Source organism: Mytilus californianus, unplaced genomic scaffold (assembly GCF_021869535.1).
Source record: "Mytilus californianus isolate M0D057914Y unplaced genomic scaffold, xbMytCali1.0.p SCAF_5, whole genome shotgun sequence".
NCBI classification, from domain to species: Eukaryota; Metazoa; Mollusca; class Bivalvia; order Mytilida; family Mytilidae; genus Mytilus; species Mytilus californianus.
In genome coordinates, this window is record NW_026262701.1 from 26,487,623 (window position 1) to 26,559,711 (window position 72,089).

The 72,089-nt window shown below is 32.3% G+C and overlaps 2 protein-coding genes across 8 annotated transcripts; one reads left to right on the top strand and one right to left on the bottom strand.

Annotated features, from left to right (window-relative positions):
- Positions 1 to 1,537: 1,537 nt before the first annotated feature.
- On the top strand, positions 1,538 to 5,119 carry LOC127700910 (uncharacterized). 3 transcript variants are annotated; one of them, XM_052204628.1, is made up of 2 exons: positions 1,538 to 1,678; positions 3,245 to 5,119. In XM_052204628.1, exon 2 carries the CDS (start codon positions 3,249 to 3,251, stop codon positions 4,965 to 4,967), a length of 1,719 nt encoding a protein of 572 aa, XP_052060588.1. In that variant the 5' UTR covers positions 1,538 to 1,678; positions 3,245 to 3,248; the 3' UTR covers positions 4,968 to 5,119. The 3 variants fall into 3 exon arrangements, with proteins under 3 accessions (XP_052060588.1, XP_052060586.1, XP_052060589.1); XM_052204626.1 differs by having other exon boundaries at positions 1,538 to 1,674; XM_052204629.1 differs by lacking the exon at positions 1,538 to 1,678 and adding an exon at positions 1,808 to 1,914.
- Positions 5,120 to 11,987: 6,868 nt separating this feature from the next.
- On the bottom strand, positions 11,988 to 42,347 carry LOC127701935 (homeobox protein 2-like). 5 transcript variants are annotated; one of them, XM_052205904.1, is made up of 7 exons: positions 38,670 to 42,347; positions 35,994 to 36,020; positions 26,904 to 27,269; positions 25,434 to 25,577; positions 24,551 to 24,616; positions 21,352 to 21,372; positions 11,988 to 14,601 (listed from the first exon to the last, which is right to left on the bottom strand). In XM_052205904.1, the coding sequence occupies exons 1-7, from the start codon at positions 42,345 to 42,347 to the stop codon at positions 14,350 to 14,352; spliced, it is 4,554 nt and encodes a 1,517-aa protein (XP_052061864.1). In that variant the 3' UTR covers positions 11,988 to 14,349. The 5 variants fall into 5 exon arrangements, with proteins under 5 accessions (XP_052061864.1, XP_052061866.1, XP_052061867.1 ...); XM_052205906.1 differs by lacking the exon at positions 35,994 to 36,020; XM_052205907.1 differs by lacking the exon at positions 24,551 to 24,616.
- Between the last annotated feature and the right edge of the window lie 29,742 nt (positions 42,348 to 72,089).

Below are 72,089 nucleotides of genomic sequence, written 5' to 3' on the forward strand. Positions count from 1 at the left end.
ACATCGGGAAACGGCGTGCATCAGACTTACAAATTCATTGCAAACAGAAAGCTTAACATTTAGTGAAAAATCTATTGAGATTCTTGAAGCAGAAGAAACAACACTTCTATCTCGTGAAAGAACAAGACGGGGACGAGCCATAAAAAACAAGATATTTGATCAATTTCTTTTAAAATGAGCTTCCTATACATTAGTTTTTCATGTTTTAGAGAGGGAGACAAGAGAAGAGGGGCGGGAGAAAGGAGAAGAGGGGCGGGAGAAAGGAAAGAGGGGGTGGGAGAAAGGAGAGAAAGGGCGGGAGAAAGGAGAAAGGTACCCCCTGTCCGCCCCCTCACGATTATTGAAAAAAAAAAATTATTAATTTTTTTTTTAAATTGTTACAAAAATCATGTAAAAATAATTATTATATTATGTACAAAATCATCCAGTTTTGAAACATTCAATCAATAATAATGTCACTGTGACATCATGTGTCAATTGTACACTTTGATAATTAAAATCATAAATTTCAGGCCACATGCACATGTGACCAACATATTTTTTTGTTATAATGTATATTTCACCCAAATACATCTTTCTATAAACAAATTTGTTATTGATAATAAGCTTTTAGAGAAAATTTCCTAAAAATTAGAAAAATATCATAGTTTTGAAGCTGTATTACATCAACTATGTCTTTTCAACCAACAGTAATGGTAAACAATGTTGTTTTTTTGAATTTGCAAATTAAGTTGGTTAATTATTAGTTTTACTGGGATATGGTATTATAGTTCAATTTTTAGGCCTTTAAGTAGCCTACTCATTAATTTGTTTGGACAATAAGTCACCATTAATTAGTTAATCATTTGAATATACATGCATGTACAAGATAAGATTATTGAAAGTTTCTTTTTAAAAGAAGAATTCATGGATTTTACATTTTAGAAAATTGTACACTGGCATTTTAAAAGAAGATTTATCAAATTTTAATCGTCTTTTAAACCTTGTAACAATTGATTTATTTTGTGGCACCATGTAGCCAGTCAATATACAAAATTAAGCCACTTTGACAGCTTTTTCTTTTATCAATATTTGTTATCAATTATTAGAAACAGTTAAAATTTTTACTATAAATTTTGTTTTTTTATGTACACATATTATATAAAAAGTAAAAGAAAATGCAAAAAAGATTTAAAATACTGATCGGTTGATAGTAAACTAGAAATTGATAGTAAAAACATGTTATTTCTGGTATATTTATCTCAATATATAACATAAAAAAAAGTGCAAAAATGATACAAAATAAAGAAAGAAAAAAAAATAAGGATTTTTGGAAAAAAGGGAGAGGGCTATAATAAATAGTCCTGTCCCAAAGTTCCTAATTACTATTCATAAGTCATAATTGCGTTCTTTTTTGTCCGTAGTACAATTGAATGGAGTTTGTGGTAATAAGACGCATCAACCATTGTTATCAGTCTGCGTCAAAAAAGCGTTTCAATCAGTAGTCTTTTTTGTAACTATCTCAAGCAGTTTATATGGATTTATTTGGACATAATAAACCACGTGACAATTTGTTTACAGTTGTTCTGGATGATTCACGAATCGCGAAAATTACACCCTTTACTAGGCTGATTCATACAAGATAAAGCTGCTGATCGTGACAGAACATTGAAATACCTTTCACATGAGAACACAGTTAGTAAGTTGTTTAGTTATAGACATTTTATAATTATTCATTTGTCAATACCTCTCTATCATGTGTCTATCAATAATATACCTGGATACTGTAGTATTATATAAGTTAATAAGCAATGACCGCAAGATCAGTGTTAGTTTCTTAAGACCTGTGGAACATCAGACTATATACTGAAATCTTTAAAGAGGAATAGTAAAATTAAAATTGAATTTTAATTGGAATGTACAGACAATAATTCCGTAAGTAATTATAAAAAACAGATAAATAAATTAAAAGGCAACAACTTTTGGTAAACATTATTTCTGGAACAGGAACTGAGGATGTCTGTTTAAGTTACTGAGTCTTCGATAAGGAAAGAGGGTTATAGGACAATATATCAAATTTCCTTAAGAATTAATACACCTTATCGCTATTTGTCCGCCATTACTGGATATCACAAAGGTTCCTGTAAAATTTTGACATCACATTACAGAATATCTGACTCCACAATGGAAAAGTGATTGTTGTATGACGTCAATAGTTCAAGCGGGACAGATTTCCAAATAGCGATAAGGTGTATAACCATGGTCCATTCAAAGCACTTTCTGCAAATATTTTTGCTCAAATTTAGAATCAAGATTTGTGTACTACATCTGGGACTATTATACTAATAGTTTCTATGAAATAACCTAAGAAATAACCTAAAAAATGAGGTGCACACTTTAAAATAACCTGCTATGGGGGTTATTCAATGTGCACCACATTTTTGAAGTTATTTCTTCATAGACAGAAATTAAAGATATATATATCAGTCATTCCTTAACTAATATTTATAGTAAACAATTGTTATAATTGTAAGGAAAATGAACTTTATATTAACAATTTTGTTCATTGCTAAAAAGTGTTTATAGTATTTTACTAGTACAAAAGTGATTATTCAGATTATAATATGGATACGTTTATATTGCAATTTTAATAAATTAGCCTTATCATCTCTACAAGTGTGTGTGACAGGTCCCTTTAGGGTGTATACTTAGTATATACATTTTTACTTCATAAGTCTGTTTGGCTTGTGTCTTATCCATTTTGTGTTTATGCAAATAAAATATGTGTAAACTATATAAATTTTTAATGTTTAGCAATTTAAATTTACAACTCACTAACAGACTACACTAAAATTTATTTCTTTAAACTTTGGAAAAGTTTTACATGTAAAAATGTGCAAAACTTAATTGTATTCTGTCTATATAGAATTATTGGAGACGAAGAAATGGATTTTTTTATCCTCTGAAAATGACTGTATATCTGTATAAAATATATATATTTAGCAACAATACTTTAAAAATACGATATTTCTTTTCTATTCTGTGTAAAAATAAGCCTGAAAAATCATATTGCCCAGTATTACTCTTTCAGGGAATATAGCCAAGTCTGGGAAAAAACTGGTTTTCCCACCCCAGATTTCCCTCCTGGGTTATACTTTGCCAACCCAAAAGGAAGTAGTAAAAAGAAAGAAAATTCTTCAATATTGATATATACAAAAACAATGTGTCAGTATAAATTTGTCATATAATCTTTTTTTATTTTCAGAAAAATGAGAACTTATAAAGATAATTTAAGAGGCACAAGTCGTCTATTGCCAAGGGAAAGTTGGAATTCAGACAGTTCAAGACCCTCGTTGAGATACTACGATTACCCATCATTCCAAACTGGTACCAATATCTGGAATCCGGTCACAGAAAATTTAGCAAGACCATCATTACCAAGAGAATTTTCTAGACTTGGGTTTGATAACGAAAGAGATAAGTACATCAGGGATGAACACTTTTCTCCTTATTCCACATCAGACTGGGAATCAGATGAGCACAGACTTTATAATAAAGCAAATAATGGAAAATTTTCTAAACCTATTTCTACCAGACGAGTTCAGCATGAGGCTCATGATCGATTAGTTCAAATTCCAATTCAACATTATAGTACTCTCCCAAACTCAAGAAAAATAGAACATAAAAGTCTTCCAAATTCATGGATTCCAGAATATAAAACTCTTCCCAGTTCAAGGAGGAGAGCTCTGAGATATAGTGATAATTATATTGATCTGTCAGATGAAAGTGATGAAATATACAGTGAAAGTCTTTCTGATGATTCAGACTGTGATATAGCACCTTTTGTAAACAGAAATTTAAACAACAATGGTACAGATGTAAAGACAAGGCGAGGTCGATCAACTTCCAACCCTCGTACGCAACCATATTCCATGAATACTAGGAATAAATCTCCAAATGTGGAGACAGACTGCAGATTAGATTCACCACCAAATACTCATCCTTCTCGTATAATACCAACTTCGAATAATATTCGAAGGCATTCATCAAGACCTGGACAGCCAAGGTCATCTGGAACACATCATGGTATAATTTGTTTATCTGATGATGAAAATGACAGAAGTAGTAAGCGAAACGACAGGATAATGTCAGCATTACCCTCTTCAAGTCGGTATGAAAATGATCTTTCCAAAATTTATGACTATGATATCGAGGTCGCAAACAAGGACAAAAACATGCCTTCGTCATCAAAGCATAGATCTACTGAGAAATCTTATATCATTGGAGACGAAGATTTCCATGGTGGCAAAATTTCAGGTGAAAGAAATGCTGGCTTAAGTGAAGGTGCAAAACAGACCATCTATATCGATGACAAAAAGCAAAGTTTTTTAAAGTCAAATACTGATTCTGATGGGAAAATAATGGCTACACCCAGTTATCCAGCCTATGACATGATCCGAGACATAATCGAACCTGAAGAGAGACAAGTTGATTATATTCGTGGTGATGGCAACTGTTTCTTCCGGGCTTTAAGTAAAGTGATATACAACACAGAAACTTGTCATGAAGAACTTCGTCAAACAGTTGTAGACTTAATGGAAAAGTATCCAAAAGATTTTGAACAATTCATAGATGGGAAGTCGATACAATCTCATATAATTTCAATGAGGAAGGATGGGACATGGGCAACACAAGCAGAAATATACGGTGCTGCAACATTACTGCAACGTGATGTATATATGTTATCACCTGATCATTCTGGAAAATTCTATCGCTGGTTGCTTTTTTCACCAAGATTTAAACAAAGTGATGTTGATTGTTTTGACCTTTGTTACATAACCTTATGTCACACAAATGGAAATCATTATGACAGAATAGCTCCGCTAGTGGGCAAATGTAACTGTGCACTGTTGCCACCTCAGTTGTCAGGGGCCAAAGGTCATGTAGACTTGACAACAGAATCTGAAGAAGATTTATTAATAGTATAAATGAATTGTACATATTATAACGTTTTTGTGCACTGACTTGCCATTTTAGTCTTTCAGGTTTTAAAATATTATTCATGCATCAATATGTTTATTTATGATCATGTATCTAATTGAGTTGTTTTTTTGTAATACAAATTAAACATAGAAACATTTGTATCTAATCTGATGTTATGGTTTTTGTCTGGCCTGCAACAAAAGTCATTAAATGCGAGAGCAGCGATGTAAACTATTTATATGAAGCCTTATATTGCAGAAGGTAAAAGATCTGGATGCTTCATACCTTGTACATGTGTACAAAAATGTATATACATGTAAATATAGATGCCTTATGTTAAGAAGATAAATTTTGGTCTGTCATAAACTTGTCCATTGTCCTTGACCTCATTGGTTTTCGCACTCTAACTTTAGTTTTAGTGAATGGATCTCTATGAAATTTTACCATAAGGTTCAATACCACAAAAGGAAGGTTGGGATTGATTTTAGGGGTTATGGTACCAACAGTTAAGGAATTAGGGGCCAAAAATAAGCATTTTTATACGACCGCGGTTGTATATTGGTATGACGTTGGCGTTGTCGTTGTCCGAAGACACATTGGTTTTTGCACTCTAACTTTGGTTTAAGTGAATGGATCTCTATGAAATTTTACCATAAGGTTCAATACCACAAAAGGAAGGTTGGGATTGATTTTGGGGGTTATGGTACCAAGAGTTAAGGAATTAGGGGCCAAAAATAAGCATTTTTGTAACTTCCAGACATAACTTGTGTGTTAGTGTATGGATCTCTCTGACATTGTACCATAAGGTTCCAATGAGTAAGGGAATGCTGGGATTGATTTTGGGGGTAATTGCCTCAAAATTTTAGGAATTAGGGGCCAAAAAAGGGGCAAAAAACAAGCATTTTTCTAGTTTCCGGACAATAACTTGTGTGTAAGTGTATGGATCTTTATGAAATTGTACTACAAGGTTCCATATCACAAAGGGAAAGCTGGAATTGAGTTTGGGGGTAATTGCCCAAAACGTTTAGGAATAAGGGGCCAAAAATAAGCATTTTTCTAGTTTCCAGAGAATTACTTGTGTTCAAGTGTATGGATCTCTCTGAAATTGTACTGCAAGGTACCATACCACAAATGGAAGGCTGGGATTGATTTTGTTGGCAATTGCCTCAAAATCTTAGGAATTAGGGGCAAAAAACACGCATTTTTTCTAGTTTCAGGACAATAACTTGTGTGTAAGTGTATGGATCTTTATGAAATTGTACTGCAAGGTTCCTTATCACAAAGGGAAAGCTGGGTTTGAGTTTTGGGGTAATTGCCCTAAACGTTTAGGAATTTGGGACCAAAAAGGGACAAAAAACAAGAATTTTTCTAGTTTCCAGACAATAACTTGTGTTCAAGTGTATGGATCTCTCTGAAATTGTACTGCAAGGTACCATACCACAAAGGGAAGGCTGGGATTGAGTTTGGGGGTGATGAATCATAAGGGGGTTCAAAAAATTTGGGGGAGGGATTTTTTTTTTCTTTAAAATTGTCCCATTTAAATTGGTTATTTCTGATTTATATATAAAAGCAAATAATAATGATATGGTTTGAATAGGTAAATTAAAAATTTTAAGTTCTTAGACCACATTCATTCTGTGTCAGAAACCTATGCTGTGTCAAATATTTAATCATAATCCAAATTCAGTGCTGTATCAAGCTTGAATGTTGTGTCCATACTTGCCACAACTGTTCAGGATTCCTCCTCTGCGGTCATATCAAGCTGCGCCCAGCGGAGCATTTTATTTTCTTTAAAATTTTCCATTTTAAATTGGTTATTTCTGATTTATATATAAAAGCAAATAATAATGATATGGTTTGAATAGGTAAATTAAAAATTTTAAGTTCTTAGACCACATTCATTCTGTGTCAGAAACCTATGCTGTATCAAATATTTAAACACAAGACAAATTCAGTGCTGTATCAAGCTTGAATGTTGTGTCCATACTTGCCCCAACTGTTCAGGGTTCGACCTCTGCAGTTGTATCAAGCTGCGCCCAGCGGAGCATTTTATTGTAACTTCCAGACATAACTTGTGTGTAAGTGTATGGATCTCTCTGATATTGTACCACAAGGTTCCATATCACAAAGGGAATGCTGGGATTGATTTTTGTGGTAATTGCCTCCAAATTTTAGGAATAAGGGGCCATAAAGGGGCAAAAAACAAGCATTTTTCTAGTTTCATGACAATAACTTGTGTGTAAGTGTATGGATCTTTCTGAAATTGTACTACAAGGTTCCATATCACAAAGGGAAAGCTGGAATTGAGTTTGGGGGTAATTGCCCAAAACGTTTAGGAATAAGAGCCAAAAGGGGGCCAAAAATACCTGGTAAGCATTTTTCTAGTTTCCAGACAATAACTTGTGTTCAAGTGTATGGATCTCTCTGAAATTGTACTGCAAGGTACTCTACCACAAAGGGAAGGCTAGGATTGATTTTGGGGGTGATTGCCTCAAAATTTTAGGAGTTAGGGGGCAAAAAGGGGCAAAAAACAAGCATCTTTCTACTTTCAGGACAATAACTTGTGTTTACCGGTAAGTGTATAGATCTTTATGAAATTGAACTACAAGGTTCCATATCATAAAGGGAAAGCTGGGTTTGAGTTTGGGGGTAATTGCCCTAAACATTTAGGAATTTGGGGCATAAACACTAGCATTTTTCTAGTTTCCAGACAATAACTTGTGTTCAAGAGTATGGATCTCTCTGAAATTGTACTGCAAGGTACCATACCACAAAGGGAAGGCTGGGATTGAGATTGGGGGTGATGAATCATAAGGGGGTTTCAAAAAATTTGGGGGGGGGGATATTTTTCTTCTTTAAAATTTTCCATTTTAAATTGGTTATTTCTGATTTATATATAAAAGCAAATAATAATGATATGGTTTGAATAGGTAAATTAAAATTGTTTAAGTTCTTAGACCACATTCATTCTGTGTCAGAAACCTATGCTGTGTCAAATATTTAATCACAATCCAAATTCAGAGCTGTATCAACCTTGAATGTTGTGTCTATACTTGCCCCAACTGTTCAGGGTTCGACCTCTGCGGTCGTATCAAGCTGCGCCCAGCACAGAATTTTATTGTCATTTGATATTTTCTCTTATTCTTATTACCAGAAATTGATTTCTATATTTGATATATGGGATCCTTGCAATGTTTACATGACCATCAGACAGGATGCACCTTACCTCAACCAAATTTAATCGATTAGTGATCAAGGTTAAAGTTACATTTAATAGGTCCGTTTCACAGATACTATAAGCAGTAGGTCAAACATATTTGGTGTATGGAATAATTGTAAGGTGTACATGTCAGTCAGGCAGGTTTCATCTGGCCTTAAAACCTTCATTTTCATGGTTTATTGATCAATGATAAGTTTTAGGTTTTGGTGTGTTTTTCAGATACTAAAAGCAATAGATAACTGTATTTGGTATACATGTCTGTCTAGCAGGGTTTGTCTGACTTTGACCTCATTTTCATGATTGGTTGGTCAATGTTTTTTCCTGGGTTAGGTGCGTTTCTCAGGGTAATTGTATGGGATGATTGCAAGGTGTAGATGTCATGCGTGTCAGTCTGGCAGGTATGATATGACCTCTACCTCAATTTCATGGCCCATTGACCATTGGTTGAGATTTTCCATGGTCATGTCTGTTACTATACATGCTATAGCAATAGCTTTAGGTAAACTTTTTTATGCCCCCGCTATAGCTGAGAGGGCATTAAATTTTACCCTTGTCCGTCTGTACGTTATGAACATACGTCCGTACATCCCAAAATTGGTTTCTGTTCTCTAACTTTAGTTTGCCTCAACCAACTGTTATGAAACTTATATTCAACTGTTCAATGCTTATTACCACAAAATACAGATCAAGTTTGAATTTTGGTGGTGTCACTTTAACCGTTCTAGAGTTATGGCCCTTAATAAATGGAAAAATTGCAAAATTTTTAGTTTCCGTTATCTAACTTAAGTTTGCCTCAACCAAATGTTATGAAACTTCTACACAATGCTTATTACCACAAAACACAGATCAAGTTTGAATTTTGGTGGCGTCACTTTAACCGTTCTAGAGTTATGCCCGTTTATAAATGGAAAAATTAAAAAATAATTATTTTCTTCTAAATATCAAGTAATTTTTAAAATTGGAGTTATCTTCCTTTGTCCATGATTATAGTTGAATCAACTACAATCAATGCTTTATACAATGCAATGTTTAATTTTGACTTCCACTGATAAAACTTATATCAAGTTGAATTTGGGTAGTGTCACTTTAACCATTATTGAATTATGCCCCTTTATAATTTGAAAGATTGCAAAATTTTTAGTTTCCATTCTGTAACTTAAGTTTGCCCCAACCAAACATTATGAAACCTATACACAATATTCATTACCACAAAACTAAGATCAAGTACAAATTTGTTGTTTCCTTTTTCTAACTTTAGTTTGCCTCAAACAAATGTAATGAAACTTATACACAATGCTTATTACTACATAATACAGATTAAGTACGAAATTTGGTGGTGACACTTTTACCATTCTTGAGTTATGTCCCTTTATAAACATAAAAATTGCTGAATTTTTCGTTTCCGTTCTCTAACTTTAGCTTGTCTCAACCAAATGTTATAAAACTTATACACAACCGTTCTAGAGTTATGCGTGTTTACAAATAGAAAAATTGCTGAATTTTTAGTTTCTGTTCTCTACTTAAGTTAGCCTCAACCAAATGTTATGAGACTTACACACAATGCTTATTACCACAAAACTCAGATCAAGTTCAAATTTGGGTTGTGTCACTTTTACTGTTCTTCAGTTATATCCCTTTATAACTATATGATATGCAAGCGGGGGTCATCTGTGTCCACATGTTGAAACTATCCACATTTTTTAAGTCTTTTTTGGTCATATAGCTCTTCAACTGTTTCAGCTCTTATACATCCTTGCTTTCAAATATTTAACTCTGAGCATTCCTGATGAAGGTTAATCCAGAAAAGCACTTTGGTCACATGAAAATTATAAAGTTGTTTTCATTTTTGACAGGTTCTGATCCAAAATTTTCAACACATAAAAATAACCATACACTGTTGGTTATGCTTTAAAGCAAGTTTTCATGGGTATCTTATGCTTGAACAAATTCAGTAGAAACAGTGTATTAATAGCAAGGTTTATTTCCCCAACTTTTTCAAATTTACAAAGGGAGATAATGCAATCTCAGTATAAAAAATTATGAACAGTTTACAAAGTATTTGTTGATTATGCTTCATTTCAAAAGAGATGAGATTAGCTTCCCAATAGTGAACTTTTCATTTCTGTGTAGCAATATTCTGCAGTGCCTGCATATGGAGTATATATCTCCCAGTTGATACAATATTCCAGAGCATGCATTTCCTTGATAGAGGGTTACTGCTCAAAAGGAAGCTATTGAACCAAGATTTCCAAGTGGTGAAGTTGAAATCATTCCTTTGAAAATTTTATGGACACCATCACGAGTTGGTTGACCGTCATGGAATATCTGATACACAGATGATGACAGATATGTTCCAATAGTCATAACCACAATCTGTCCTCCTTTCCTCAAATATAACCCACCAAATTTCAACTGATCACAGCATTTGTACTTACATTAGAAACATGGCGAGTGCCAAATGTAGAGCAGGATCTGCTCACCCTTCCAGAGCACCTGAGAGCACCCCTGGTTTTTGGTGGGGTGTGTGTTGTTCAGTCTTTAGTTTAGTTGTGTTTTGTATACTGTTGTTTGTCTTTTGATCTTTGTTTCATTTTTTGACATGTCATTGTCAGTTTATTAAAGATAACTGAAGCACAAATAGTAATTTTATTTGGTCAGTACAGAAAAATAGAACTTGTAAAGCTGAAGATAATTTTGTTTCAAATAAACTCAGTGTTTTCCCAAAGGCCTTTTAGCATCATGGTAATGTGATGATATATTACTTGAATGTGATAGTATTAGAAATGATTCCCTTATAGATAGTGTTTTGGATGTGATGCTATAAATTCTAGAAACAAGATGATATTTCATGGTTTCGCTGTTTACCAGGATGCTATATGAAATTTGTAGGGAGAACACTGATTAACTAGAGATGAAAATATATGTACCAGTACTAAACACACAGTGTATTATTATATATATTCAATATCAACTAATCTATTTCTTCTGAAATAATAGTTTGTAAGAAGATTGTATGAGGACAATGTTGACTGCATTACTATAATACTAGCCTTAAGTTTTAGAACTATAAACCCAAAATAACCAGATATAATTTATTTGCAATGTGCACACATTGTCTTCAGTTTCTCATATTTTTTTTCTTCTGTATATAGGAACCAAATAAAATCAATATTTGTGCTTCAGTAATCTGTTTTTGACATAATTTTGTACTTATTATTTCTTGCTCTGACAATATGGGTCATTATTCAGTATTGGTACATGTTTTTTCATCACTAGGAGTTTCTTTTTTGTACAGCCAAATCAATCAATGAATGATGGGTTTTTCAAGGAGAATAAGATGGGAGTCATACCTATCACACTATCAGCCTTGTTTAAACTCACAACATCAGTGTGACAGGCTAGTGACCACTGTACATGAACTACTTAGATCACTCAGCCATGACGTCCCACTTTCTCATTGATGACCACTGTAGATGAACTACTTAGATCACTCAGCCATGACACCCTTCTTTCTCATTGATGACCACTGTAGATGAACTACAAAATGTACTTAGATCACTCAGCCATGACACCCTACTTTCTCAATGATGTCCACTGTGATTAACTACTTAGATCACTCAGCCAAGATGCCCTACTTTCTCATTGATGTCCACTGTAGATTAACTACTTAGATCACTCAGCCTTGCCGCCCTACTTTCTCATTGATGACCACTGTAGATGAACTACTTAGATCACTCAGCCAAGACTCCCTACTTTCTCATTAATATACATCCAACATTTCCTATTGTTTAGTAATGACAAGACATTATAATATGTAACAGTTTAATTCTCTTTCTGAATACATATCTCTGTTGACATCCATCTTCAAAGCTACAGTTCTAGTCATACATCAAATAGGATTTACAAAAGTTGTGAATATATAAATACTGATGGTAACATAATGTGTCAGTGCTTTTGTTGTTTTAATAGTCAATTTAAAGTGTTCACATCTTAGAAAGAAATTAAAACCATCAAGAGCTGAACAAAATTTTTGTTTTTTTCTAAAACAACTCAAATAAATAATAACTGCATTAAGGAGTTTCAATTAATTTCAGAAATTTCCCAAAGATGTAAAAAAAAAAAAAAATGATAAACAATTTAAATATTTCTTAAATTATGTTTTGAACAAACAACAAAAGTAGAACGATTTGTTATTCATAGATCTGCCACCACCCAAAAAAAACAGAAATATATATTAAGAGATCTTCTACATATCCACTAATTCCTGGCATAACTATAAAAGGTGTAATAATTTTATACATATAATAAATGAAGTACAAATGTATAAAATACAGGGATGACATTTCCCACGACATTTCAAATCACTCATATTAGGTCTTTGAGCAAATTAAAAGTGCAAAGGGTGAAAAGGCTAATGATAAGATTTTTTTATGTGTGCTTCAATAAATAATATTTTGTGGATTTTATATGAAATAAATAGTAAAGGATGATTTATCATATCAATAGAAATCAATTATATAATGTTTCTTTTAATTCATAAAACAAATCAACCTTTATTGATGAACTATTCTGATGGTACTTGAACAAATATGCTTACAAGTTACAATTATGTTTTGGAATGCATATAGGTAATATATACAAAATGCAATGAAGAATGTTATTTTACTATGTGTGTAAAATAAAAACTAATGTCACTTAAATTTTGATTAGTTGAATGTTACATCAAAATGAAGGAATATTAATGAAAAACTAAGACAAATAGGGAACAAACATATCACATAACACTACAGAAAACAATTCAGATTACAAATGTGCTTAATACTTTTAAGACTTCATAAAGACAGGTTTATACAATATGAATAAACTTGGAATAAAAATAATGGCAATAAAGACATTTTTTTCAAATATACAAATATAATAATGAATAATGAAAACTTGACACTTTAATAAAACGTAATTCTAATAATGATTTGTACAATATTAAAATATATCACAGTATGCTTCGATATGGGTTATATAATGTACAGCACTAATTGGACAGCTATGACTCATGGATCAAAGGTTCTATTCAATAGTGTAATAGGACGGATGTAAAGAATAGATATGAGGTCCTATTCTGTTGGGAAACAAGTGTCAGTTTTATGGGACTGCTAAATGTAAAAATATAATAAATGCTGTGTTGGAGGTATGAGATTGAAACACAATTAGGATCTAGACCTTCGTAATTTATCTTCAGTCTTTTGAAAGATTTATACGAAATATTTACTTACATATTTTTTTAAATATTCTGTGACTATTATAATCCTTTTAAAATATTTTTTTTGAAATAGATACAAAAAAAACCCAGAAAATTTTATCCCCTGATTTTTTTCATTATCTTAGTAAATGATGTTTAATTACTGTTAGTGCTAAAGCCTACTGTCTGTTCGTTATAAACTTTTTCATGTGAAAACTACCTATTAAAACTTCCAGTTTGTGATTAAAAACTTTGTTAATATATAAGTATATAGATTTCTTCTTGTGGCACTTTGGAATAAATCAGTTTTCAGTCTAAAACTAGGCTGATAACAAAAAACTTTAAATGATAAAACTTTGAAAAAGGTTACATAAAAGATATTTTCTCCACCCAGACAATACTATAACTATAAATAGGTCTCTACTGTCTATATATTATACATATATATAAATATACATTAAACACATATTCAAATAATATCCTTGCAAGATTTTCTGCTCAAATGTAGAACATTTTACTTTCACTGAAGAATTGGAACTGAAACCTTTTCATCTCTTCATTGGTTTTTTTTTCTCAGGAGTACTTTGCAAAATTTGAGAATGTTAAAATCGTTTATATCTTATATCAGTTTCACAATAAATATATAAATTTATCAATTTTTTAACAATAATTTTTGTATTTGGTAAGAAAGTTTCAAGAAAAAAGTGCAATACCAAACAGGCATTTTTTTCTGTCTGCACTTAAATCTAGTATAGCTTTTCCTATCTTAGATAAAACCAACTATGTCATGTTGTAAGATCAGACAAAGGAAATACATAAAGTCATGTATTGCATATTGTTCTTCTTTGCTTTTTATAAAATAAAATATAGAACAGATTATTAAATAGATTTTTTATATAAACTATAAACAAGTATAACAGTATAAATTATATTAAGCCTTCTGAGGCACTGATTCCATGTTTGATCTCATCATGGCTATGTTTTTCTTCTCCTGTTCATGTCTTTGTTGAAGTTTCTTCAGATCTACAACATCAACATTCTGTGTACTATGTGTTGGTGACTTTGACCCCGTAGATCCTGCTTTTACAATGGGAGATAACTGTGAAGCAACTTCATAAGAATTGTATTGTGTTGGACGAGCTTTCACTGCTGGCTTTGGAACATTCTTTGCATAATCAAGTGCCTAAAAATAGAAATTAACAATATAAAACATTTCTTAAATAGTAATACTGGTATACTTCTAAGTTCATGAAGGTAGATTCCATTTTTGCTTAAAAATGGAATATATTGGGAAGTGATGTGTATAAATGTGGACAAACTTCAACATAGTAAACAGAAATAAATTCCAAATGAATTTTCCCTATTTACAGTGGCACCCAAATCCATTAAATATTTGATGACAAGTACCTATTGATCTTTATGTAATTATTATTTATTTAATTTATCAGTATTGATATTTTTTGCTTCAATTCTACATGTATTATATCAAATACAGACTATCTGAAAGCAAACAAATAAAAATTCCTTCTTTTTTCTTCTGAATCATGAACTTGTATATCACACCAACTTGACATAAACACTGATTGTGACAGATATCCTGTTATTTTTTATCAAAGCTACTTCACACATTTAATATGGGGACAATGTGTACTATTAATTGCATTTAAAAAATTCTGTTATGCACATACAATCGAAAAGTAACTGAGTTTTCCTTTATAGAGTAGATGTAATATATTATTGAAATTTAACAGAGTTTATGTACACTTTTCAATAGTATGTAAACAGTGTTCTAAAGCAAATAACTATGCAAGGTCCTTGAGGATATTGGTTAATTTATGGCATGTCAAAAAACTTAAAAGGTTTAACAAAATACATGTAGTTGGTAGGAAAAAAAGCAGGTGGACTCCATATTTATCATAAAACAGGCTTGGGTTTTAAATGAAAACAAAGCATTTAATTCACTTTCATTTGGTTGTTAAGCTAGTTTCCAAATAAATGTTATCTTTTAATTTTCTGCAAACAAAAAATAAACCAATGACAAAATAAAAATTGGTAATATCTCTTCAAGAACACATCATGCAATTTGTATTTTTATATTCCCCAACACTGTACTTATTGGTTGAATGTAAGAAAACTTGTGTATAATGTGTTATAGGTTGGTATAGTAAAAATATAACGTATTTCTATATAACCTGTTCACAATTAAATATTTATAGATTATAACATGCCCTTTTCCATATTGGGCCTGGTATCATCCCGAGACTCCCATATCAGCCCGAGGCTTTAGTCGAGGGCCAATATGGGTTGAGGGATGATACCTGGGTCAATATGGAAAAGACATGTTATAATCTATTTATCACATATTTAAGTTCTGCAGAAAAGGGAAAAAAGTTCAACTATAATGATTAAATTAACCATAACATGTAAAATCTAAAAAGATTTATCACATTTTCATTTTTTTTTTGTTTTGTTTGCTGCATACAAGTTTATTGTAACATTTCAACTCCTGTGTCTAAGGGAACTGATAATTTATTATCTAATGGAATTAAATCTAATAATCTAATCAGTTATGTTCAACTTATGTATACTTCGTTTTTGAATTTTTGAATAATGTAACCGTATGAAACTCTATAATACAACATCCATACACTGAGATAACAGACACAAGAAATCACTGTATAAACATGTATCCTAATTAGACATGGTAAACTGATCTTAATTAAGTCAGAACAGATCTATAGGCAGACAAGAGATCTTGTTGTGGACCATTTCCCTGTTTTCTGTCATATTTTCTCTAAAATAACCTGACACCTCATGAAACCTGCCTGAATCCCTAATATGTGGAGACAACATTGTCAAATCCGACCTGCAACCTTGTATAGTGTGGCGGGTGACCTGATGTCTCAGTTTAAAAGAACCTGTGCATTTAAAAATGTTCAAACCGATACAGATTTAATTTTTATTTGTTGAAAAGTGACCTGGCAATTCTGAAACATGATCTTGTGACATAAGGGAGGTACCCTACTTAAGTCCTCTGTAATATCTTCCATGAATGCTGGTTCTTTGGTGATTTTCCTTGGTGATAATTTTTTTTCAAATAGGAAACAAGTTATTGATTAACCATAATTGTGGGAGGGTCATAAAAATAATCTTCAAAACATGAACATAACTGTCAAAATTACAAGACTCTGTCATTAAAATATTGATATGTTTGTGCATAGTTTCATTTTTGATTTTTTGAAGTTACAGCTGTTTGGGTTTGTCACACTGCCTGGTCACACCAACCTGTGACAATTGTTACTGTATCAGCATAAAACAGTTTTTTGTAAATAAAGCCTCTTACCAATGAATAAGTGAAGCTACTCTAAAGTGTGTTCAAATTTATATATAAAACCATGTGAATTCAAATAAGCTGGTGACAATACAAACCATTAAATATTATAACAATGCCTTTTCCTCCATATATCTTTCTTTAAAAAGAAATTAAATCACGAGAGAATTTGATTTGATTATTTGTTCTTTCTGTATCTGCATGATTTACTAGGAGTTATGTACTCGTTGGTTAAGAAGATTTGAAATCAATTATAATAATCATTGTGATATTTGAATGCCCCGCCGCTAGACGAAGGGGTCATTAAGCATTACCCTTGTACGTCCATATGTTGGTTTCCGTTCTCTTACTTTATTTGCCTCAACCAAATGTTTGAAACTTATACACAATGCTCATTACCATAATACACAGATCAAGTTCGAATTTGGGTGGCGTCCCTTTCACAGTTCTCTAGTTATGTCCCTTTATAACGTTATATGCAAGTGGGGCATCATCTGTGTCCCATGGACACATTTTCTATTTATTTAAAAAAAATACTCTATAATAATTTTAACTTGTGAATAAAATGCTTCGCTGGGGCGCAGCTTGATACGACCGCAGAGGTCGAACCCTGAACAGTTGGGGCAAGTATGGACACAACATTCAAGCTTGATACAGCTCTGAATTTGGATTGTTATTAAATATTTGACACAGCATAGGTTTCTGACACAGAAAGAATGTGGTCTAAGAACTTGATTTTTTTTAATTTACCTATTATGGTCCAATGTCCAAAATCAAAATACATGGTTAGATTCAGCATATCAAAGAACCCCATATATTCAATTTTTGTTAAAATCAAACAAAGTTTAATTTTGGACCCCAACTTGGACAAACTTGAAAACTGGGCCCATAATCAAAAATCTAAACACATGTTTAGATTCAGCATATCAAAGAACCCCAAGAATTCAATTTTTGCTAAAATCAAACTAAGTTTAATTTTGGACCCTTTGGACCTTAATGTAGACCAATTTAAAAAACGGGACTTAAAATTAAAAATCTAAGTACACGGTTAGATTTGGAATATCAAAGAACCCCAATAATTCAATTTTTGATGAAATCAAACAACGTTTAATTTTGGACCCTTTTGACCCCAACTTGGACCAACTTGAAAACTGGGCCCATAATCAAAAATCTAAACACATGTTTAGATTCAGCATATCAAAGAACCCCAAGAATTCAATTTTTGTTAAAATCAAATTAAGTTTAATTTTGGACCCTTTGGACCTCAATGAAGACCAATTTAAAAAACGGGACTTAAAATTAAAAATCTAAATACACGGTTAGATTTGGAATATCAAAGAACCCCAAAATTCAATTTTTGATGAAATCAAACAACGTTTAATTTTGGACCCTTTTGACCTCAATATGAACCAATTTGATAGCGGGGCCCACAAATACAAAATCTAAATTCATGGTTAGATTCAGCATATCAAAGAACCCCATATATTCAATTTTTGTTGAAATCAAAAAAAGTATAATTTTGGACCCCAACTTGGACCAACTTGAAAACTGGGCCCATAATCAAAAATCTAAACACATGTTTAGATTCAGCATATCAAAGAACCCCAAGAATTCAATTTTTGTTAAAATCAAACTAAGTTTCATTTTGGACCCTTTGGACCTCAATGAAGACCAATTTAAAAAACGGGACCCAAATTAAAAATCTAAAAACACGGTTAGATTTGGCATATCAAAGAACCCCAATAATTCAATTTTCGATGAAATCAAACAAAGTTTAATTTTGGACCCTTCTGACCTCAATATGAACCAATTTGATAGCGGGGCCTACAAATAAAAAATCTAAATACATGGTTAGATTCAGCATATCAAAGAACCTCATATATTCAATTTTTGTTGAAATCAAACAAAGTTTAATTTTGGACCCCAATTTGGACCAACTTGAAAACTGGGCCCATAATCAAAAATCTAAATACATGTTTAGATTCAGCATATCAAAGAACCCCATATATTCAATTTTTGTTGAAATCAAACAAAGTTTAAATACTGGACCCTATCTTAGACCAACTTGAAAACTGGGCCCATAATCAAAAATCTAAACACATGTTTAGATTCAGCAAATCAAAGAACCCCAAGAATTCAATTTTTGTTAAAATCAAACTAAGTTTAATTTGGACCCTTTGGACCTCAATGTAGACCAATTTAAAAAACAGGATCCAAAATTAAAAACCTAAATACACGGTTAGATTTGGAATATCAAAGAACCCCAATAATTCAATTTTAGATGAAATCAAACAAAGTTTAATTTTGGACCCTTTTGACCTCAATATGAACCAATTTGATAACGGGGTCCACAAATAAAAAATCTAAATACATGGTTAGATTCAGCATATCAAAGAACCCCATATATTCAATTTTTGTTGAAATCAAACAAAGTTTAATTTTGGACCCCAATTTGGACCAACTTGAAAACTGGGCCAAAAATCAAAAATCTAAATACATGTTTAGATTCAGCATATCAAAGAACCTCATATATTCAATTTTTGCTAAAATCAAACAAAGTTTAATTTTGGACCCTTTGGACATTAATGTAGACGTACCAATTTGAAAACTGGACCCAAAATTAAAAATCTAAATACACTGTTAGATTCGGCATAACAAATAAATAAATGTGATCAAAGATTTTACAAATCTAATGCGCCATACTGTGCAATTAAAGATTACTTCTTGAAATTTTTCAATATTTGAAATTTGAAAAAAAAATAATATTTGAAGAATAATTCTTTTTAATTTCTGAAATCTGAAATGAGAAAAAATTGGCCCCCCACAATTTCTTTTTATCCCCCCCCCCCCCCCTTTTTCCCCCAAAAAAATTCTTTCCCTCAAGATATGGTCATAATCTCAATTCAAATTTCCAATGGAGTTGGCAACCATAATTACCCATTTAAATTTACCATAGTGCTAACTTAATCTATTTTATAATAGAATTAATAAAAATATAGTGTCAAATCTTTCATATGGATTTTTTTGTAAAAAAAAAAGATGAAAACATTTGCAGATATTTTTACTGGTCTTCCTTTATAAATATGCATTTCTTTAAACATAATTTAAAAGCAGTGTAAGGGAAGTAACCAAAACGTATTTGGATTACCTCCCTTACACTGTTTTAGATTATCTTTATTGTTCATTAACCATTACTTTATACATAATTTAAAAGCAGTGTAAGGGAGATAATTTCAATGATGTATTTGATTTATCTCCCTTACACTGCTTTAAATTATGTTTTGTACTAAAGTATTTGTCCATTAACCAGGACAACCTTGTTTTTCCCCCTTTTTTGCCCCTAATTCCTAAACGGTTTGAGCCATAACCCCCCAAAGCAAATCCTAACCATCCCTTTGTGGTATGGAAACTTGTAGTATAATTTCAGAGAGATCCATACACCGTTCCACAGTTATTGTCTGGAAACTAGAAAATGCTCATTTTTGGCCCCTTTTTGGCCCCTTATTCCTTAACTGTTGGTACCATAACCCCCAAAATCAATCCCAACCTTCCTTTTGTGGTATTTAACCTTATGGTCAAATTTCAAAAAGATCCATTCACTTAAACTAAAGTTAGAGTGCGAAAACCAATATGTATTCGGACGACGACGCCGGACGACGACGACGACGACGACGACGACGCCGGACGACGACGACGACGACGACGACGCCAACGTCATACCAATATACGACCACAAAATTTTTTTGCGGTCGTATAAAAAGCAGGTTACAGGCAGACAAGGGAACATTTCTACCTTTAGATTGACAATTATTTCAATCAAAAGGTAGGTATCATAAATTCGTAACGACTGTATACTTTGTGGAATAAACAAATTATTGGTAATAAAAAGGGGATTCCTATAAAAGGACAATGTGATGCCATGCCAAATGTTTCTTGAAAAAGGTCATTTTTTATCTTGGAAGGAAGAGGGAGGGTTTTAACCATATAAGCTTATCCTTTTCGCCTCTAAAAATAATTGAAAGTGTTAGTTATCACCATAAAAATATAAATAAAAACAACTACACCTGCTACAAATTTTTTTTTGTCAATTCCTTCCAAATATTAAAGTGAATTTTGGGGAAAATATAGGTTGGATGTAACGATAGATCTGTGCATTTATTCCTGTCTCATACTGACAAAGCCTATTGTGGACCTATACAAATGATTTGATTTCATAGTGATCGATATAGTTCTTATTTATTGTATACTGGATCACAGGCAAAAATTCTTGCATTCTTATTGGCATACAAGTTTCCCTTAATTGATATTACTGGCCTTAAATAACTGTCAAAGAATAATATCAACAAACTCTACTCTAGTTGAATTGAGTTCCTTGTCTGAAATTTAATTCAAGGGTGTTTAACTACCCTTCAAATATTTTATGATATGGTAAAGACTAAACAGACATGTTTGTAAAAATGACCCTGATAAAACTACACTATGTGTAACAAAATAAAATCTGGAGTACATGAATGTTCTAATCTATATACATATAATACAAAGCTGACCATAAAGTGAACATAATATAAGCTAGTAACACAGGGTGAAGTGTCTAATACATACCTTTCGTGTACTATTTTCTTGCTTTAAAACATAAACAAAGACAACATGCAGACACTTTACTTCATACACATGCTATATTTTCATAGTTAATTCAACACCCCCCCCCCCCCCTCCCCTCTTTATACAGTAATTACTAAGGGTTTTTATTGTAAGTATTCTCCTTAAGATTTTGGATAATTTTAGGATTTTCGTTGGTTTAGTTTTTTTTTTTTTAATTCTTAGTTTTATAATTGCTGTTTATTTTGTTGTCATCTTTCGCTTAATACAACATCAAATAAAAAAAATATTTTAGTATTGCGTTTGTAATTTAGAATTCAATTTAATGAATCCAAAATCAATAAAACGGTAAAAGTAAATTGTATGATCAATACACATGTGAAAATTACAACTTTTCTTAACATGACATACAAAAGTAATACACAGCAGTGCCAGGAGTGTAAGATACGCCCATCCAACTGCAGCATGCACATTGAAATTGTTGCAAGAATAAAATGGAATACTGTAGAAGGCTTTAAATTAGAAGTCAGTAAAATGGTCCTGCAGAAAAAGTGGCAGCAGGATATTCTTAAGCATATTAATCGTTGAAAGATTGTCTTAAATCTAACAGGGACTTTTGACAGTTAAAGTCCCTTTAACTCTAGAACGACAAACAGACAAATTTTCAAAATTGAAACTGAACTTTATTCCACTGATTCAAATATCTCATACAAGATTCGTGGAATATGATTCAACATTCTCTAGTATTTAATGTACGAGGTGTGGGCAGCAGACAGAGGGACAACATAAATACAACAAAATTTGTACGGACTATAACAGTCATATCATAAACTGTTAACACAGAGATATGTCTCGCCTATTTGTTATTTTGATAATGCAAATGTTGAAATTAAAATAGCAATACTTTACATGTAAGTTATGCAAATATTCAAAGTCAATGAACAATGACTGAAGGTACAGGGCTAAACAATCTCCATGGAAATGAGATGTGCCAATGCTAATACAACTGCATACCAAATACCATTGACTTATCATAAGTCGTTCCCTTTCAACAAACCTAAACACAAACATAACTTGTAAACTATGTAAAAGTTTCAAAGTCAATGAACCATGATGAGGGGGTGGGGCTATATAATCCATGGAAATGAAACTTGCAAATGCCAATACATTTGCATACCGAATATCATTGACTTAACATTAGTGGTTCATCTTAAACGGACCTAATCACAAACTAATACATGTAAACTAAGTAAAAGTTTCAAAGTCAATAGACCATGACTGAGGGGTAAGGACCAAATATTCTTCATCAAATTGAGATGTGCTAATGCTTATACAACTGCATACCAATTATCATTGACCTACCACTAACAGTTCCCCTTAAACTGACCTAATCACAAACTAATACATGAAAACTAAGCAAAAGTTTCAAAGTCAAGAGACCATGAATGAGGGGGCGGGGCCAAATAGTCTCCATGGAAATGAGATATGCCAATGCTTATACAACTGCATACCAAATATCATTGACCTACCACTAGTGGTTCTCCATAAACTGACCTAATCACAAACTAATACTTGAAAACTAAGCAAAGTTTCAAAGTCAATAGACCTTGACTGAAGGGGCGGGGCCAAATAATCTCCATGGTAATGAGATGTGCCGATGCTAATACAACTGCATACCAAATATCATTGACCTACCATAGTGGTTCCCCATAAACTGACCTAATCACAAACTAATACATGTAAACTAAGAAAAGTTTCAAAGTCAATAGACCTTGACTGAGGGGGCGGGGCCAAACAATCTCCATGGTAATGAGATATGCCAATGCTAATACAACTGCAGACCAAATATCACTGACCTACCACTAGTGGTTCACCATGAACTAGACCTAATCACAAAATAATACATTGTTGACGCCGCCTTCGCCGATGCCGGAAACAGCATACCTATGTCTCGCTTTTTGACTCCGTCAAGGCGACAAAAATCTAGAATTCTGAGAATGTTCCTGTAAGCAATCTTCTATTCAACAGTATGTATTAAACATTTTGTTTTTCTTAGGCATAAACAATATTTATTTCTGAATTGCCAAATGGTCAAAGTTTGTTTCCAACATGCCAAATGCATAATCTATTATGAACTACCAGCTGATGGTATTATGACAACTTAACTATGTAATTCTTTAGTTTTTCAAAATATCCTGTCAGTAGAAAGTGGTTGGTAAGAACAATGTTTGCACAGACAATGATATACTCTGAAGAGTGATGAACACATGTAATCTTAATGTTAACATGTACCATGCATTTCAAGCCTTATGTAACTATTTAAAAAAAAATTTCATCATGAGGATATGTGAAATAAAATTGCATGAAAACAATTCTTTTTAAGCCTTATACAGAAAATAATTCTTTTTAAGCCTTATACAAACATTTTATTGTTTAAGAAACAAAATTTCAACGTAATATATGGTAAGCAGTAAAACTGTAGCAATTTCATAATTACTTGGTGGATCAAATTACTGTTCTTTTGTTACGCAATCCTTAGTTAATTAAAAATATACAAGTCATACCTATTGAAATTGTTGTATATAATGACAATATAATTACATCTTGTACTACATAATGAAGACAAATGACATTATTATATAAAGACAAACACCGAGGAGGGTTATCCGTTTACTCTACACTCTCGTAATATTTGTAATTATCAACACTGCCGAGTGCTGACATCTTCCATTTATTTACATTACCAAACAGAAACATGAAAATGTGATTGAGGAAAATTATTGAGGTAAAAAAATCAAATGCACTAGAGATGACCTTTACTTAATTTGGGATGTCTAATGCATAAAAACAACAGCAACTCTAACTTAAGGCAATTTTATACTTCTGTGTAAAGGGTTGTCTAAGCCAATTCACAATCAAATAGAATTCACTGCCCAGGCCAGACTAAACTTGATTTGAATGTTGAACCATTAAAAAAAAAACGATTAATGGACATTGGTTAATTTTCCTTCCACACATATCAAACTTTAACAAATCATATTACACATTACAGCAAGCATCATTCATATTATTAAAACTACATACAAACATCAATACATTCACATTCCATATATATAACATTTCAGCCAATATTGAGCTCATTTACATGAAGCACTTTTTTCCATATATAAGCATGTTAGTATTTCTCGCCCATGATACTCACTGCTTTTTTGAGATTTTTACTTGTAATAAAGTATGGATCTTTTAATTTGTCTGCAGGGATTTTTTCCTACACAAAATAAGTGCTAACATATTATTTTTGAAAATAAAAAAAATAAAAATTTCACAACTATAACTTGTTTAAGATATTTTTGACTTCCTGTATGAAGTAAACATCAATGCTTTTTAACTAAATTCAAACAATGTTTATATTTTCCATTAATGTCAAGGAAAAGTAAATCGGTTATGTCACAGATTTTTTAGATATCTGTAACATAGATAATTTACTGTAACTTGACCTTAATCATTTTCTTTTCCAAAATTTTTGAATACGGTTTGGCGCTAAATGAAAAACAAGATTTGTAGGAATACAAAAAAAGATTTGTAGGAATGCAAATATTTTATATCTGTATTAAGTTTTTCTTTAATTCCTTCATACATGCATTGTTATATTAACATATAATTGGAGTTTTTTTTGCAAATCAGAATATTGATGAAAAGTATGAAATGATATTTTCAATATTAAAGGGCTGTCCCAAAATTGATCAGGTGGGGAGATGGGAGGCACTCAAATTGATTGCATTTTCCTTAGAATTTTTATAAGAATCATAAGTAAAATGAGGTCAGGGTCTTAAAAAGTGCCTCCCATGCCCTCCACAATGTGTTTAATTCTGGAAAAGCCCAAAGTATAATGCTATGATTCATATTTCTCGCTTCTCTAAAATTAAAATATTTCAGTGAAGCACAGCCTAAAACTTAAAGTTTTGAATCAGACATTGAAAGTTTACCGTGCAAAAATAAAAACAAAAAATTCAGATAGACTGCAACAGGAGTTGTGATAAGATAATCTAGTCACACATTAATTATTGATTAAGATATATACTTACTGCCTTTCGTTTACTTTTTTCTGATTCTTCTACCTGAGGGTCTTTACGAGGATACTTGTTGTTTGGTTTCTTATCATGTAAGTCGTGTTTATTTTTCTCCATTACCATTCTTGCATATTCAAACTGTTTATGCCTCTTCTCAAGCTAAAATTATAAATGAGAAACATTATAGTTTGAATGATTGCTGTCAATACAATTAAAGGTAACTAAAACATGCAGATAACATACTTTTACAGTTATAAGTACATTAGAAAAGATAGGATATGGAGTAGATGTACAGTACTGTCATGAAATACTACAATCGACAATTCATCAAAGGGAGAAAACTTTTACTGCTTTTACTCATCTTGGTAGTTGCTAAAGATCTTCAGAGAATGAAATTTAACATGTTACATTAAGAGCAAGATGCCCCCCACATATCTATATATATATATATATATATATAAGCATTAATTTGGTAATAGATAATAAACTCTACTGATATATACATGTATGATGGAAACTGTGCAAAAGAAATCAATAAACAATAATATGTAAAATTGATAAAGTATTTTTTCTCACACACCAGTATGTATTGTCAAGATATTACATTATGTACCTATCTGATTATTTTATATCAATCAAACAGAATATGTGTTTTTCCCTAATTTTATGTGCTTTCTGTACAAATGTTAAACTATTTTGAAAGAATTCTTTCAGTAACATTTTAGAAATAAGCACTTAATGCATCATTTTTTTTTAATTTTCAGTTCAGGTTTAACCTACAGCAGCATTATGCAAAATTTGACAAAAAAACTGTTACCAAATTTTACTGTAACTTGACCTTATTACAAAATCATAAAAACTATTACATTGACCAATGAACAAAGAACATGAGGTCAATGTCAGACAGGTTTGTACATCTAAAATAGTAATCAATATTATTTCAAAAATTATCCAGGTTTTAATACAAATAAGATCTATGATGTTCCTAATTATAAAAGGCAAATTAAGAAAAATGAAAAACATTCACTTAAAAAAATGGAAGCATTTACAGTAGATCTGCACCAAAGAATAACAATACTGTTAAAAGTTTTTTTATGAAGTGTAAAAGGTTTTTCCACTTGACAAGTCCTAAGTAATTCAGTAAGATTTAAAACACTTTGTAAAAGTATCCTGTGTTAAAATCTTTTGAACAACTCGGTCAAACCATGTAATAAAGTTAAATATATTTGAAATATCAAAAGCATTTCTGTTACTTTTTTTAAATGATCAGCGACTCATTTCACAAAAAATCTTACAAGAAAAAATACTCGGAAGTCATGAACATTTCAGTTTAACTAACAATCAATTTTTATAGTTTTGTTTTTAGTGAAGAGCCCCTGAGTCTTAACTTTAGTTTGTCCTTTTTACAAACATTTTACACAAATCTTTCTTCAAATTTTCTTTTTTGTTTAAATACATAAATAAATACAAGTTAATATTTTATACCTTATCCTTGTATGTTTCATTATCCAGGTCAGGTCCGAGTGTTCCTCTATTTAGACGAACCTCCTTCTGCATCTTTTTAAAATCTCTTACAGTATAAACTTGGTACCATGGTTCCTGGTTTTGATCTTTCTGCTTACTGTCCTGGTACATAGAAGCATACCCTCCTTTTTCAACAACGACAGGAACAGTAAGCTCATCACGGATCGGTATTGGTGGAATTTTAGCATAAGGATTTGGAGACAAATTTAATTCCGCCATTAATGCCTCCTCCTGCTTAAGTAGTGCCTCTTCATCAATGCCCTCATAATCATTTCCTCTGTAAGTTTCTGTCTGAAGTGGTGGTGGTTGCTGGGGAGGTGGCTGATCCTTGAATATGTATGTATATATATGTATATATTTATTACTTCAATAAATATAAATAATTTGGATGTTTCATATACATGTATATAAATTCTACTTTTACACTTGGCTATGAATTTGTAAGTAGATATTTTCAAAATATAAACTATTTCGATATCAACTTCCAATAAATCTATTGTAAAATTTGTACTCTTACAAAACTTAGTTTGAAAAAACTTTGATTAGTATGTTACATATACTTCATTTAAATAGTAATGCTTATAACTTTTCCAAGGAATACATGTAATTTTTTCACATTTTGTTTTCATTTAGTGTTGTTAATTTGTTTTTATTTTGTAATCATAGTATTTGATTTGTATGTCATCTGATTTGATTTGTATGTCAGCTGGTTTGATTTGTATTGTTAGCTGGTTTGTTTGTATGTTGGTGTTTAGCACCACTTTCAGAACGGTGGCCACTTTTTGTAAGAAATTGGAAAACCCAGAGAGAACCACCGACCTTCAGCAGAATAGAACAGCTGGTTCATACTTGATCCATTGTAGGTCTATTTAGTACACCTTAATAATTAGGACAACTTCAGAATGCTATAACTAATAGTATGTACAATACCAAAAGTCCCTTCGCCTTACAATTATCTACTAATTAGGTAAAATAATTACATTCTTCTAATATTACAGGGATAACCTTATATATTTAAATATTTATAGTTTTTTTAAAAAAAACAATTGTGATAAAGATCAAGATTGTCTCAAGATTATTGAAATAACAATGACTAATTTCAGAACCTTTAAAACATAATTCTATCTAGTTTAATTTGATACAAATATACCTGTCTTATCTTATTTTAAACGCAAGGCCAAAATACATATGAAAGGCACCCCAGGTGTTCTTGGTCAAATTATTTTCATGTTTAATTACAAAATTTTTTTTTAAGGACTAGTCTTATTGATTATTTTCTACTAAAGGCTCCTTAAATGACATGACTTTCAGCCCAGCAGAATATGGCTTTCTGAATATGTTACTACTATAAGTGCTTTGTCATTGTTCAAAATCAAAGCCAATACTGCTAACATTGGTCACTTTGTAAACATTAAATTTTGGAAGGTGAAGTGGAAAGGGTAGGACATGTCCCTCCGTATATCATAAAGGCCGGGGCCTAGGTGCACACACGCAGAGACCACGAGAAAATCCTGTATTTGCCATGCAGTCTGAAATTACAATTTATTTACCAGTAGTAAAGACTGTACAGCGGGGTGTTACTTGAAAACTGTAAGGTATTAAATCCTTCTTAAATCATGCTACTTTGAAGAAAAAATAACTTGTCAAAACATTAGATCTTCCTTTAAGACCTTAATCCCTTTGAAAATCTACCTACTCTGGCAACTGAGATTGCCACATTATGACGGCTGTTATCAGGAAGTTATATACAGCAATCTAGTTCATTAAATTCCTATTAATAAACGACTATTTAAACTTATTCAAACTAGTCCTGTCTGTATATCTTTAATTTGTTCAAATAAATTTCAGTAGAGATTAACTAGTATTAATGAAGAAAGGTATTTGAACCATTGTTGGAGTATTGATTTACATGAATAACATTGGCAAACGCTTCACTGAAATAGTAACTAAATATCACAAGAGAAAACATATCCTTACATTTAAATTTGTATTGGTTTAAAAGATAGTCTTCTAAATTCCTGAAGGCTTAAATGTTTTCTTGTTGTCCGGGCTTCATTGAATCATATCAAAAACACAACTAGAATTTCATATTTGTACATTTTTTTTTTAATAGATTATAATTATACAGAATGGGACTTGAAATTAAAAATAAGGTCCTTTTTTACAATGAACATTTAAATAGCTTTTGTATTTACTTTTAATTCAACTTCAAAAGTTTAAACGTGCCTGTTGAAATGGTATCAATTGAATTTAAAGCCAGTTCCATTAACTTGACGTCTTGTTTATGAGGTCTGTTTTTTAATAAGAATTTTTTTTGCACAGATTGGATTGGTAACTTTCTAGATATCATACGGGACTAAATGTTATTAGGTCCAAGTATCTCTTCTTGCTATATAGTTTATGTGAAACAATGTCTTAAAAAAAAATATGTTTAGGTAAGTTCTGGTTGGATTTTGATCAACTTAGTACAAATAGAAGCAGAATTGTCACAGGTTTAATATTTGCTTATTTGGTTGTAAAAACCAAAGTAAATTATAAAAACTTATAATAGATGTTCACATAAGGAGAAACCAAAAATAACTAATGACAACACTGACCAAATAAACCATCAAATTTCAGACAATTCTGTGTCTTTCTCAACACTTTTTTGATTTTCAATCCAACCATAAATGCCTTCAAAATAATTTTTCAAAAAATGTGTTTTCATATGAAATATATTGCACAAAATTGTACATAATGAAGACTTATGTCCATGCACTGTATATTCCAATTTCTCACACTGATTAGGTACAAATAAACACTCATATATATCCTTGTATTATACATGTACTTCCAAAATGACCCACCTTAAAAATGACAGACAGTTCAGATGCTTTAAAGTTTGGAATTGGTTTTATACTGATATCTTATAGGACTTCTGCATATGACAAATTTGTAGTCAAGTCCATTTAGTATAGTGAAAAAAGAGTTTCAAATAATAAATGTTGAATAACTTATGCATTTACATGTACTATGATTTACATGTAGTAATGTATTGATGATATGTTTACATGAATTTTTACAAAAAACAATTGGTAACTTTCTTTTCAACACAAACACATGGTGACATATATATATATATACCGATAAGTAAAAGATTGGCAAAGAAAGGATATAGTGTGAATAAAAATCTCCTACAATAAATATGGAAATTATAAACTGTATATTAAAAGTTTTGTATTTATAGAAAGTATGCAGGTCACTTTGGAAGTAAAACTTTCTATAAAATTATTAAAAAAAACCCAACTCATTTGATGAGAAAATCAATGTATCTATACAGCATATTAATTTCCAAACTATATGACTAGTGGTAATAACTGCATACATGTGTATATATGTTAAAAAAATGCACTATACCAACTTAATTTTTAGACTTTGTCTCTATTCACATACCATTATCTTGTTTCATGCAGTATAACGATAAGCACCATGCAGATGGATAAACATGCAAATGACATATCAAGCTTATGTATGCAGACTAGGACTGACATTATAATCAAATTCAGTCAGAAATTTTAATTGCTAAATATGGCAATTCATCAAAACGTCATAAAAATTTATCTGCTAATTTCCAAGTACACTGTAATATGCCAGCTTTAGCTGGCACTTATGGTAGAAGCATCGAATTGGAATAAAGAACGATAACTCTCTCTACATGATCAATCTAAAAAGTTTCGTCACTCTCGTTAAATCTCGTACGATTTTTTTTTTAATTTTTCGAAGATGATCAAGTCAAGTTATCTAACTCTTAAAAATATTTTTTTTCTTTTTTTTCCTTATATTTATTAAATAAATATTGTATTCTTGCTTGGCTCCAAATATAAATTCAATTCTTCAAATAATGAAAACGAAATAAGCATTGGAATATCCGTCAGGACATAGTCAGGACATTAGTTTAACCCTTATATTTTTAATGGCTGCCAGATTCTCGTTTAATCGCGATCTTTGAAAAACGGGGCAAACGGAATAAATTCGATGTTAAATACGACATGAATTTTTACTTGTTTACAAAAACAAGAATTTAGAAATTTTAGTAACTTGTGTAGTTTATTTAAATTTTATTGTACCACGGAAATAACCGAAGTTTGGACAACAACATCTTACGCCATGTTTTAACTTTTATCGTCTGCTTCATCTTTCCATTATCAGTGACAAATTTCCTAAATAACCACAGGTACTTCATTTAAAAGTTACAATATCATAATTTATGATAACATTTGTAGTGTAAAAGTTCCGTCCAGCCATGGGAACACAGAAAAACCCTCTGCAAGCAATAAATTTCGGGAGAAATGTAGCTGGAGGTAGTAAAATCCGGTGCTCTGCCTCTGGTTGACCATGACTACTATTATTTATCTGCTACAGTATTTCCCATATCAAGTTACAGTGATAATGAAGTTGGTTATACTGTTGAATGTAATCACGGTTATTCCTGTAGCTCACAGACAAATGCAGGTGAAATTCAAAACTTAACAAAAGTTTTAAACAAAAAAAATATATTCAAATTCACTATCTGTAGACTGTACTTCCTTTGACAAACTCTCAACAAATCTTGTCATTAATTATGACACATATCTACCTTAAACAGTCCCAGGAGATGGAGACTGGTTTTTTTTCACTCTCTAAGTTTAATCATAAAACAGCTGTAAAAGGAGACTTGAGTCTGAGTGATACATTTATAGGTACATATATATTGTATGCACACATATTGTCCAAAATAGGATTTTATGGGAAGATGGAGTTATGATAGCCCATGATAATACCATGACTTTTGATAGGTAAAGAGCATGTTACTTGGAAGTATGTGGGCTACATCCTTTGAAATTCAAGCTGCTGACACATTATTCGGATGCAATATAAATAATTGCCTCCCGCAGTCGCCTGTATATTTTATGCGTCAGTTTAAACCTGATCAAAACATTTTTCCTCTACTGAATACTTTTTTCAGGTGCACATTTCAACCTATTAAAGCAATAAACACTTATGGCTATAACGTCACAGTTCCCAAATTGCACCGAGTACCCAATTTGCACCTATTCAACAAAAATAACTGCGGAAATCTTACAAGTTTTCTTTGAGACTAAACAATTTGCATTGTTATGATTTGACATTATACATGTCTTTCAACATCGGTTAATATATTTAAATATACACAAATTGTTCAATATATCAACAGATGAAGTGGGTCTCACTGGGGTCTAAGCGTGACGCGGGATTGCTGAATTTTTGTAAGCGTGACACGTGAAAGTCAAATTATTGTGCCGTGAAAACGGGAAATGAAGTCTAGCGGGATAGGGGAAATTACAAAAAAGTGAGAATTGCTTACGTACATAGTGTAAGCGGGATACGGGAATCTGACAAAACAGTAAGGGGGATCCGGGATCAGAACCCCCCAATGAGACCCCCGATGAAGCATTCCCGGGAAAAAGTAAATCTACGAAAACGTCAGTGTTGTCACCATGCGAAGTTATCTAATTATCATCTTTTTAAAATGTAAGCAACTTCACAACTACAAGTTAATTTTTATGACCAAAATAAAATAAAGTACAAACAAAAAAGCAATAAAATGCTTCGCCAAGCACAGCCTAATACAACCGCAGATGTACATTAAGCATATAAAAAAACACCAAAATTTTTTATGTCAATTGAAATCAAACATATTTTAATTTTGGACCCTTCAAACTTTAATATGGACTAATTTGAAAACAGGTTTAAGGTGAGCCCGAACATTTCTATTCAGCAGCAGTCTCCAACTACATATCTCCTTAATTTCATATGATAGTCCCACAACAATGTTGAAAAATTATGTGTACATTTAATTTTTTTTCTAGATTCTCTCATGTCATACATGTGAAAGCGGTACCTTTTTGGTCACTATTTATGTGTTGCATCTAAATATAAATTGTAACACTTTATAGTGACTGACCAGGTCAAACAAATACTTCTCAAGAAGCATGCAGAGAAAGAAGACAACTTGGAACAGCACCAGCCATGCCAGACTATGTATGAATAAAAACTCAGATCGGAATAGCATGGACGATATGTTAGTTATATGTCCTTGTGAATAGTAAGGAAAGATATCAATAATTCTGCAGATAACGCAATTTTATCAGGTTTATCGTTCATTTTCTGTTCAAATTTTCACACAACTAACTTTTGATTACTGAAAGTTTCAAACAATGACAAGTGTTTCATTCATGAAATAACTCGTGTGTTTCTGCGAAAAAAATCATGTGCAATTTTGTGAATTTTAAAAAGGGAAAGAATATCCTTTTGCGGTGCACTCGCGCATGTCAATTGTGAACTGACCAAATATATTTTCTTTATCATGACCATTTCACTGATACTGACGTCGACATTATCAAGAAGTACACATCAAAGGAAAAATGCACAAATTACTGATAAAATAATTAACACAGCCTGTTTCGTGTGTATCTCCTGCCATATCAGTATTTATTGCATTTATATATAAATGAGAAATAATCAATGTAAAAATGGTTCTTTGGAGAAAAAACCCAAAAATTATGGAAAAAACAACCCAAAAATGTTGTTTTTGACCACTGACTCCTAAACTGTTGGTACCATATGATAACCCCAAAAATCAATTCTAACCTTCCTTTTGTGTATTGAAGTTGAACCTTCTGGTACTATTTCATATATTGTCATAGAGATCCATTTACTTAAACTAAAGTTATTGTCCGTAAACCAAATGTGTCTTCGGACAACAACAGCGACATGATTGCATTACTCGAAAGCAAATTTTTGACATATTCCCCATTTCCATTCTGAATTTATTTTGCCTTCATATAAAAAATTGAAAAGTAAGCTTATAAAACAAAATGCAAAAATGACATTAAACTGACTCTGAATTAGTACATGAAATTGATGTAGAAACCCACAAACAGAAGATGATCAGGAATACATTTATACTGCCGAGCAGTGTCTCCCCTCAAATTTTAAATAGCATCCTAGAAAATAGCAAAATCTTTAGATTATCAACTTAACAATCCTATTTATGGTTCCTTATGCTTAGATCAAAATGAAAAACCTGATCAAAACATTATTCTAAACAGGCTCACTGTAAATTCAAACTCTTCTTTTAACAATCAGAATGATCCTCTTGCTGATCACATATATATGAGATGCAGGAAACTGGGAATACAATATGAACATCCAGCTAATTTAGAAAGTAAAAATAATTCAACAAACAGCGTTGTTTGCAATACTAAATAAAAAAAAACAGCTACAACTTTTAGATATTGATCATGATGAAAAAGATATTCCAAATCCTCCATCTTTTCATGAAAATCAACAAAAAATTAATTTAATAAAGTTATGGATTGTATAACAGTATTCATAGTTTTGAAATTAAACAAATGTCTTATTGTTTTAAATTTTGTAAAATTTGCAAAGAAAGAAAAATGGATTTGAAAATGGCACAATATAATGAATTTAAGCATTGTCATAATTTAGATAAATCATGAATAAATTTATTTTCAGCCTTCATTTAGCTTCAAAAGGGTAGGGGGTATGGTTTTTTGTTTGAGTTACGATTTTTTTTCACGCAAAGGGCTTCAACGCTATCAATCAAAATTATTTGGTCAAAAATTAATGCTAGAAGGTATGGTGATGATCTGGATTCAGAATATTTTTTTGTCCTCTGCTTGATTAGAATATTTTTTTTCATCAATTTGGGAATCAGAATATTTTTGAAGAAAAAAAACATACTCCATCCTGCCTTTTGAAGTTCAACGATCGTTCCCTTAACATTTTCCATCTGAACTTATTATTTTATTTTAGACAAAAACTATATGTAGGACATTCGTCCTGAACAGGCATGAAATATTTGCCACTGGACGTTAAGCAAACCAACAATCAATCAATATGTAGGACATAGTCTTGGTAAGCTGGCATTCAAGGTAGCGCCTTCCTCATATTAAGAATGTTCAAATGTTATCCTTGTATCTTTATGTCACCTGCCCAATTTTCATGCCTACCCTAACACAATTAATATTGACATTTTTGGTCCAGAGATTTTTGGTTATGCACATTTTCCTATATAGTCTTTTAAAAATATTTTTAAAAATTAAAATCTTTCACCTACCTACCCAATTTTTTTCTACCAGGAGGCAATGGAAACAAGTACATTGTACCAGTAAATATTTTGTTTTGCCTAATATTAACCCTAAGTGTCTTTCCTTTGTTAACTTGTGTTGCAAGGTTCCTGTTTCACTGTATTCCTTCTTGTTTATGTTTTAATATAACTCAGCTTTTCTATAATAAGCTATGAAGCTTTCTGATACAAATTAGGTAAGAAAAGAGAGAAGCAAGCACTTAAGTACATGTTTCTTCTTAGACATAAAACATTTTGAAGTAAAAAATTTGAGAAATGAGAAAAGCAAGTTAATGTATATAAGCTGGTACTCAAATTTAACGCATTTTCTTTCTCAGGCTTTAATTCTTGGCAGCTATTAACTTGAAACTATATTTGGGACTAAAACATCAACTATTATAAAATATCTGCTGTTTTTAATGGTAATATTAAAAATGTAGGATAGTAAAAGGTCTGTGTATAATATTTCATTATTCTTTGCACTGATTTATTGTTTTGAGAAAAAAAATCATATATTCATTCTGTGCACTGTTATATTGTTTAGAAAAATAAAACGGTCCATTGCTTTTAATAGCCCACAACAACGGAACCTTCCCAAGAGACTGAAAGAAGTTTAATTGCAGGATAAGACATTAAACGATACCAATCACCATAGATTTTACACAACAACATAACAACGTGACAAAAAATACTATAAAACTTTAATGACTTTATTGATTAAGTATTTGTTTAGGTACTCTTAAATGAAAACCCAATTAAATAATTCAAGCTACAGCAATCTCAACAAAGCAGATTAGAAAAAAATCTCTATTTAATAAATGGTTGCTAGGTCAGTTTTTTGCTACAACATGCTAAGCTCCTGAAAGCCATTAGTTTTATTTATAACTGAAAAGACAACCTACCCAGTATCCCATATAACCTGTACTGAACTAAAGAATAGAAAAATATATATTTGACACTCACAGAATGTATAAAGAAAAATTTAAATCCAGTAAGTATATATAACCTTGAATATTTCAAGAGTTTTATAATGTATTGTAAATGTTTTTGATAACAAGTCTACAACTTGCAATAGACTTTTATAAATAAGGCCCAAATGAAGATTCTTTGATTATCGTCCATCATAAACTTATTTTGTATTTATAAAGAAATTTACAACTATCACTTTGTCACATAGTTCTTTGGACTGAATACAGAGATTTTATTTCAATATAAAACTCAAGTAAGATTTTTACTTTGCCATTATATGAATAAATAGAGTGATAGCCATTTCATCGTTCACACAATCAAGACTTATTTATACTTTATTCACTTGCTTTCTTCTTAAATTATACCAATAAAATAAGGTGAGGTGGTATGATTGCCAATGAGACAACTATCCAACAGAGTCCAAATGACGTGGATGTAAGCAACTGCCTTTTAGAGCTAGTCTTTTAGATAGAATATAAATGTTCATGATAGTATACACTACAAGAATAAAACCAAAGTAAGCAATGTATAAACTGCATGATATATCATATACAATGACAGTAATATGATAGATTTCAACTCTTCTACAAATTTGTTCATACTTAGTACGCTTATAATTCAGTTTAAGAAGACTACAGTAGTTTATGAAGACTGCAGTTCATTGCAATTACTTTTCCTGTCACAATATACACTGGTCTATTGAAGCAGGAAAATTATTTTGGGAACAACAAGATTTATTTGAAAATAAAAATTTAACAGATTAGATCATTAGCATGATCATTGATTTCATAAATGAAATACATCTTTTGCAAAATAATTGTTTATCACAAATCTAAGATACTGAGAACAATTAAATTTAATGATACGACTCTTTAATCGAACACAAAGTTCTTGCTGGAAATTCTGAATGCCAATTTTTATTTATAATGCACTACAAACGGTTATGTTAGAAAAAAAACAGGCTTTCTATAAATTGGTCAATAGTTTTATATATATATATACAAAACGTTTTCTGCTCTGTAATATATTACGTCTTCAGACAAGTGTGTTTTAATAAAGTAATTCTTTTGAGAAGTTTAAATTCTCCTAGACTAATTTCTAAACTTCACTTAATTGTTATTGCAAGGCATTGTATACATGTAAATTATAAACAGAAGGATTCCATTGAATTAATAAATCCTTATAGTATAACATTAATCTAAGCATTAAACAATAATAACAAGATTTAGAAGATTAGCTCTAATCAATACAAATTTTATCCAATATGTCCTTGACCTTTGCTTCTTCATGGGTATGGTGCTTTTCAACTTTGGTCAAAGGCCAAAATTATAAAATGGTTAAGACTTGAACAATCAAAATAATGAAATTAAAATTTTAAAATTATGCTGTCAGAAATATGAATGGAGAAAATTAAATTGGATAATTATATCTGAAAAAAATAATGAAACTATTTCTTTGGTTTTGAGATTATTTAATTACAATTTGAGCAAGGCACCTTACATCCACCATGACAACTCAGAAAACACCAAATGAACTTGTCAAATTCTTATAAGATTTCCTTACAATTAAATGTTGATACAATCAAAGACCCAACAAAAAAGAAAGCATATAACTTTATAAACTACAATATACATCTATTAAAAACTTTTTTCTTGTGTTCAATGTCAACACCTATAAGTGGATCATTTTAATACCTAACAACAAAGAGCCTAGTTATCTTCACTTCAAATATTTTGTTAGTGTTAATATTCACTATGGAAGTGTGTTTGGTATGAAAACATCCCAAAACAGATCTGAGGTTTTTAAACATTTTAATATCTTAAAGAGATATTTTATGGGTAATCAATTAAATTTTATTACTATATAGTAACTATGAAATCATATCAATATTAACCTATATATTAAGGTTCCCCGGTCTATACTCTTAAAGATATAATACAAGCAAGACCTGGTATACTTTTGAAAAATCACATACTCAGTAGTCTCATTAATTTTATCATTTTGGTTAATTTTTCATGCACATAACATGACCTTTTCTTTTCTTCTTTTCATTTTTTTTTGGTGAATCATAAAAAAAATTGATGGCTGCTTAACATTCAAACCACAAGAGAAAAAGGTGCTACACCATGCTTACATTATGCACATAGATGTATGATCTTTAAAAAAAAAAACCAAAAAAAAAAACAGATAGAACATATCTTTTCCATACTTTCCTTTCTACTTAGCCCTATGTATCTATTTATGATAACTTATTGAATAGCATAGGTTTTAATGTGAACTGCCAACTTACTTAAACTGTATTTGAATTATCTACTACTCTATACTATTTCTTCTGTCAAATTTGAAATTAATCATCATGTTTTATAACTTTGCCTAGTTTTCATGTTTTTTCTACTTTGTAAAAAGTCTTCGATTTAAATTAAGATTTAATTTCTGAACTTTGAAGCTTTTTAAATTTGACTTATCAATACTTGCTAAATAATATATCATTTCATTTCATTTCAACATATGTACATTCTGTTTGACGGTGACATTGCTATTTTTGACAGTTGTACTTTTTCATTGACTTTTTATGCCCATGTTTCAACTAAATTAATATTACAACTGACCTGATATTGCCTATTGTATTGGTTATCTGCTGGATACTGTCGACTTCCTTGACTTATCGGTGACTGATGAGAAAGGCTGTCACCTGGTGGACTCTGGTACCGACTTTCTGTTTGATCTCTCCCTCCACGATTTGAAGGTTGATACTGAACTCCAACTGGACGTCTATCACCTGTTTGTTTGTGTCTGACATCCGCATGAACATTAAATGGTGGTTCAGATTCAGGGGCATCATCAGGATGAGATCTCACTCTTCGTTGAAAAGTCGGACTTAATACTTTCAAGTTAATGTCAACACTTATTTTTTGGCCATCGTCTGTTGTAATTTCAGTTTTAATTGGCTTTAACTCGATTGGTTTTTTATATGAACCTGTGTCCCTATATACTGGGGACTGTATTGGTTCCTCCTTTGAAACTTGTGGCTTGTAGCCTAAAGGTTCAAGATACTGATTACGTGTTGGGGTTCCATACATTCTACCTTGACCTTGATGAATCTGACCTTGATTTGTAGTCTGAAGGTGACCATCACTTGGATATTTTTGAAGACCTCTAGATTTTTTAACAGAACCAGATGCAGTAGTTTTACCATCCTTGTGTTTAGCTAACTGTGCTGACCTTTTTGCCCATACTCCCTCAGCCCCTTGGTCTACATTGCCCTGCAACTCTGTAAGAGGTGGTCGTTTTTCCTCATTTGGCAATGGAATTGTTCGTTTATGTTTTTTTCCTTGTTTCTTAGGATGAATAAATATTTCACTAAGTTTATTTTCTGCTTCCTTTTCTTTCTCTTTTAAAGTTTTATAACTCTTACTTGGGGGAAGTCCATAAGTATATTTGTTTTCTTCTACATAATCAACTCTTGGCTCTTTTGGATGTAGTAGTTCCATCCTAGCAGTATCCATATCATCTTCATATTCGGGTTTTTCCTCCCTTTGACTTAAATACCTTTCATTTTCACCACGACCTTGACCAAATGGATTTGGAGGGGGATTGCCCCAGTTCCCATATCCTTCTTGGTCTAATGAGTCTCTAGCAAAATTACGTTGATCATTATATCCATTTTCATCTAATGAATCTCTATATTGTTCATCTATTGGAATGCGAGGTATAACAACTTCAGAGTCATGTATTTGATTTGTTTCTAATCTGTTTCGTAAATCTTCCTGATATTCTGTTTCACGTTGTAGGTCATCATCACCTCTTTCATCCCCATTCCTATATCGAGATGGAGAATCACCCCTCCTATCATAATACTGATCATCCTGTCTTCTTGAATATTGATCATCCTGTCTTCGCGACTGTTGATCATCCGGTCTTCGTGATGGTTGATCATCGGGTCTTCGTGAATATTGATCATCCTGCCTTCGTGAATACTGATCATCTTGCTGTCTATCATATTGATCATCTTGTCTCCGTGAATATTGATCATTTTGCCTTCGTGAATTTCTTTCTTGTTCCTGAGAATATCCATCTTGTTCCCTAGAATGTCTATCTTGATCACGAGCATATCCACCTTGATTTTGGGAATAACCCTCAGATTCTCTTCCTTGACCTCCTTGATTTCGAGAATATCCTCCCTGATTTTGTGCATATCCTGTTTGATTCTGAGCATATCCAACTTGATTTCTAGAGTATCCTTCTGGTTCTTGAGAGTAACCTCCCGGATTTCTAGAATAACCTTCTTGATCGTCAACATTACGATCTTCATAACGATTATCAATACGAGCATTATGAATGTCTCGAGAATCACGCACATTCCCATAACCATTAGAATTATTTGTGTAGCCATTTTGATTTCTCTCTTGTCTATAACCACTATCCTGATCCTGTGGTCTTCCGTAACTCCTTGAATCCATCTGGTCACTTTGTCCGTATCTATCACTTGTATTTCTACTATTATAAGAATTTGAATAACCCTCAGTTGCTTGAATTTCTGCTCTTAACCGAGCTGCTTCTTCATTCATTGCCTCTCTTTCTTGTTTATACCTATTTCCTTGTTCTTCAATTCTACGAACGGTGTCCTCTAAATCTTCATTCATATCATCAATACGACTTTCAACAAAACGAAATTCGTCTTCTTCTTCTCTTGTAAATGTTGGAGAATCAATATATATCTTTTTAACAGCTCTTCCAGAACCACTTTTTGCACTGTTGTTTTGGTCTACACGGGCAGACCCTGATCTTATTGTTTGTGATAATGATACAGACGGAATATCTGATTCAAACTGATGTGTAGGTTCAGGTGATAAATTTGATGTCCTGCCAGAGTTAAAATCTAAAGAATCTTGAAATTTTTGTGGAGTTGCAGGATGTGGTGTTGGGACTCTTTCCCGTGGTGTGTCCCAATCGTCAGTTCCACGACCTTCAGTATGACTATGATAATCACTTATAACAGGCTCTTTGAATGATACAGCACTTTTACGCTGGTCAAATTTTTTTGTTTCAGAAAGGTTATCTTGATTCACATCGTCTATATCATTACTTGCCAAATCGTAATTTATATTAGATGGAGGAGGTATGCCGTTGTCACTTACTACAGATTCGTTTCTATCAAATTGTGGTGCAGGGACACCTGTAGCACTAGTTGCAGACACAGTTCGCTGACTAGTTCTGGAGTTGGCTCTAAACCTAGAAGATTCAGCAGATATTACTGGTACATTTTTAGTAACAGGTGTAGGCACTCTATATGTTTGTCTACCAGAGTCAGGTGCAGATTGTAAAAAGCTTGTGGTATCTGGCACAAGTCCAGAATCAACGTCGAGACTATCAGCTTCAATCCCTTCACCACCTTGTGCAAATGGCAACTCACTAGCAGACCGTGCCTCCAAAAATGGGTGCTGTTGAGAAGAAGTGCTTATATTTTTAAGTCTACTAGAACTGTAACTTTGACTCACACCACTAGGTGTTTTATTTTGCTCTCTTGATTGAGATTTTTCAAATAAAGGACTTTCAACTCTATCAATCTTCAAATAATCAATTTTGGATGGGGTATTTTTTCCCGAAATATTTTGTTGAGGCTTTAAAGATTCAGAACTTGGCAATCTATCTGCATTTTTAATCTCAAGATTGTTATCACCATCAGTATTCAGAATATTTTCCACTTCTTTTTTTGTTTGTGAACTACTTTTTGGCGATGTTTGATCAAAGTCTGGGTTTTTAATATTATCTACATCAAAGGTCAGAGACTCTTCAACATTTCCCCAAGAACTGTTGTTAGAATTTTCTTTTTGTTTTTCAGCCTTATCACTTTTTGAAGAATATCTTGATTCAGGCTGCTTTTCTGAATTACTTGTCTGTGAAAATCTAGAGTCAGCTCTATTATCAATGTCTAATTTCACAGGACTATTTTTCTCTGAATATCTTGAATCAGGCCTATTGTCAGTTTTTGCTAGTTCTGAACTATTTTTCTCTGAATATCTTGAATCAGGTCTATTTTCTAAATTTTCTTTCTCAGAATAACGTGAATTTGGTCTATTTTTGACACTATTTTCTGGGGTTGACGTGCTATTTGATTTTACATTAGTAGAAGCGTGTGGCGTATGTACAGGTGATGTGTGCTCAGCAGCTACGAACCTTGTGTCAGTTAGTGAATCACTTGTCAAAAGTTTGACTAAAGCAGGATTTTCTGTTTTTATCCTCCCAGAAGCAGTTGAACGTGCAGATGCTCGAGAAGTTCCACTCATATTACCTTTCGGCAAACTCCATATTGACCATAGGCCATTCCTAATTGTGCATTAACAATTATAAATTGGGCAACCGATTCTGAAAAACAGAAAAGAAAAACATATCATAATTTACATCAAACCTAGGGTAATTAGTTGTAATCAATCACAAATTTTAAAGTGATTGAATGTAATTTGTCATTGACCATAATTTCAATTTTTTGCAGTTGTAATTTAATCTGTGAATTACAGACATAAAATATCCTGTAATTTAAATCCATTCCCACTTACATTGATTCTTTCACATATTAGGAAATCAAACTGTTCCATTCAAGTTTTGAATCCTTCTTTTGAAATGCTTACATGTAATCTTAGACTCCACTGTAAGGAGCTTCTTCACTGTGACATATATGGACACTGTAGTAAGTGAATATGTTCATTTTTTATTCATGAAAGAAATACATGTAGGACGGTTTATAAAATATAATTTGAAGATATTTCAGATAATCTAGTCCAATGGCTAATTTGGTATCAGACTTAAAGTTATGATGTGAAGTATTAAGGTTTTAGCTTATTCATAGGATACATGCAGCTATAAATTAAGGAAAAGTATTTGGTTTTTATTGAAATTTTGTTAATGTTTGCATTAAGAACTCATTAAACTGCATCTAAATATCGAAAAGCTTATTTGCGGTAGAAATTAAAGAAATATTAATAGGTCTATAAAGGTATAGAATATCTATACTTTAAAAGCAGGAAATATATGTCCAAATACCATTAATTGGTATGACTAAAACACATTGCATGATGGGAAACTGCATTTTGTAACAACGATTCATATCTAACTAGAAAAAAGTGACGATACCCAAATTGGTACTTGATCTGAGTTTTGTGGTAATTAGCATTGTTTATAAGTTTCATAAAATTTAGTTGAGGCAAACTTAAGTTAGAGAACAGAAACGAAAAATTCAGCAATTTTTTCATTTGTAAAGGGGCATGACTCTAGAACGGTAAAAGTGACACCACCAAAATTCGAACTTGATCTGTGTTTTGTGGTAATAAGCATTGTATAAAAGTTTCATAACATTTGGTTGAGGCAAACTAAAGTTAGATAACAGAAACAAATATTTCAGCTATTTTTCTATTTGTAAAGGGACATAACTTTAGAACAGTAAAAGTGATGCCATCAAAATTCAAACTTGATCTGTGTTTTGTGGTAATAAGCATTGTGTATAAGTTTCATAACATTTGATTGAGGCAAACTAAAGAAAGAGAACGGCAACGAAAAATTCAGTAATTTTTCCAATTGTAAAGGGCATAACTCTAGAACGGTAAAAGTGACGCCACCAAAATTCAACCTTGATCTGTGTTTTGTGGTAATAAGCATTGTGTATAAGTTTTATAACATTTGGTTGAGGCAAACTAAAGTAAGAGAACGGAAACCAAAAATTCAGCAATTTTTTTCATTTGTAAAGGGACATAACTCTAGAACGGTAAAAGTGACACCACCAAAATTCAAACTTGATCTGTGTTTTGTGGTAATAAGCATTGTGTATAAGTTTCATAACATTTGGTTGAGGCTAACTTAAGTTAGAGAACGGAAACTAATTTTGGGACTAACGTATGGACATACAGACGGAGAAGGGTAAAATTTAATGCCCCCTCCACTACGGCAGGGGCATAAAAAAGGAGATGCAGGGTACAAAATTTACTACCCAAATTTTGCCATTTTGGCAACATAAACTGCAATTGAAAAAGGGGATGGATGGATGTTTAACGTCCAGCGACAAATTAAATGCATATTCAGGACCATAACATTTTAGAGGGTTTGGATGGGGGGTCCATCATTTCTGTATTCTTTAATTTTTTAGGCCATTTTTCTCTATTGTTTATATTTTAGCACCTCATTATTCTCCATTCTTTATTTTTTGAGTCCATTTTTCTCTTCTTTATATTTTTTGCCCATCATTCACTATTCTGTAAACTTCCATCCACACCCTCATTTTAGTGTGATATGAATATGAACCCTGCTTAGTACAAGACCAACACGCTGAGCCAGATTTTTAAAGTGCTAGTTCTTAAGGTAACAATCCACAGGAAGACATGTCACCCTACTCAGACACATTATTCTGATTCTGAGCTGACCAGTCTTTCCTCTTACTACTTTAAATGCCGCCTGCTTAGTGGAAAATTAGCAAATGCCAATTTTATAGTCTTTGGTTTGTTCTGACATGGTTCAAACTCATGGCCATATGCACTCGAGGGAAACACGCTACCACAAGACGACCTAGCATAAAAAATGGGAGGAGACCTGACATGCTGTTTGAATGATTCAAAATTTAATTATTCAAAATGATAAATGGAATGGTAAATGTAAGGGAAAAGATGGCTGCTCTACATAACTGCATTGATATATCTGATTCACACATTCAAAGTGTGCTAACTAGAGTCAATATTCCAAGTTTAATAAAATTTGTAATTTAATTAATAATAATTTTGAAGAGTAATTTCAATTTTATTAATTACTTAATTAAGACACAAATGAATGTTGTAGTTGTTATTCACAGTATTCTTATTCAAAGTTTTGGTAATATTATTGTAATTAAATTAATAAAATTTCAAAGTAATTTGCCATATGTATGTAGGTCTGATGTTAATGCATTGGTTATAACAAAAAAACATTACAATGCATACAGAAAACAAATGAAAAATCTATAATTACAAACTTTGTTTTTTTTTTCCAATAAATTAAAGAGTCATTTACACCAATTAATGCACCTCTGAACTATGTACATGTAAGCAGTATTCTCCCAAGGGCATTTTAGCATCATAGCAATGACATGCAATATATTATTCTATCTGAAATTATTTTCTTATACATAAAAAAAAAAGTGATTGTGTTATGGATGTGATTCTATTATTTCTAGAAACAAGATGATATTTCAAAATTCCCTGTTTACCAGGATGCTTTATAAAATGTGTATGGAGACCACCAATGTATAAATGGAAGTTAATTATTATATAATGCAACAATACCATAAATCCTTCTGGCATGAAACTAAACAAAAATATCAACTACTAATAAAGACAACAAAGAATGGCCTTGTGTCAACTAAAAAAAATGTTCATCATTATCTTTACAGTACCTGAGATATGAAATGTAATGTAACCTTGAACCAAATTATGTCAGGATTTAGTCTGGGAAAACATGATTTAATTAATAGTTGGAATTGGCTATTGAAGGTAACAAATGCAGCTTTCAGTAACTTTGAGTATTCTTAATTAATAAATTACAATGAAGTGTATCTTGTGTTTTTGTCAGTTTTGAGTACATGTATACCTTGAGTGCTGATTTGATGAATCAACCCTTTTCAAATTGATTTATATTTCATTCTTATGTTGTGCTGTTAAACCACTGCCTCATTTTAGAAAAGGGTTGAGGGTTTACAAACTGTAGCTGAGACCCCTGACTTGGTATCATATATACAAGCTGGGCTATCATCTTCAACTTTTTAACTTGTTAATTAAATAAGTTCTAATGAAGACTAGAGGTGTGTCATTTGGGTGTTTTTCCATGGAATCAGCGGTTGTTGGATTGCTCTAGTGGGAAAAATGAAAAACCAATTTCTTATCTTACCTGCTTACAATGCATCTTATTATATGACTAAATCTCTCTTCCTTAAGCATTACCTCACATGTATATATATATATATATATATATACATATAATTACTCTAAATATCAGCACAACAGTGTTAATATATATATCTATTATGTACTTAGTAGTAAATACAGATAAATTGTATGAGTAATACGGTAAACGGCAATTGTGCTGTATCAGCTATCCGTGATGATATTGATATCAGTCACGGTTGAAAAGGCTTTATCACACTTATAATCTGTATGATGTCACGTCATCGATTTCAGTCACTGTTGCACAGGCTTTAACAAACACCTAATCTGTATGACGTCATGTCAAACCTCTAATCTGTATGACGTCATGTCAAACCCCTAATCTGTATGACGTCATGTTACATAAAAAACATCTACTCGACGTATTTATATAATAAAGTGTATATATATATAATGATATGGCTTTTTCAATATCACACACCATATCAACCCTCAACCAATATAATCCCTCGAGCAGAGCTTTCATTCCCAATACATGTTCGCACCCCACACGTTCGCCCCAATGGGTCCATTCGCACCCTATTTTTATCAATGTTTATATTCAAATATTTAATATTTTTTAGATCATAGATGTATATATATCAAATGCTTTATATCGTAAATGATAGCTGTAATACAACAAAAAATATTAATATATATATATATATATATAAATATATATAAATATTATATATAGTTGGTACATGTACCTTCAATCTTCTTTACACATGCATGGGAATAAATGCTCTGTAGGTACGTATTATACTTATGGCTGACATGCAACACCATAAGCACCTAAAAAAAAACATGTGATTATCATTTGTGGCCCGGTTTATGTGTTATTCATTGTTGTGGCAAAATCATTGTGACAAGTTTGATAGCCATTTGGTATCTTCCGCCTTTCTTTTACAAGTCTTAGATGAATGAACTTTGCCATGATCATCATGACCATTATTCATTTATATTCATTTTGTCAAAATAATAAATGAGACACTAAAGGAAACCTTTTTACGTTTTAAGAATGTCACTTTATTTTGAAACAATAAAAAAAACTTATAGCAACACATTAAAACATGATTAAAAAATCATTAACACAAAACCATTAAAAAGGGTGCGAACGTGAAAGGGGCGAACGTGATTTTTGGCAAACAGACCCGGATTCTTGATGTACACTAGTGTCCAGCAATTTTATTCATCAGATGAGTCCATCCATTTTATTAACATATAATGTAACAATAACGTTAAATGAACTGACTTACCAGACAACAAAATAACTGGATCGTACATAAATTCCAGGCCGAATACATACTAAAATATTTACAGATCATATGATTCATGACAAATAATTTTTTGGTAAAAATCAGTACGAAACAACTTGGCGTAAACAGGAATCAGGATGAAACGGCTATATATACATGTAGGATGAACGAGAATAGGGATGAAACCTGTGACCCCTTATTTTATCATTTTACCTCTAGGAAGTTCCGACCACCAATAAGATTTTAGTGTGGAATCTATCCGTTTTAGCAAGTATATTTTGGTAATTTTTCAAAACTATAATAATGAGCAGTTTGGTCAGTAATCGTATTAGGGAGATTTATTTACACAGCAGCTACTATCACAAACTTCACAATGCTTGAAATAATGCACAAATATCATACAAAAAGTATAAATTAAATGCAAACATTCTTAAAGTATGCTCTAACTAGAATATTGCGGTAACTAAACCATGTCAACACAACACAATTTCACAAATACCATGAACATAAGGGTATTACTGTCAATTTTAAATGTGTCAGAAAAGCTGAATGTGAAATGCTGAGACTTGAAGCTTTATATCATACCTTTATCTATGCAAAAATAACACACACACACAAACAAACAAAAACAATCCTTGTAAATCAACGGTTGACTTGATCAGTTCTCATATTCCAATGCGTGTGGTGTCACGGCCAGATTAAAATGTCCCACAATGCATCCATATTATTTACATGTCACCATAGTTTCCACGAACGATAACTCCCGCTCCCCTCGGAGAGCAAGTGCGCGAAATGTTACTTTTTTACAATATTTAAATAAAATTGAGAATGGAAATGGAGAATGTGTCAAAGAGACAACAGCCCGACCATAGAGCAGACAACAGCCGAAGGCCACCAATGGGTCTTCAATGCAGCGAGAAACTCCCGCACCCGAAGGCGTCCCTCAACTGGCCCCTAAACAAATATGTATTAGTTCAGTGATAATGGACGTCATACTAAACTCCAAATTATACACAGGAAACTAAAATTAAAAATGATACAAGACTAACAAAGGCCAGAGGCTCCTGACTTGGGACAGGCGCAAAAATGCGGCGGGGTTAAACATGTTCTTATATATATTTTTTAGATCTCAACCCTCCCCCTATACCTCTAGCCAGAGACATATAATATATGTATTATATGTCTCTGCTCTAGCCAATGTTGAAAAAACAATCGCACAACAGTACGTACAGTAAAACTCAATACAAGAGAAGTCCGAGTCCGATGTCAGAATAGGAAACAAAAGAAAATAAACAAAATGACAATAATACATAAATAACAACAGACTACTAGCTAGCAGTTACTGAAATGCCAGCTCCAGACCTCAATTAAACTGATTAAAAGATTATGTCTTCCTCATATGAATATCAGGCACAATCCCTCCTGTTAGGGGTTTAGTATTATACCGCCATAAAATATATGAGAAGAACATAACCCGTGTCATGCCATGGAAGTAATATATTGCTTCCATGGTCATGCCAACAACTGGTTTTAGAATTAATATGTTTAATTCCGATGCAAAGACCCTATATGTGAATTAATATTAAAGCCAATATGCAATCTTTAATGACCTGACAACAGTATCGTAACTATATCCCTTCTTAATAAGTCTGTTTAAAGGTTTTGTTAGCTTTTGAGGTGAATACTGACATTTTTGTGCTTTGTAAAGAATATTACCATAAAAGATTGGATGTGAAATACCCGAACGTATAAGATATCTGCATGTTGAGTTATATTTACGAATGATGTCCTTATACCGATGATAAAATTTAGTAAATGTTTTGACTAGTTTCAGTATGATATCGAAAACCCTGGTGTAATAATTTTTCAGTAATACATAAATTTCTCCCGCTAAAATCTAATACGTTGTTACATACACGAGTAAATCGTACAAGTTGAGATATATAAACACCATAAGATGGTGACAAGGGAACGTCACCATCTAAAAATGGATAATTAACGATAGGAAATGAAAAATCATCTCTTTTATCATAAATTTTTGTGTTAAGCTTCCCGTTAATGATATAGATATCAAGATCGAGGAAAGGACAGTGGTCATTGTTAGTATTAGCTTTATTTAAAAAAGTCCGTTTGAGTTCTGTCAATGTTTAAAAAAGATGACTAAAAACATTTTTTTTTAATTATGTCTTTTATTTTGCAATTTATCTTTGTTGAAATAAGAAATTTTAAATAAGTTAGTAATTTTATTTTATATATATATTCAAGGACGTATAAAGACGACAGATGATCATGATATTACCGTAAATATGCAGTACTGCCAAGTTTTCATGAACAAATGCGTGAGATTTGGCCAGAATTGTAAAGATCAAATAGAAAAAACAATAGATCAAAGGAAAATCCCGCCAAATATGCATGAAAATTGCGTGAGACTTGGCAGCCCTGAATATGTCTGAGGCTTATAGAGTTATTTCCCATTTTAAAATATTTGTAAAGTTTTTTATAATGATTAATTAAAATCTGAGACTATTATAACACATTACTGCTTAGTATAAACTCAGATAAATTATTACAATAGATTAAAAGAGGTGCTTACTTATACTGTAATAATGATGTTTCTGGACATTTCTTCTCTGTATTAGACTATAGTCTTCAAGTTATAATTAGCTTTGTTCCCAGTGGCGGATCCAGAGGGGGGTTCCGGGGGTTGGAACCCCCCTTTTTTTCTGACGATCAATGCATTTGAATGGGGACATATAGTGGGAACCCCCCTTTTTTAAATGGCTGGATCCGCCCCTGTTCCCGGGTGGGGGGTACTGACTATCCTTTCATCCTGAGATTATGACATGAAATTTATCTTCAGTCACTGAATTACACAATTTTCAATGCTCTCCACTACATGCAATTCTTACTATACAAATCCTTGCTCTCAGCAAATGTAAATTATGATCAATTATACACACACATACTTTTGATAACTTTTACATCATGCAGTAAATATGATTATATTTATTTTGTCATCCAAACTACCATTTACCTTTTTTATTTAATACTGAAAACTGAGGGAGGGAAGGGAATTTGAATTACTGTTGACATGTCTACTAGCATGTCTATACTGCTATCATAATTTATTTACTAAAATTGGTTTAATATGCAGAGACATATAAAATACTTGTAATAGAGCACACATAGACTGTTCCTATCCGGTATACATATGAAGCCTTATCAGAGACGTCTATGGCCCTATTGGCAATTTTTAGGCAGTTAAGCTGCCTTATGCGAGCACCCTGATTTGTGTTCTACCCAATAAATGCTGAAATACGTGCCATTATTATTATCTAGCTGGCTATTATGTTATTTATTACTAATTGGACATTTTATTAATACTTTTATTTCTGGAATACAAAAAATATGACCAGAAAAACCTTAAATGATCGTCGAACTACCCAAAACTTTTGAAGTTGCACATAGGAAGTAGTGCTCAAGAGAAATCCGTAGGTAGTTTATTATCCCCTGTGCTTTTGGCTACGATGTCAAAGAACAATTGTATGAAATATTTCATCGCCGAAAATCGGTAATTACAAGTCGTTGATATTTCCCAAATGGCAAAATACGCAGGAATATTGTTCATGTACAACAAATCTCTATGATAGAGGAAATAAAGTTATATAAGTGGGCGGTAATTTTTAACTTATCTTGCCAAATAAGGTTGTTGTTATTTTATGAATGAAACGAGGTCATGAAACAGATGCGGAAATCGACGTTGATGGGATGTTTTAAGTAATGTGGACAACTCGTCCCCGAGACAAGTCGGACCGTATCCACTCAACCCGTCTAAGAAGACAAATTTGACCGTTTGTCAGATTTACTTAGGGTTTCATAAAATATTAGACTAACATGTCTAGCGGAGCCATTATTCTTTTATTTGTGCATTGGGGTCTATTTAGGGGTATTTGGAGGGGCCTGAAGAAGGGAGGGGTTTACTAAAGAACCTATGGGATTTTATTTTTTTTAAATTTTCAAATGACTATTTCTCGAAAACAGTAAGTGATAGACACATGCAGTCTTCAGTAATGAGAACAGGACAATGAAAAAAATCAACCAAAATATAGGGTGAGTCCCTGGGGGTCATACCAACCCCCTTCAATTTGAAAATGTACTTTTATCATGTAAACCGTCGCGATCCCCACACCTAAACAATATATATACTTGTATGGGACAATATAAGAAATCAAATGAAAATAATTTGGGGGAGTCCCCGGTGTCGTTCCACCCCCTCCTGATTGAGAACTTGGAAATGGTCGAGATCCCCACCCCTAAACCATATATATTCATGTATGGGACAATAAAACAAATCAAATGAAATATAGGGGGAGTCACTGGGGTCACCCCAACCCCTCCTGTTTTAAAACTTGTAAACGGTCGAGATATCTACCCCTAAACCATATACATTCATGTATGGGACAATAAAACAAATCAAATGAAATATAGGGGGAGTCCCTGGGGACACCCACCCCCTCCTGTTTGAGAACTTGTAAACAGTCAAGATCCCCACCCCTAAACCATATATTTTCATGTATGGGACAATATAACAAATCAAATGAAATATAGGGAGAGTCCATGGGGTCACCCCACCCCCTCCTGTTTGAGAACTTGTAAACGGTCGAGATCCCTACCCCTAAACCATATACATTCATGTATGGGACAATAAAACAAATTAAATGAAATATAGGGGCAGTCCCTGGGGACACCCACCCCCTCCTGTTTGAGAACTTGTAAACAGTCAAGATCCCCACCCCTAAACCATATATATTCATGTATGGGACAATATAACAAATAAAATGAAATATAGGGGGAGTCCCTGGGATCACCCAACCCCCTCCTGTTTGAGAACTTGTAAACGGTCGAGATACCCACCCCTAAACCATATTTATTCCTGTTCATCATTTCAAAAAGATTTGAATGACATACAGGGTCAATCTCCTAGGTGTCACATATGCATATCACTTTACTAGACCAAACCAATATGAACTGGACTTTGCCCAATGTCAGGAGACCATGGGAATGGCGAATTATGGGGCTTTGTTTGGGAGACTTCGCAACGGCATCCTGTTACAATTATTTCTTGTTTATTATAAAATTTTATTGATGCAAGAAATGAGTCTAGGTTAATTGAATTTACTTTAATTATTTTTTTAAATTATTTCTGGGCCTATAATAATTTTCATTTATGGCTCATTTAAAAAAAAACAACATATAAATCTTTCAATCTTTTGGGGGTGAAGATGGGGGTCATTTACATTGATATATGAGTTGCTTTTGAAAACCTTGATGAAATATTAATTAATTTGCCTTAATAGTCAATTCATTTAATGAACATAAATGTACAATATACGAATGTTTAATGTTTGTTCTTTCAAATTAAAAAAAAAAAATGAAGCAACACTGCCACAGTTTTCATAATTACGTTTGCCTTGGTTTTTGGTTAACTGCCTACAGCGCTTACAGTGCTTTGATTATGATTGTTTTTACACCATTTCTGTGGTAAATTCCGGTCTAATATGATAATGGTTGGTTATTGTTTGAAAATAAATTAAAAGTGTCTAGCTCTGAATTTAATAAATTAACTTTAAATGTTTACCTGACCATCAAATAGACTATAGCTATGGAGATTCCGTATATCGCCAAGTTATCGGAGTTCCAATGGGGACTAACTGTGCACCACTTAATGCGGACTGGTTTCTGCATTGTTACGAATCACAAGTCATGTCTAATATCAGCAAAAACCCAAATAAACAACATCTGATACAAAAATTTAATAACGCTTTTAGATATTTGGATGATTTTTAGCTCTCAATGATTACGACTTTGGTATGTACACTAAAGAGATTTATCCTGTTGAACTGTTTTCTTTAAATAAAGCTAACACTAACTATGAACACTGCCCTTTGCTGGGTATTGATATATATATATGTGTATCTCTAACGGGAAGCTTAATACTGTAATGTACGATTTTTCATTTCCTATTGTCAATTATCCGTTTTCAGATGGCGACGTCCCTTGGCACCATCGTATGGTGTTCACATATCTCAGCTTGTTCGATTCGCTCGTGTATGGAACAACGTATTTGATTTTAACGAAAGAAATATCTGTATTACTGAAAAATTATAACACCAGAGTTTTTGATATCACAAAATTTTCAAAACATTTACTAAATTTCTCATCGGTATACACAAGGACATCATTCGTAAATATTAGGGATGTCAACGAGTACTCGAGTACTCGAGTATCGCTCGGTAGTACCGAGTATCGATTACCAAAATGATACTCGACTAATCGGTTTCCTGTTAGAATGTTGTTGCTTTCTTAAGTTTAAACAAAAAATATTTTTATTGAGAGCACCTCCCGGGATATTATATATTATTCAAAATTAATAAAAATTAGAATACGAATCAAATGTTTGTATTTAACTGTCATTTAGAATTCCTCAAAAAGGTATATGTAGGATATATGAACAAGAGCATTTTCCCAAGGCTGACACTTTTAGCTAATCTTAGCTACTTACTCCCCCACCTCTGTACCGTCAGAGCATATATTTTCATCAGTAGGACTGTTAGTTACCTAACAAATTTGAGAAATCGGTACGTCCGAAATTGACAAGATAATGTTTTGAAATAAGAACAAATTCGTTGCACCCTGTATCGACCCTCAAAAAATTATTAATGGCATCAGTAAGTTATAATTATCACCCCTTTGTTGATCATTAAATGTAATTTTTTTACGGTTTCCAAATACTGTTGTTTTACGGTTTCCAAATACTGTTGTTTGAGTAATCATTTTTCAATAGATATTAATTAATTACTTGACCAGTTTACATAATTAGTACACGTAGTAAATGAACTATAATTATTTAATTATGGTTAAAAAATCCTTTGACTATTATCTAGCCTTAGGTATTAATGTTGAGGGTTTTACGATCATAAGAAAACGACCTACAATACACTAAATTGTATAATTTTGTGTTTCCATTTTGAAATGTTTTACCGAGCGAGTACTCGAGTATCGCTCGGTAAATCCAACGAGTAATCGATTAGTAAATCTTCACCGAGTTGACATCCCTAGTAAATATAAATCAACGTACAAACATGCATCTTATACGTTCAGGTATTTCACATCCCATCTTTTATGGTAATATTCTATTCAAAGCACAAAAATTGTCATTCACCTCAAAAGTTAATCAAACCTTAAATTAGACTTATTCACAATGGATATCGTTACGATACTGTTGTCAAATCATTAAAGATGGCATTTTTGGAATTAATATTGATTCACTCGTAGGGTCTTTGCATCGGAAATAAACACATCAAGTTATTCTAAAACCAGTTGTTGGCATGACGGGTTATGTTCTTCTCGTATAATTTATGATGGCATGAGGGATTGTGCTTGATTTTCATACGATGAAGACATAATCTTTCGATCAGTTTAATTGAGTCCTGGAACTGGAATGTCAATAACTGCTAGTAGTCCTTAGTTAATTTATATTGATCATTGTCATTTTGCTTAGTTTCTTTTGTTACCTATTCTAACATCGGACTCGGACTTCTTTTAAACTGAGTTTTACTGTGGATATTGCTGTGTGTTTTTATTCTTCCGCATTGACTAGAGGTCTAGGGGGAGGGTTGAGATCTCACAAAACATTTCGGTTAATCCCGCAACATTATTTGATCGCCTATCCCACGTCAGGAACCTCTAGCATGTGTTAATCTTGTGTGTGTGTTTTTTTTTAATTTTGGGTCATTTATATGTTTTGGGGTTTAGTGTGGCGTACATTTCGCTGAACAAGTATACATTATTCTTTAGGGGCCAGATGAAGACTGCCGTTTGGGTGCGTGATTTTCTCGCTGCGTTAAAGATCAATTTGTGGCCTTGGACTGTTTTCTGCTCTTTGGTTGGGTTGTTGTCTCGTTGACACATCCCCCTTTCCATTCTCAATCAGTCTATTGGATCATTTGTGCTGACTAAATTTCCAGAGGCCCCAGACCGGAACATGGATGGCTATTCTCGATATTAACCAATGTTCTTGTCAGACTTTGAAGGGTAAAAATAGCAAGATGCCTGAATAGGCCTTCAAATTTAGACAACACTTATTGAAACTCAATTCATAAAAAGTTTCCCATACCCAATCTAATTTGGTTTTCTGAATTCAAAGCTTGAAACAGTTATAAAACAAACAGATAGTATAATATCTTGTGTCATTTGTAATTATTTGCTCCCCATATTGAAATTGCAAAAGGATTTGCCGGGAATCCATATGCTGAAAAGGGGCAGTGGATCACCATGTACAACAAGTATTGGGGGAGACATTCTCCCAGGCTAAACGGAGGTAATTTCTAGCAACAGACGCAAAGTTCACCTTTTTCCTTATTTGACTTGATAAATTGATACCTTGTGATATAAAACGGAGGTAATTTCTAGCAACAGACGCAAAGTTCACCTTTTTCCTTATTTGACTTGATAAATTGATACCTTGTGATAATAAAACAGTAATCAGAAACTTAGTTTCTGTGAGATAATTAACCAAATTTGAGTAATAAAATATATGAGAAATGAAATTCCAGGACTTAAATTCCATACAAATCAATGAAGATTAACATCCGATTAAAATTCAGATCTATCACAACTTGGGTGCTCGTATCTGAGGATAGCGAAATCAGAGATCTATGTTTTAATTAGATTGTGAAGATTATAATATAGGTCAGAGCATGTAAGTATTGTATTGCTTCCATGGTCAGAGTGATTATGTTTTGTGAAAGGTATTCATACTCTCTTAAATACATTCCTATACACAAAGATATAACTAATAGTTGCATAATATCTTAAAATGACACCAAGTGTAAACTTGCCGATACTAGCCAATGAAGACTAAAATATAGATCAAGGCAACTTACTTTTTAGGAAGATTTTTATACTCTCAAAATTTCATCTTTACAACATTGATATATGTTATGCTACTTGATAACCGAGATCTGAATTCAGACGTAAAACTTAATCTAAATGAAGAGTAAAATGTATAGCTCAGGATGGCTTACTGTTTGTAACTTGAATTTAATGCTTTATTTCCTATCCATTCGACCCCCATGTATGCAGGACATTCTTTTTGCAAACTCATTCAGATTTTTTTTTTATTCAGAGATTACCAAATTCAAGTCTAACCGCTGCAATTAATTCAAAGCAGGTCAAGTGTTTTCAATAACAAAGCATCTGAAACTCCTCATGACAAAATATTTACAAAGAATCAGCACTATATCTGATATGGATACTCACAAAACATGTATACATAACTTCACCACATTTTCGCACCTGTCCCAAGTCAGGAACCTCTAGCATTTGTGAGTCTCGTGTGTTGGGTTTTTCTTTAAATTTGGTTCATTTTTGTGTTTCGGAGTTTAGTGTGGCGACCCATTTTCAGGTACATTTTAATCTTTTAGAGAGACAAACAATCTAATTAAAATATAGATCTCTGATTTCGTTATCCTTATATGTACGAGCAAGCGAGTTAATATAGATATTAATCTTCATTAGATTGATATTTTCTATACGTTGGAAAACTAACCTTGAATGTAGCTACTCGTGGTGATATGGGATGGACATCTTGTCATACAAAACAACGAATATACTACTGTAGGCTATTGTATCGAACAAACTAGAATATCTTATGAAATATTAAATTGGACATCTAGGAGAAAAAAAAGTTGATTTTTTGAAGTTGATAAAATTGTAAATAGTTTTATTGTATATATTATACGACTTGTCGTTTTCAACAAAAACTGTTATGGGAACTGTTATTGAAAAGTTGGTAGAACTCGACAAAACAGAATGGCACAGAGAACTTTTTAATGATACATAATGGAAATAAGTTACGCACATACAGACTGTTTTAAGATGCACGGTATAATGTAAAAACTGAACCGTCTGTTCGCCAGAATATGGCCAAGCCTGAAAGACGTACCATGGCTCTGCTTCGGTCCGGTGCACTACCCTTGGCCTATGAGATTGGCAGGTACTCCAGACAGCCAATCCCGGTAGAAGAAACACCTTGTGCTTTTGCAACCTTAGTTATGTAGAAAATGAAAAACATTTCCTTCTTGAATGTGAACTTTATGGTGACTTGTAATGATGACTTATGTTATGATTTATTTTCCGAATGCTTTAAATATATTAATCACTTTAACCACCTTAATAATGAGGATACTGTTCAAATATCCAACATTTTTTTTGTAAAATATTATGTAATAAGTTTTTTATTCGCAGAAAATTATTTTCATAGTATATATTTTATTTAGAATTGATAACTGTTCTTAAACGCAATGTTTTTTTAGTAGAGATTTTGACTTACAGACGATAATTATGAAGCTTGTTGTACGTCTATTCCAACCATAGTCAAGAATTTTTTATTTATTAAGATTTTTTTTTACAAGTTTACAGATACAAGGAACACTTTTAAAGAGAAATGTTTAGTTGTTTTAACTTTGATAATTAGTGTATAAAGTTTAATTTATTCTGTTAGTGTCTCATAAGTCAGATTTTTATGGCTGGATATTGATTGTTTTATGTATAAATGTTACAAATGCTGGGATGTTTTATGACAATCAATATATGACAATTTAATAAATAAATTTATTATTATTTTTTGGGCAAAAAATAACACCTCCGCAACTAAATAACACCTCAATATCTGAATTTAGAATATTAATAAATTACTGAGGACCTCCTGAAACCTCAGTAATTCGATTTCAGGACATCCACATATAATGAGTCACAATTGCTTTATTTTAGGAGGTCCTTTAATGTTTCAGATATCCGTAATAATTTGGAGCTCAATCTTTATACATTAGAGAACCGCCACAAAATCAATTTCAGGAGGTCCTTAAATATTTCAGATATCCATAATAATTTGGAGCTCATCTTTATACATTAGAGAACCGCCACAAATCAATTTCAGGACATACATTAATATTTATGGGAGTTTACACACGGGTAGTAACGTCGTCATATCGATGAGCGTTTAGTACAGTGGTTTTGTCATAGTTTGGTTAGTTGGACATGACTGTGTTAAGTGTTTTTAATGACAAACAATGACACGATAAAAACATTCGGATTTTTTGCTAAAGGAAATTCTGAACATAAATCAATGCTGGCAAGTATCTTCGTCTATAGCTAATATGTTAGAACATTAAAATTTTTATCAAATAGTTAATAATTTGACACAGAATAATGCTTGCGTATGTCAAACTTTAAAAGTTTCTTATTCGTTTCTCATGCATAAAAAATGATTTGTTTTCTGTCTGTTACATCACGTATTTCGTTATGATATAAAATTGCCGTCAATTATTCCGAAAAATAGCTACATTTGCAGTGTCATGGTTTTAGTTCAGTAGTGTCATGGTTTAGTTCATGTTCGACATAGTTCAGTTCTGTGATTCCTGTCGTGTATGATGGAAGAGTAACGTTCAAAATAAACAGACATTATACAACTATTGAAATTCTGTTAAAAAAATATTTTCGCCGATACCTTTTTTTCTCTTGTGTTTAACCCATTCTATCCTATTTCTAGGCAATGTATTGTCGCCATTTTCTTATGTTGTTGTTTTGTTTCCATACGAGCAGATTTAAGCTTTACATATTAACGTTGATCTTCAACTCGCTAAAATACATTGCTAAAGAAAATAAGTCGTCTATAGTAAATTTAAGATATTATTATTATAGTTATCATTAGAGAACATGCATGTATAAAGAAATCACGGGGATAATATATTAATGCATTTCAAAGGCAATTTTCTTTAAAAGTAGTTTTATTCAGAATACAAAAGGACATAGTAATACATAATAAGTAGATGCAGTATGATTGCCAATGAGACAACTATCCACTCTAGACCAAATGACGTAGATGTTAGCAACTATAGGTCGTCGTACGGCCTTCAACAATGAACAAAATCCACACCTCTTAGAAAGCTATAAAAGGCGCCGACAAATTAAGGGTAAAGCAATTCAAATGAAAAAACAAACGGCCTGATTTATGTTCAAAACAATAAGCGAAAAACAGTCACAAACGACAGCCACTGCATTACAGACTCTAGATTTGGGACAGGCACATAGTTTTACATAATATGGCCGTGTTAAACATGTTTGCGGGCTCCCAACCCTCTCCTCGCATTAGCCTTGGCAGTGGTGTAACAGCACAACAAAGAAGAACAAACTGTAAAAATCAGTTGAAAAGGACTTGACTCATCAGATCGATACAAAGCAAAAAAATCAAGTAACATATACACCAAAGACACAAAGATCCGATCTGTGAGCACTCGCATTTACTGGAAGCTAGTTCCAAGCCAATAACAACTAAGAAAAAAATCATGGACAAAAAGTTACTTTTTTTTTCAGAATGGAACTCTGCTGCCAATCATTCATCTTCATCCATCTTATTCTCTGCTATCAATAACGTTGATTTTTTTTCAAGTCAGGTCAAAAACACTGTGTAGCATCACCACCGGATATAGGTACCCCTGAAGCAAAGAAACCGGTGGTGATGCTATACAGTGAAAAAGAAGGTCGTGCATAGTTTAAACGTGCTTGTATCAAACGAAATAACACGTGTATCTTGGAATTTAAATTATTTTTTTCAATCACATTTAATAATGTACAATTTCTCATACTAAATATTAGATCGACAGAGCTTTTTCTGATATTATCGAAACTTTATTGCATAAAAGAAAAAAGCTTAAACGGTTTAAGTGATACTACACAATACATTTATACAATATGACAAAAACATAATAATTTTTATTCATTCGTAATAAAAATTGATAAAAATGGACATTATATCGACCTAATTTTAATTCGAAATGGTGATCTTTCATATATTTAAATTCGGAACTTTGTTAGTAGTTTTCAAAGTAATTTCATTTATAGTTTATAAAAAAAATAAGTTTAATAATGTTGTCCATGTTAACATTTTGTCCGGTGGAGGGTTGAAAACTGTATGGTGCCCTCTCGATATCGTTTGTTTAGTTTTGTAATTGGGTTACTGTATCATTGGCGTATAACCCCCACATCTCCTTTTATTCATCATAGACCAAATCTGGTACAAAATAAAAACAACAGATGTATAGGTGCTAGAAAAAAATGTATAACAAAAATTAATTTTTGACTAGCTGCTACGTTTTGCAACATTATGTAGACGTCTCTAACCATTTAACTAGTGACGCCGCTCACGATATTCCCGGCAGAGTCCATAATGGATATACGGAGAAAAGATTCTAGGTTAAACAGAAGCAACGCTTTCTGTTTTTGTGTTTTATTTGATCGAATGTCAGTTAAAAAGAGCAGTGACTATATTAATTATATCGTAGGAAACACACAAAAAGTAAAAATGTATAATGAACGGTTTGCCGATTACGCCTATCAAATTTGGTTTAAAAGGCTTTTTTTGTTTTTAGTCAATTGGTAAATAGTGTAACTTCGGTTTTTCACAAGCGCCTTCAAACAAACTATCAATATTAAGGTGAAACAAATAAATTTTAATTTGGATCTAAACCATGACAAATATGATCAAAACCATGACGAATTTCTAGACACTTAACTGAACCATGTCAATCGCTTAACCAAACCATATCAATTTCGATATGTTGGTCATACTGCGTTAATTTCTTAAAAACAACAATTTCAATGTAGATCGTTTGACTAACAATATAGATTCAAACATCTTATTTGCTTATTATTTGCTCATTTGAAAAGAACTGAGACAATCGTTCTGGGAAGTAACCTAACTAAACCATGACCAACTTAACCAAACTATGACAAAATGACTGTACTAAACGCTCCTCGATATGATACGTTACCACCTGTTCTACAGTTATATCATGACATCCACACTGATAGATAATATTCTCTCACTATAAATAATTCAAAGTTTGATTACAATTTGGAACGCATCCATCCCATCGAACTTGAAATAAAGGATACAAATTACGGAAACAGTAAAGTCTGTCTCATATCTTGACTAACCTCTAGAAATTGACAATACGGGTCAGTTGAGAACAAAACTTTACGACAATAGAGATGATTGCAGCATCTCAATTGAACTGTAAATTTTTCATTATATGTAACAAAGTTCATACAGCGCCTGCATATGGAGTATGGGTATATATCTCCCAGTTGATGCAATATTCCAGAGCTTGAATTTCCTATAATGATATTGTTGATAGAGGTTTGTTGCTAACAAGGAAGCTATCAAATCATGTAATGGTTCCAAGATGTGGATCTAGATTTTGAAAAAAGGGGGGGGGGGTGGTAAAACTATAGGCAACGTTAGGTATTCAAGTTGACATGTTAAAAGTCTATGCGATTTGCCATATATGTAGCTCCATAAGGCCCCTACACCCTAAATCCGCCTCTGGTTCCAAGTGGTGAAATCGAAGTCCTCCCTTCGAAAAATGTTCGGATGTCATCACGATAAGATAATAAGATAAGAAAACTTTATTTTGATTCGGCATAAGTTAAAAGACACAACACAAGCTCTAAGGAGCTTTTGACCGAATATAAAAACATATACATAACATAAAAACAGTCTAATTTGACATATAAAACAACCTGTTATACGAAGTTAAATCTCACTTACATAGCATGCAATAAAAATTTAGCAACAAGTTTAAAATGAAATAAAACATGCTAGACCAGAGCAACCAAAAGCAACATAAATAATAAACATCTCAAGAATTATCTGCAAGCAGAACAGCGACATTCCAAACCGTTCCAGGACTGAACAAGACTTTTAAAATGTGAAAAAACTATTTTCAGTCCTGAAATGGTTTGGAAGGCTGTCCTATAAAGTAGCGGCAGCAAATTTGAAAGATTTTTTTACCGTAACGGGTTGACTTTACCTGTGGAGCATTCAGAATATTTACATACCTGAAAGAATACTTAGATTTTTTGACACTCATCAAATTTTGTAAGCACACAGGAGCGATATTATTTATAAACTTAGAAGTTTCTAGAGCCATTGTTCTAATCCGTCTGATCTGCAAGCAAGGCACCTTAGCTTTAAGTAAGAGGTCCTCGTAGGGACTTGTAAAATCCTCATATACAAAACGGAGTGCTATTTCCTGCACCTTTTCTAATTTTTTGGAATTTTTCTCAGTGCAAAAATGCCATGCCAAAGGACAAAAATTAAAATTACTAAGAATAAAGGTATGAAAAATAGTAAGTTTACTAAGTCTATCCAAAACTGAGCCCAAACGTTTTAAAACATTTAATTGCTGTGATGCCCTCCTACAGATTGAGCTGATATGAACATCAAAATTTAACTGATAGTCAATTTCAATGCCTAATAATTTTACTGTTTTTTCACATGTAAGGTTCGAGTTTTGAATATGTATAGATGGGTTTTGTTCAAAGGTCTTTTTGCCAACAGCCAAAACTTGAAACTTGTCGGGATTTGCTTGCATTTTATTCACCCGGAACCACTCAATAAGTATTTTTGACTCAGATTCCAAAGTTGAAATTAATAAATCAAAATCTGGAGTACAGAAAGACAAAGTATTGTCATCTGCATAGTTATATAAACTACCATTTTTAACAAAAAGAAAAATATCATTTATAAATATGTTAAACAACAATGGCCCTAGTATAGAACCCTGTGGTACGCCTTTATGGATGTCAGCCCAACCACTCAGAACATTGTTGACTTTAATTTGTTGTTTACGATTAGATAAATAAGACTTTAAAAGAGCAACTGCATGGGGGGATACACCTGTCTCCCTGAAACGAGTTGGTTGACCGTTTCGTATATCTGTTTCACCATAGATATAATTGCCATATAATTTCACAGATGACGACGGATATGTACCAATTGTCGTAACCAAAATCCCGTCCTCTTTTCCTCAAATGTTTTTTATTTTATGGAAAGGGTATATTAAGAAAACCTTCGAGAAAACCTGCAAAAATTGAAAGACATCTAACCAGTATTCCCTACTATTGTCATTATTCATGTCTAACAAACAAACAGAAGCCATGATGGCCATGAATCACATGAATAAAACATTTAACATATAAATGAAGATTGAATCCAAAGATTATAACACAAGAGATATAGATATAACATCTGCATCAAGTGTTAGACGAACTGTTGAATATAAATCAGATACTGATTTAGAGTATTCAGCCAATTAGAGTATAATTTTTGCATGTTTGAAATAATGAATTGCTCAAATGCTGTAAAAAAAAATTTCAATGCCCCCCAGCTGAAGTGTTGACAAAATGGATACGCCCCCTTTCCAATCCCAAAAATTTTCAAGTCCCCCTTTAATTTTCTCCCACACCCCTTCAGGTAACAAATGACCAGGCCCTTATGAATTTGAATATCATTTTGATATCAACCACCTCTCTTATGGATATTCAAGACAGGAAGTTTGAGTGGCACTTTTATATTGGACTACATGGCTACAATATGTTTGCATCGGTCTTTCAAGAGAAAAGTAGCAAAAAACCGTTTTGATACAAATTTTATTTTATTTTGCCGTTATTGTCGGTTGCGATTTTGGAAGAATCGTTTGGTAAACAGATAGAACACAATGTATTCTGGTTCTTTTTTTGTTTAAAAAATTGAGGAACCAGTGCGTACTTTCGATTTGCATGTGACACTCACTACACATGATAGTTTTGATACAGACGACAGCATCAGAAGAAATCTGGAAATGTTGACTTTTGTCTCCAGTATATGTATATTCTCCTTTTTGACTTTGTTGCAAACTCGTTCAAGTATTCAGACATCTAGCGCTTCCATATTATCCAGACTTTATTCACAAAAACTATCGGTCATTGATGGTCATTTCGGAAACTCCTACACTACCAAGAATTTACCCACGTTTTTTTGGTACATTTCTACCCTCGAAAATATCAGTACTGTTTGGTGAGACTAAAAATGTGTAATGTTATACTTTCTATTATTTCAGTACTGTTCATTATTATACAATAACTGTACCGTAACTAATTCTATAAATTCAGTACTGTTTTTTTCAGTACTGTTTCAGTACTGATTTCGTCAGTACTGTTTCAGTACTGATTTTGACAGTACTGTTTCAGTACTGATTTTGTCAGTACTGTTTCAGTACTGATTTCGTCAGTACTGATTTTGACAGTACTGTTTCAGTACTGATTTTGTCAGTATTGTTTCAGTACTGATTTTGTCAGTACTAGTTCAGTACTGACTTCGTCAGTAATGTTTCAGTACTGATTTTGTCAGTAATGTTTCTGTACTGATTTTGTCAGTAATGTTTCAGTACTTATTTTGTTAGTATTGTAATTGTACCGATTTTATTAGTACTATTATTGTACTGATGTTTGTCATTTACTTTTTTAGTAAATACTTACTTTTTAGTGCGCACCTTATCCATATATCAAAAATAGTTGTTTCTTTAGGTATAGCTGTAGCAGTCGATTTGGTGTGGTTTATCTTTTTAATCTGAATGCATATTGTTTCAAAAAATATGGGGAACTGAAAACTTATAAACTAAGTAAGTATAGTATGGTATATTGTGACTTGTTGATGACTCTTTTTTATTTTTTTTTATATTTTGTATCTTGTGTAGACATCGCTGATTCAGTGTTGACCTCTATCATAAGAGACATTTTGACACATGTGCATCTGAGTACAATTGGTATCCAAAAATAGGTTGGATAATTCTGTGACTATATTATTATAATCCTCGTTTAGCTGGTTACATATTAAAACTTATGGTTTTTCTCTTCGACTATATCACTCTGCTGAGCAGGACTTTTTAGCGACGTGAAAATGACTGAGGAAAAGTATCAAGCTTACTTTCGTCTATCAAAAAAATATTGAAGTGAAGGGAAAAACAACAAAAATGAAGCAAGATAAGCAGTTTATCAGATTTTCTCAAGGGAATTGTTTACCCTTTAGAAGCACATAAATTCATTCCCGGTTTTTAGTCGAGTTGGTGTTGTTTCTTTTTATGTATTTTAACTGTTGTTGTAAATGCACTTTGGTTTTATGAGTCTTTGTTTACTCCTTGATTTTGATTGCGACTGTCTTTCTGTGTTTAAAAAAAAATACGCAATCGACACCAGAGAGATTTACATTGTGGTTCGAGGCTGATATTTTACAATATCAATGTGTATAAAACCGCACAATTTATGCAAATATCTAACAAGATAAAAATCTTCAATACCGTTCATTTTTGGTATTTTGCTATTGCTTAAAACATGTTGACATTAATGATTCCATATGTTAATATGTTAGGCAATGTATTGTAATTAACATAAAACAATGTCTCATCTCCTTTTTTTTTATCATAACTGGAATTTCTTTTATTTATCATAACAATTGTTTTAATATAATAATCTTTATTGTCAAATAAACATATGAAGTCTGTGACAAAAATGTCAATCATTTTCATGCCGATAATTTGTAAAGTGGCAAATGATTTCTCTTTCATATTTTCCTTTCAGAGTAAGAATACTTGAAATACTGGGAGGATTATTATGAGAAAATTTAGATAATGCCTTTACCAAGTTAAGAATATGACGGTTGTTTTCCATTCGTTCTGCTAATTGATGTGCTTTAGAGTTTGGTTTTGCCAGATGTTTATGAAATTTCCCCGCTTTTTTAAATTTTTCAGAGTTCAGTATTGTTGTAATCTACTTTTAGAAACATAACTTTGTAATCTTGATTTTTGGCAACAGCAGACTTTATTTCATTTGGATGTACCAGTGACATTTAAGTGTTTTTTTATTTATGTAAAAGCTGGCAAACATGGCGTATTCTTGCTATGTAGCAAGTTTTTGGTGAATTTGAAAACAATTTTTCATAAAATATTGCCTGCAAGCACCACTACATTTTTTTTATATAACGGTGGAATAAGATTTGCACATTTTAAATTATTTAAAGAATATTTCTGTTGATATATATTAAGTAGAAAATATAGTTAAATTCAGCAGAAACTTAGGATACAATTGTACTATATAACCCCTTGATTATTTTATGACCCTTGTAATTAAGGTTCATAAATAAAACAATCAAAGAAACACTTAATTTTGCTTGTATCATGTTTTATTGCTCCCACATATGATGTGTCTTGCTACATGTAGATTGGTAATTCCAGAGGACTCCCTAGTTCTAATATGAGCTCATTACAAGCATCTATCTTTTATGTTTTGGTACTTGTACGAAACTCGGAATTACATGGTTTATGATTAAATATTGTCTTTTGTGATGAATGCCTTATTAAAATACATCCTTCTGTATATAGGTCTTTAATTTTCACATCGTACGTTCCCATTTCAGCGGCTGTCTTCTATGCTGTTAATCATTCTGAGAATTTATTCCTAAATAAAAAAAGCAAAATATGATAATTAAATCCATCAACCTCGAAGTATTGGTGTTTGCCAGTGACAAATATTTCATGCACATGTAGCTTTAACCATCAGTCTATTTATGTGCTCTTTATAATAATTATAACATGTCAAAAGTTTGCAGTTGATGATTAAAATGGTGTAGAAAGTTTCTGCAAGTCATAAAAACACATAATTAGTTTCATGATATTTCTTCAACTTAGTATTTTTCACCATCTCCAGAACCAGAGTGATCGCATAGATCCAGCATGGCTGAATAAAAAATCCAAAAGTAACTAAAATGTTATTGTAAAACATTTCAAACAAGAAAAATAATAAACAATATATAGCAGTCAATGTGGCGGGATTATATAAGTTTGTTGGCACCTGGGACAATGGTGGACTAATATCAAAATGTATCACAAATAAATGAAGCATCAGTAAAAAAAAACGGTCAAAATAGGAACAAGTGGGATCGGGACAGAAGAGAAAGAAGTGGGAAGTGGGAAAAGATCGGAAAAAAATTCTATGTGACAAAAACACAGGATTTGAGGATATGAGCATGTGTCGGTCGGATCCCGGCAGCAATTTTTAAAAAGGGGATAAAAATCAGGAGATAAGGTTCCCAAATTTATTTTCCCTTTCAAATGCATTAATCGCCAAAAAAAATAGGGTTCCAACCCTCGGACCCCTCCCCCTGGATCCGCCGATGCCCACCTCCCTTTTCCTTATCATATGTTCAGAAACATTCAGGATTTATAATTCTCAAATATCAAGTATTGATTGATATTATTTCATAACGTTTGATCAAGTAGTAATAATATGAATATTCAAAACAACCCACGATTTAGCGTCTCCATTTATATTCTACAAATGCAATGGCATTAATTTTGGCATTTACAGAAAGTTCTGTAACCAGGGGCGGATCCAGCCATTTTTTAAAAGAGGTTTCCCAACACTGGATAATAGGTTAGGGTCGGGGGGGGTTCCAACTATATGTCCCCATTCAAATTCATTGATCGTCCCATAAAAGGGGGGTCCAACCCCCGGACCCCCCTAGATCCGCCAATGTGTAACGCGTATTTTCCTACTTAGGATATGTGTTTTAAATTAGCAATGCGACAATTTTCTCAGTTTTAAAATATTCAATATATACCATACCTTTTGTCCAGAAGAAGTTTGAACTGTTGGCTTGTTGAAATGTCAGTGCGAGTGCAAAACTAACGTTTGTAAACAATGAATGACGTCATGAAATCCAATCACATAAACGTAGGCAATATTGTAATACTATGCAATATTAACCCTCTTGCTGCCAAAGGGACATTTATGGCTTCTACACACACATCTTGTTGATTGTGTAGAACGTCAAAGGTCCATAGTAACGTCACAATCCTGAGGAGCACTGACAATGTCAAAAGACGGCCCCAAAAGGACGATTTTGGCGGGAATGAAGGTCATGAAGCAAACTGAATTAAATGCATTATTTGTATACTTAAAACGGATGTCAAAAAATGATACAGGATCATAAGCTTGTCAGTACTGTAATACCAACTTTTTTAACGTGTTTACTAATTATCTAGTTCGTCATTTTCATGTAAAATAGTATACTTTCGAGAAATTTGTTAAACGTCAGATTTTTTTCATACATCTTTCAATCAGAATATCTCATATAATAATCGCATTCCTAATAAATTATCATAGAAAAGGTAGCTGTTATACTTGATTACGCGAAATATTAATATACACACAATACACGCTTTATTTTAGAGAACTGGAAAATTTCTTTAGGACTCAAATGCCGCGATTGAATTCTCAGAGAAGATTTTTTTTGTAAAAGTACACAAATGTTACCCGATATACTTGTACTGCCATACGATATTTCAATACATTCCCGTTTCATCATTGAAGCATTAATCTAAAAAATATTTATTTTCATTCGAAATGGGGATGTTAAATAAGGGAGCTACCATTTGATTTTTATGGGGGTCTATGATGAAATTTGAAAAAAACAGGCAGGACAGGCGTTTTGAGTAAAAAAAAGGCAGGATGAGACACTTGCAAAAAAAAAAAGTCAGGATGACAATTTAGGTAAAAAAAAGTCAGGATAAACATAAAAAAAAGGCAGAACAAAATGTTTCATCCTAGCCCCCCCCCCCCCCCCCCCCCCCCTAATAAAAATCAAATGGTAGCTCCCTAAGTAGTTGACCCAATGATTTTTTTCCTATCCTACAAATCATCCTTTCCCAGCACTTGGCAAAACCTCAATTTTGAGCCATTCATCACAGATCTTTTACTTTGTAGGACCCACTATGCAACAGATTTATTGTACATTAAATTTCAGACGTCCTAAATATTGCATAAAAAACTTGCCAACTTGGTTAAGAATCAGTTATGCATTTCATTTGAAAAAGATAAAACAAAAGCGCTAATAAAGCTAGTAGCAATGGGTATATATTATTTTCATTTTTTTTTATAAAGACAAGAAAGATAAAAAAAAAAAAAACTATATTTCAAGGTTAAAAGTTGTATTTTTAAATAATGTTGTATTAAAAACATCGTTTATAACAATCTTAGAGCAATAGTTTTCATAAAATTACTTTTACATCGCTTTTCATAATTACGGCTCAATTGACGCGGGGAAAATTATGGACGGCGGGAAAGCGCTGTTCTACAGAGAGGCACAAGTTTTGCAACGTCACAGATATGAAACGTCAAAGCAAGATAAAAACTCAGCAAGAGGGCGGCAAGATTTTGAGACTACAGCAGAGAAAATATTGTTCTACAAGCCACTTGCAAAAAGTCTTAAAGTTATAGAAACAAACGATTTCCACGACAAGTCAGACAGAGATGAAGGGTCCTTTTCGAATCGTCTACGAATTGCTATTGTTCATGTAAGTTTTACAAACTTAAGAAATCATACTTTTACTCGTTTTTTTTTTGTTGTGAACATCCTGATATAATTTCTTATATTTTGTCTTCTATTTCGACAAAAAACTAGGCCTATTTGATCCTATTTCAATGCACTTTTTTAGTGCTAAGTCAATAGAGTGGGGTGCTCATTTTCGCCATAATTTTCCATGATTTCTGCAGTTTATGTTCTGGTCTTTATGTTTTTGAAGTATACTGATATTTCTATATGAAGATAACATCAAAAGAAAAATATTCTTAGCTTGAAAACGTGTTTCTTTGAAAAAAATTCATCTGAAAGTTAGATTAAAGGCAATTTGAAATTTCCTGATGTTTTGTCAAAGGGGGACACATATTCGCCATTTTTTACACATCTATTTAAAACCACATAACTGCAGCTTAAAACAATATTTATCAAAACGTTGTCCGTTATTTTGGTCCTTTGCGGTGAGTGCCAAAATTTTGTCTAAGTTTAAAAAATAATCATATTTGTTATAAAAATATAATTTACCGGCATATTTCTTCCATTTCATCCATCCTTTGAAGTTTTTACACCTCAAAATCATAAAACGGTGAAATTGTGTCCCCGGCGAATATGTGCACCTCACTCTAATTATTTTTCTGAACATAAATACACACTTCATGCATGTAATTATTAAGAAAAATACAACAACAAAAAAACGAAAAGAATAGAATATTAACAATGTCAATGAATGATTTTTTCCTCAGTGTCATCTGGATTATATAACGGTTTAGCACATAAAGTTACAGTATAAAATTACCTTAGAGTCTACCTTTTTGATTCCGTTAACGTCAGACGTATGCAGTCAAATTCACAACTGTATTCACCCAAATTGCCTTTTCAAACAAAAATAAGTGTGTGTACATTTGGTTCACATGTATGTTGACATTTATGTGTAAGACAAAAAAATTATTATCTCAAAAATGTCTTTCCTTTGGAATTTAGTTCAAACGGGTTCCATAAGGGGTAACAGAACGTTAGACTTGCATATATTTGTTTATAAAAAAGAAGATGTGGTATGATTGCCAATGAAACAACTCTACACAAGAGACCAAATGACACAGAAATTAACAACTATAGGTCACCGTACGGCCATCAACAATGATCAAAGCCCATACCGCATAGTCAGCTATAAAAGGCCCCGAAATGACAAATGTAAAACAATTCAAACGAAAAAACTAACAGCCTAATTTATGTACGAAAAAATGAACAAAAAACAAATATGTAACACACCAACAATGACAACCACTGAATTACGGGCTCCTGACTTGGGACAGTCACATACATACAGAATGTGGCGGTGTTAAACATGATAACGGGATTATATTTTTCACCTATATTCTTTTATAATAAGATACAAACTAAAGAGACATAAATTTTGCCTCCAACGGCAAGTGAGAAAAGACCAAGAAACAGAAAACAGACAATTATCCAATGTCCCTTCTTTTTTCACGGATTTAATGCAACTTTAGAATGGCAGGCTTTCATATCAGTCCCTTTGTTGTCTTTATGAAGTAGCCATGAAAAATAGAGAATAATGTGGTGCTTAAATATAAAGAAAAGAGAATAACAGGCAAAATTTATAATAAATAGTGAAAATGGTATAAAATATTAAAGAATACAGAAATGAAGAAACCCCATCCAGACCCTTTTATAAAGTGCACAGTTTTCTTTGCTTTCTTAATCTTCCTGTTTGAACCGGTCTTGTCCTGGTTTTCATACTATAATATACAAGGGAAACTGCATGTGAAATTTATATGAAGAGATCATGTACATACACTTTGTAGAAATATTTTTTTTTTTTATCGGTCAATGATTGAATTTATGTCGGTTCAAGGCTCCATTAGTCCGATACCCCAAAAGTCCGACGACTCAATGAACCGACACCCTAATAATTATTGAACAAAATTTCGTATAAATAATCTTTATTTCAAGAGGATAATCCCATTATATAAAAATAATCCTACTGAGTCAGTGAGAGTCCTCAAAAATACTAACATATTCATAAAGTACTTACAATACATGTATTCAAAATGTGCTTAATGTCCAGTGGCAAATATTACATGCATGTTCAAAACAATTCAATTATATAATAGTTATTGAAAAACTGGTCATAATCGTGATATATATGGACTGTCCTATCTATGATTATAGAATTGACTGTCATAATTTGAAAGACTCTAATTTCATTGTCATGGATCATTGAACATGTCAAGTTTCTGTGGTACTTTTATGCATTAAACTTCCAAAAGAAATAGTGCATGGTCAGTAAAGCATGCACGACATTTCAGCGTGGACACTCTTGTTATATAAATTTGTTAATATTTTAATTGACCACTATTTCCCAAAGATTCCTGAATTAGGACAGGCACTTTTATTCCTGTTCGTGTATGTGGCGACTTAACCCACCTGCTAAAGGGTATGGTACATGTATTTAATGATGAGGGAGTCTGTCCTTTTGTCCTTATGTCCCATGTGTCATCAATTGCTCATGAACCACTT

Coding starts and splice junctions, on each gene's coding strand:
- LOC127701935 (XM_052205904.1), bottom strand. CDS start 42,347: ATGAGTGGAACTTCTCGAGCATCTGCACGTTCAACTGCTTCTGGGAGG. Junction 24,617..25,433: donor AAAAAAGTAAACGAAAGGCA/GTAAGTATATAT, acceptor TATTTTGTGTAG/GAAAAAATCCCTGCAGACAA. Junction 21,373..24,550: donor GTAAAAATCTCAAAAAAGCA/GTGAGTATCATG, acceptor TATGTTTTAAAG/CAAGAAAATAGTACACGAAA.